Below are 72,089 nucleotides of genomic sequence, written 5' to 3'. Positions count from 1 at the left end.
GCCTGTGTGAGCAGCTAAGTCTGCTAAGGTCAATTGGGACGCCTAGCATTTCGACAGGGATTAGAACACTACAGGGTGCTTTGGGGAGGGTTTTAATATATTTTATACACATATATACTGTAGTTTTATTTCTATCAATGTTTACTTTCTAATTATTGTTTTAGCAGTTCTTATTTTTATATGTAAGTTGTCAGAGCAAAAGGCTGGGTGTAAATAAATGGGTAATAATAGTGCCATCACAATCAGGTTATGGTAGGACTAACTGGGTTCCACTACGGTAGGACTATTTTCAAAGATATGCAGTGTTATGTTTCTGAATATTAACTTGACAACTTTCAGACCAGGGGGATTCCTAAGATGCAGGGAAGTACTGACTGCATTGTGGCAAAACCTCCCCCATTGGACTTGTTTTGATATAAGTAATTGAGAGCTTGGATTCCATTTTGAATTTCATTATGCATGGATTTCTCTTTGACATTCCATCTTTCATCCAAGGATTTCAGTGTTTTACCTATAGAGAGCAGCCCCATTTTATCTGCACTGATGGGAGACCAGGCTGAGAGACAGCAACATGAGCGAGGTCACCCAGCTGGCTTCACAGAAGAGCAAGGGGTGTTATTGTTTTGCTTTTCATTTTAACTATTCATTTTGTGCTTTTATCCTGTATTTTTATCTTGTGAACTGCCCTGAGATCTTCAAATGAAAGGCGGTATTTAAATGAATAAATGAATACATAATCCAGGTTTCGCTTGCCTAGCTCCTTCATGACATTGTGATAAATGGCAAACAGACCTGTTCTACATTAAACTAGATCTGTTCAGATAATATGGCGTCACAATGACATATTACATGGCCAGTCATGCCCCTCTATAATGGAAAATTGGGTGGTGAGAAGAGCTTAGTTAGAAAAGAATAAAATGGATTGTTTTGAAACTTGGCAATATATGAAGAGTATGTTTCAAGATGGCCAATGCAGAAGTTGCTGTAGAAAGAATCAGAAATGGCTCTTTGTGAATCAGTTAAATGTTTCACAAGATACTATGGCATGTTTTCAGGTGCTGTGCATTCTTCACCCAGTGAACCAGTTTTTGCAGATGGAAGAGCCATTGCAGCCAGAATCCTCAATAAAACAACAGGCGCATTGGGGGGGGGGATGTGGAGGGGAGAATTGGCAATCCTAATTAGGCACTTAGGCAAGTTACTTGTGAATGTTTGTTATTCTGAATAGTGTGAGATTGCACATTGGTGATATTTCCTCCTTTCCCTTTCCACTGGTTTTCTCATTTTCAGTTTCAAGTTTCCCTAATGAGAGCACTACAGGCACAGCCTTCTCAAAACATAATCAAATTCAACTCCAAAAGATAGTTGTGTTGGGAGTTTTTCATGCTTCTAATACTCCAGGAAATTACAGCTGTTAATAACACGTGTTACTTAGGCAATATTGGTGCAATACAGGACCCTACCTTGTACTTAGGCTGGACCTATGCTGACCTGTTTAATGTTATTAGAACAATATTCTATTTAATCACAGGGCATATTTTCAAATAAAAATGTTTTTCTTACCTTGTTGTGGGCTTTCTTCCACCCCAACACTGCTGGTTGCTCTGCCTCGCCCTCTGGTATCAAATTTTAATAATGCATTAAGAACGTTAGGAGCAGAGCATCATTTGTCCCTCTGCATTTTGAAAACCATTATTTAACCATTTCTCTACGTTATAAACCATGAGTGTAGATCTGCCCTTAGCTACAGCTTCACCATTACCTTGCTACTGTCACTGAGTCTACCGAAAACAACAAATGAACAAAAAATTCCAGTATAAAATAGTTCAGTTCAAAATTTTGGATTTTCTTTTTTCAAAATATGAATGACTTGTAACTTTCACTTTTGATTATGCTATGAATGGAAGATCACAGAGAAATTTACAGCACTGCGATGACCAGCAGTTACATATCACTTTTCTCTATTTGTTCCTACTTTAATACAAGCATAAGGAGAAAGGGAGTTGGAAATTAACCAATGGAAATTGTGTGTGTGTTTTTTTAATACTATGTAGCACTATCAGTATATATGGCTCTGTACAAAAATTCCCCTTTTAATGCATGCTAACTTTATACCATTGTCTTTCCCCCCTAAAATGTGTGAGTGAAATGTTCTTCACACTCATTCCTTGACAAGGCCACATGTTTCACTAAAACTATAATGCTTTTTTACTGCCAAAGTTGCTATTAAATTAAGTTGCTATAAATATATATAGATATCCTGGAATTTTCCCTTTAACGCTTGGTATCAATGGCAGCTCCTGTTTCTGGTGAAATCATTTATAGCAACTAATAGCTAGACATCACACTATGATTTATATATTACGTGAGTTTAATTCCCCATGATCACTTCAGCCATGGCCTCACAGAACTAATTGGGCTGCTGACATTATTAAAAATGAGTGTGCATCTATATTGTCAGAGGACCTAGGTGCTAATTAATGGAAGCATTTAAAACACAAACGAAACAAAACATTTATTCACTGCGAAAAGAACCAAAGGTTGGACAGCTCAGTACAATTTATAGAACTGTCTAAGACTTCCTTTTAGACCAAGCAGGAAAACTCAGGTGAGGAGGTGAAGATGCACAGGAAGACGCTGGCTCTTCCTCTGTGTTTTCAGTCTTCCATGGAATGGAGAAGACAGATAGACTTCTGGGAGACAGATGCAAGCAGATGCTGCACTTCAGAACTCTGTTTCAGTGAAGAAAAAACCCTGCTCCCCACCCCTAATCCTGCATAGTTTGGCCCTCATGGGCAGGGAGCTGAACAAAGGCCTTTTGTTGCAGCCCTACCTGTGCACTTCAAAAGCCCTGCAGGACCAAGGGCTCACCATTTTTTTAAAAAAAAAAAAACCACCAGCAGCAACGCAAGCGGCTCCCAACCTCCTTTCTTGCAAAACAAGATGCCAGTAAATAATGGAACTGCTGCATTTGGCATTACCTGATTGTCGACAGACAGATCTCAGAAACTACTGAGCTAGGAGTCTCCTTTAAAGTCTGAGTAATTTTCTCATAATCAACAAAACTTGGGCTAATTATGTTGAATTGCTCTCTCCTCGTTCCTATTCTTACCTTTACTTACTGAGGTGATGTTTCTTCTTTCTGCACTCCTCCCAGCAACCATTCCTCCTCTGGTCACTGCCTGTCTTGAGATGCTGCAATCATCTGCAAGGGCTGATGTGGCCAGTCTGATGTTGCCACATTCACGGACATCTTTGTCATGCAGAGTTGGTCTGCCAATGGGCCTGGTGCCTGAGGCCAGCTCCCCATAGAGCACGTCTTTGGGGGTCATGCCATCATATTAGCATCATAAAAGCATGTCAGATTATTCACATAAAAATGCATTAACAATATCCATATCCATAATCATAATATCAAAATAAATAAAATCAGAGAGTGCCACAAGGCTGTATAATATAACATTTTAGTCCATGTCATGCACCCACTACCTCAAACACCAGCTCAATCAACTGCTCATATGCAAACCACTCACTTGACAATACATACAAAGGGTCACTGCAAAGTATGTTAGGAGTCTCTCCTAAATGGCAATCCCAGGGCAAGAAAGGCTGGGCTAAGCAGTTTAGGATGGAGCAGGTCTCCAGTGCAGTTGGTGTGAAGTCCCCAAGCTTTGCTTAGCCAAAGATATGCCAGCGCTAGTCCCCAGAAAAGGGCATTGCAGGGGCAGGGTAGAGGCATGACCAGCTTGGTCACTTGACCTGACAACACGACATAGAAAAACATTGGAAAGGCGTGTTTTCCTTCTGCCAGGCTTACCAGAGCACCAGCCCTGGTGCAACTTTACACCAGCTTAATTTGCACCAGCATGCTTTATGCCAGCCTCTTGCTGCCACAGGATTGCTCCCTAAATTGCAACCTGCAGTAAATTTTGTAGACACTTAAAGCTTGCATTTCATAGGGATTTAATACCCACTAGGTTGCAGTAGCAATTGAAAATACTAATATGTTCAAACTAAATGTTCTGCTTAAATTAAAAAACAAAACACCAGCAATAAAGTAGATAACGAGCATTATCACATGCTTGTTTCCTAAATCCCTGCTTTGGGTGCATTTTCTGTTCAGTTGAAAGGAAGTTAAGAACTCAGTAATGGACACAGTGTGACCCTCATTGGACTGACAAATTATGCCCCTTCTCTGCAGGTCAGGAGCAACCTGCTGTACAACATTAGCCAGGTCACTGGCAACGTTCATTGGAAAATATATGCATCCTTGCAATAACATTCACATTCACTTTGTATGCATGTGGGTATATTCCCAAGACAACTTCATTGGGACATTGCATAGGAACGTGGCTTTGTGTGAGCAGAAAATTAGAAAGACTACATTGAACAACTCTCCTTCTCCTAAGGAAAATTCTACCCAGTAGTATTTCAGATTAATTTGAAGAACCAAATAAGATGCATGGTTGAAAAATGTTTAAAAAGAGGGGGGATGGACCAGGTTACTCATTCCCCCTGAATGTTAGGAATCCAAGTTAAATGGTTTCCTCCTGCAACTGCTTTCCTTCTTCAGTGTATTGAACAAATTGCATTATAGAGTTTCACAAAAATGGGTATCTCCCTTCTTTGGCATAAGATATATCTTTTCCTTCTGAATATCATGGAAAAAAGCTTTATACATTCCTATTTGATAGTAACAGAGTGTGCCTGGCGATACTGATGATATTCTAGAAACCAAAAAAACACTGTGTTTTTTTCAAATGGATAGTGTATTTTGTGAGTTTGGACCCCAACAGTTGAATGACGTTCTGCCAAATTCACATTTTGACCCACATTACAATGGTGCTGGACATCCAAACAGCAACAAAGACCCCTGTCTCACCCCAGCAACTCTCATGCCATGTTTGGCAATTGTAGCTCAAATGGCAGTTGAAAGAAAGTGAAATCATGGTGAAGTGATGTTTTTGTTGCCCATCTTTTGATTAAGAAAGGAGAGTGGCATTTCCAAGGCAACAATGTCCATCCCACTCCCCAGGCACCCTGAGAACCCTCATGCCAAGTTCAGCAATGATATCTTGAGAAGTGGCCAAAACTCTGCCAGTAAGGAGTTGAAGTCACATCAAAGTCACATCAAAGAACCCTTGTACCAATTTTGGAAACAATATATTGAGAGGCAGCTGAAACTATGTGGGCAAAGTCACACCAGAGAATTCTTGGAGAACAGGTGAGGTCCCTGCAGACTGATGAGCTGCACCCAAGGGTATGAAAGGAGTTTGTGAATGTACTATCAGAGCCTCTGTCCAAAATCTTTGAGATTTCTTGGAGAACAGGTGATTTCGCTGCAGACTGGAGGTGGGCAAATGTTGTCCCCCATCTTCAAAGGAGAGGAGAAGACCTAGGTAACTACTGACCAGTGAGCTTGACATTGATCCCAGGAAATGTCCTAGAACAGATAATTCAACAGTCGGTCTGTGAGCACTTAGAAAAGGATGCTGTGATTACTAAGACCCAGCATAGGTTTCTCAAGAATATGTAATGCCATTTCTTATTTTGATGGAGTTACAAGCTTGATAGATCGTGGGAATGCTGTAGACATAGTGTATCTAGATTGCAATAAGGGGATTAAGTCCCCCATGATATTATTGTGGAGAAGCTGGTAAAATGTGGGAATGTGGGGGTGGTTGACTGACCAACCGCAAATAGTTTTCACTAATGATTCCTCATTAACCTGGAAAAAGTAGCAAGTGTTGTGCTGCAAGGTTTTGTGTTTGGCCCTTTGTTGTTCAATGTCTATAATTTACCGTACTTGAATGAAGAAATTGAGGGGATTCTGATCAAATTTAAAGATGACACCAAACTGTGAAGGGTAGCTAATGCTGAAAAAGATGGCATTGGGATCCAAGATGACTTTAACTGGGCCAAAACTAACAAAATGAATTTCCATAGGGACAAAAGTCAGGTTTTGCACTTAGGCAGGAAGAACTAGCTGCACAGATATAGGATTTGGGACACCTGGCTTGCCAGTAGTACATCTGAAAAGGGTCTAGTGATCTTAGTAGACCACAAGCTTGAACGTGAGTCAACGGTGTGAAGAAGAAGAAGAAGAAGAAGAAGAAGAAGAAGAAGAAGAAGAAGAAGAAGAAGAAGAAGAAGAAGAAGAAGAGCTAATGCTATTCTAGCCTGCATCAACAGAAGTATAGTGTCTGGATCCTGGCTTCCAAACAAACCACAAGTGGGAACCAAGGCTTGTTCAGCAGCAGGAGTGAGAGAGGAGCATTGTGGAAACTTTTGAGCAGCATACATTAGCATTAGCATGCTGCTCATTCACATTAAACTGTAGTTTAATCAGACATGAGAACTGGTCCAATGTCACATGCCATGGACAGCAAATGCAGACTCCCAAATGAAAAAGTGGTAACTATAGTGAAGCTTCCTCACTTGGTATTTATGTTATAGAATGCATTCCCTACATTAATAAAAATTGCCCTATGTTTGATTCACATGTACAGACAAGCAAGTGAAACCCTGATAGAAAATCTGACACTTGAATTGGTGGTTTGTGTTGGGCTCTTATGGCAGGATTGTATGTCCCCAAGCTGATTTAGTTGCAGTTTGGGGGCTACTACATGCAGATACAAAAATTACAAATAAGTAGGGTACAAGGTAATGGACTTTATTTTTAGAAATAATACCTTAAACTTTTAAGTGATGGGGTGTGTGTGCTTTTGTTTGTACTGCCCTTCAATGATATCTGTCATCCACATATATTTTCTTTTCATTTCCCTATGCATACTGTATTATAATTATTAAAAATGTATTAAAATTCAAGGCAAAAATTATATAGTTATGAAATTCACTGTGATAGACCTCAAATATTGATAGGATAAGTTTTAGAAGAAGACAATGACAAGTACACCTTCAAAATAAGGCAGTAGACATGGATGCTATTAAGGTGTACAGAAGGCAGCTCAGAAATTGAATATGACACAGGGAGGTCAGATCATGCAAGTCTTGCGTTTGGCAAAAAGTAATAGATTTGACAGCAAGAGGTATTCAGTACGACAAGGTAAAAGAAGACGATGTGTCCACAAATGCAGCCCTGCCCTCAAAAAATCCTTCAACGTGATGAGTGGATTTTCACCAACAACACAGAATCTTATACAGTCATACCTTGGTTTGCGACTGCTGCAGTTTCTGACCAATCGGTTTGCGGCTGCCGCGGACCCGGAAGTGTTTACATCTGGGTTCTGCGGCACGTGGATGTGCAGAAGCGCTCTGAGCAGCACGCGCATGCGCAGAAGCACTTCTCCGTTTACGACCTGCTCGGGGAGCGACCGGCTTCCCAGAACGAATTGTGGTTGTAAACGGAGGTACGACTGTAGTCACAAGAGTCAGAAGGGACCTTGAGGGTCATCTAGTCCAACCCCCTGCAATGTAGGAATCTCAGCTAAAGCATCCATGACAGGTGCTGTCCAACCTCTGCTTAAAAACCTCCAAGGGAGGAGAGCCCACAACCTCCCGAAAGAGACTGTTCCACTGTGGAAAAGCTCTCTCTAATGATTTTAATCACACTTTTAAAGGCTTGCAGAGACAGGAACCCATGGAGCTCAACCAGCCAACCCACATATACCTTCCCAAGGTTCATACAGAATCCCTCCCATCCCTATAATAATAATAATAATTTATTATTTATACCCCGCCCATCTGGCCGGGTTCCCCCAGCCACTCTGGGCGGCTTCCAACAAAACAGAAATTCTAAAATACAGAAATCCATCAAACATTAAAATACAGAAATCCATTAAACATTAAAAGCTTCCCTAAACAGGGCTGCCTTGAGATGCCTTCTAAAGGTCTGGTAATTGTTGTTCTCTTTGACCTCTAGTGGGAGGGCATTCCACAGGGTGGGTGCCACTACCGAGAAGGCCCTCTGCCTGGTTCCCTGTAACTTGGCTTCTCGTAGTGAGGGAACCGCCAGAAGGCCCCAACACTTTGAATTGTGCTCGGAAACGTACTGGGAGCCAATGTAGGTCTTTCAGGACCGGTGTTATGTGGTCTCCGCGGCCGCTCCCAGTCACCAGTCTAGCTGCCGCATTCTGGATTAGTTGTAGTTTCCGGGTCACCTTCAAAGGTAGCCCCACGTAGAGCGCATTGCAGTAGTCCAAGCGAGAGATAACTAGAGCATGCACCACTCTGGAGAGACAGTCAGTGGGCAGGTAGCCTGCGTACCAGATGGAGCTGATAAACAGCTGTCTTGGACACAGAGTTGACCTGTGCCTCCATGGACAGCTGTGAGTCTAAGATGACTCCCAGGCTGCGCACCTGGTCTTTCAGGGGCACAGTTACCCCATTCAGGACCAGGGAGTCCTCCACACCCGCCCGCCTCCTGTCCCCCACAAACAGTACTTCTGTCTTGTCAGGATTCAATCTCAATCTGTTAGCCGCCATCCATCCTCCAACCGCCTCCAAGCACTCACACAGGACCTTCACCGCCTTCACTGGTTCTGATTTAAAAGAGAGGTAGAGCTGGGTATCATCAGCATACTGATGGACACCCAGCCCAAACCCCCTGATGATCTCTCCCAGCGGCTGCATATAGATGTTAAAAAGCATGGGGGAGAGGACAGAACCCTGAGGCACCCCACAAGTGAGAGCCCAGGGGTCTGAACACTCATCCCCCACCACCACTTTCTGAACACGGCCCAGGAGGAAGGAGCGGAACCACTGCATGACAGTGCCCCCAGCTCCCAAGCCCTCTAGACGGTCCAGAAGGATGTTATGGTCGATGGTGTCAAAAGCCGCTGAGAGATCCAGCAGAACAAGGAAACAGCTCTTACCTTTGTCCCTAGCCCGCCAGAGATCATCGACCAGTGCGACCAAGGCAGTTTCAGTCCCATGATGAGGCCTGAATCCTGACTGGAAGGGATCCAAATGGTCCGCTTCTTCCAGGCGTGCCTGAAGTTGTTCAGCAACCACTCGCTCAATCACCTTGCCCAAGAATGGAAGATTTGAGACTGGGCGATAGTTGGCCATATTGGCCGGATCTAAAGATGGTTTTTTAAGAAGCGGTTTAATAACCGCCTCTTTCAGCGGGTCTGGGAAGGCTCCCTCACGGAGAGAAGCATTTACCAACCCGCGAAGCCCATCGCCCAGCCCTTCCCGGCTAGCTTTTATAAGCCAGGATGGGCAAGGATCAAGGAGACAGGTGGTTGGTTTCACTCGTCGAAGCAGCCTGTCCACATCCTCGGAGGTAACAGATTGAAATTGATCCCACAAAACTTGACTAGACAGGACTCTAGCATTCCCCCGCCCCGGCCCTGCTCCCACGGTGGAGTCTACCTCTTCCCGAATCTGAGCGACTTTATCTGCAAAAAACTTTGCAAAATCATTGCAGGAGATCATGTGGCCCGTACTGGGCCCGGATGGAGCAGGTGGTTCCGCTAAATTGCGAACCACCTGGAAGAGTCTCCTGCTGCTGTTTTCTGCAGATGCGATGGAGACGGTGAAGAAGGTCCTCTTCGCCGTCGCCATTGCCACTTGGTAGGCTCGAAGTTGAGCTCTAGCCCGTGTCCGGTCTGATTCAAAATGAGTTTTCCGCCACCGGCGCTCTAGCCGTCTCAATGACTGTTTCATCGCCCTCAGCGCCGGGGAAAACCACGGGGCTGTCCGGGCTCCATGCAATCTGAGAGGGCGCTTCGGAGCCAGACAGTCAATAGCGCTGGTTAACTCCGCATTCCAGCGGGCCACCAGGGAATCAGCTGAAAGCCCATCGACATGGGATAAAACATCCCCTACCACTCTCTGGAAGCCAATTGGATCCATTAAGTAGTGGGGGCGGACCATCCGAATCGGTCCCACCTCCCTGCAGAGGGGAAGGGTTGTGGAGAAGTCCAGTTGCACCAGAAAGTGATCTGACCATGGCACTTCTTTTGTTTCGCTTTTACTTAATGTCAGATCACCAACATCCATAGAGGTAAACACCAAGTCCAAGGCATGTCCGCGGCTATGAGTTGGGCCAGACTTATTCAGGGACAGCCCCATGGTGGCCATGCTTTCCACGAAGTCCCGAGCGGCACCTTGTAAGGTCGTATCGGCATGGATGTTAAAATCCCCTAAGACAACCAAGCTAGGTGTCTCCAGGAGCACATCCGACACGACCTGAAGCAGCTCGGGCAGGGAATCCTTGGTGCAGCGGGGAGGTCGGTACACCAAAAGGAATCCTGTACTGCCCCTATTGCCCAACTTCCAGAACATGCACTCAGAAAACTCAGTCTTACCAATAGGACGCCTGGTGCAAACTAATGACTTCCTAAAAATCACTGCAACCCCCCCTCCCCGCCCAGATGGCCTGGGTTGCTGTGCATAAGAGAAACCTGGTGGGCAAGCAGCGCCAAGAACGGGCCCATCGGCTTCATCCAACCAGGTCTCTGTCACACATGCCAGGTCAAATCCTCCATCCACAATCAGGTCGTGAATGGCAGTGGTCTTATTCATCATCGACCTGGCATTGCACAGCAGCACCTTCAGGTCATGTGGGTATCCCTTGCTGATTCCAATATCCGTCCGGTCAGGACCAGACCCGGAGGCAGGGATAGTCCTCAGACAACGACTAAGTCTGCCTCCTCGGTAATGACATGGTCTGGTCTTAGCATAACTCCTCCTCCTACCCGTGACCACTGAGATCGGTTGTCCCAGTGCATCACCCCCTGTGGAATCTGCCCCAGCCATTTTGCTTGCTGGGACCCCCTCCCGGGCAGCCCTGACCCCTCCCCTTAAAAACAAAATAAAACCTCTGTAAAAAACAGCAAGAACAGAACAAAAGAAAAACACAAAAAACACAATAAAACCAAAAACAATAAAAATTACAAATACACTAAAATTTAACAGATTCCCACACCCAACTAAAAAGCCCTCCCTAAAACCTATGTAAATCAAAAAATACAGTAAAACAATACAAAGACAGAAAATTACAAACTAAAATTGACCCCTCCCCTTAAAATCAAATTTAAAACCAATACAGAAAACACACTAATACAATAAAACAATACAAACAAAGACAGAAAATTACAAACTAAAATTAACCCCTCCCCTTAAAATCGAATTTAAAACCAATACAGAAAACAAACTAACAAACTAAACGATAAACAACAAAAACCAAAAACAATAAAAGTTACAAACACATCAGAATTACAAGCCCCAGGTGGAAGTGTGCTTCAGGGGGAGCAGTCCTCCCAAACACTCCCTGGCAGAGCAGCAGCAGCAGCAATGTTCCAGGCCTCCCAGGAGCCTTAAAAGCTGTGGTGGAGTGGGGGACCCGCCCCAAGCCCAAGGTGGAAGTGGGCTTCAGGGGGAGCAGTCCTTCCAGTACTCACAGCAGCAGTGATGTTCCAGGCCTCCCAGGAGCCTCAAAAGCTGTGGAGGAGTGGGGGACCCGCCCCAAGCCCCAGGTGGAAGTGGGCTTCAGGGGGAGCAGTCCTCCCAAACACTCCCTGGCAGAGCAGCAGCAGCAGCAATGTTCCAGGCCTCCCAGGAGCCTTAAAAGCTGTGGTGGAGTGGGGGACCCGCCCCAAGCCCAAGGTGGAAGTGGGCTTCAGGGGGAGCAGTCCTTCCAGTACTCACAGCAGCAGTGATGTTCCAGGCCTCCCAGGAGCCTCAAAAGCTGTGGAGGAGTGGGGGACCCGCCCCAAGCCCCAGGTGGAAGTGGGCTTCAGGGGGAGCAGTCCTCCCAAACACTCCCTGGCAGAGCAGCAGCAGCAGCAATGTTCCAGGCCTCCCAGGAGCCTTAAAAGCTGTGGTGGAGTGGGGGACCCGCCCCAAGCCCAAGGTGGAAGTGGGCTTCAGGGGGAGCAGTCCTTCCAGTACTCACAGCAGCAGTGATGTTCCAGGCCTCCCAGGAGCCTCAAAAGCTGTGGAGGAGTGGGGGACCCGCCCCAAGCCCCAGGTGGAAGTGGGCTTCAGGGGGAGCAGTCCTCCCAAACACTCCCTGGCAGAGCAGCAGCAGCAGCAATGTTCCAGGCCTCCCAGGAGCCTTAAAAGCTGTGGTGGAGTGGGGGACCCGCCCCAAGCCCAAGGTGGAAGTGGGCTTCAGGGGGAGCAGTCCTTCCAGTACTCACAGCAGCAGTGATGTTCCAGGCCTCCCAGGAGCCTCAAAAGCTGTGGAGGAGTGGGGGACCCGCCCCAAGCCCCAGGTGGAAGTGGGCTTCAGGGGGAGCAGTCCTCCCAAACACTCCCTGGCAGAGCAGCAGCAGCAGCAATGTTCCAGGCCTCCCAGGAGCCTTAAAAGCTGTGGTGGAGTGGGGGACCCGCCCCAAGCCCAAGGTGGAAGTGGGCTTCAGGGGGAGCAGTCCTTCCAGTACTCACAGCAGCAGTGATGTTCCAGGCCTCCCAGGAGCCTCAAAAGCTGTGGAGGAGTGGGGGACCCGCCCCAAGCCCCAGGTGGAAGTGGGCTTCAGGGGGAGCAGTCCTCCCAAACACTCCCTGGCAGAGCAGCAGCAGCAGCAATGTTCCAGGCCTCCCAGGAGCCTTAAAAGCTGTGGTGGAGTGGGGGACCCGCCCCAAGCCCAAGGTGGAAGTGGGCTTCAGGGGGAGCAGTCCTTCCAGTACTCACAGCAGCAGTGATGTTCCAGGCCTCCCAGGAGCCTCAAAAGCTGTGGAGGAGTGGGGGACCCGCCCCAAGCCCCAGGTGGAAGTGGGCTTCAGGGGGAGCAGTCCTCCCAAACACTCCCTGGCAGAGCAGCAGCAGCAGCAATGTTCCAGGCCTCCCAGGAGCCTTAAAAGCTGTGGTGGAGTGGGGGACCCGCCCCAAGCCCAAGGTGGAAGTGGGCTTCAGGGGGAGCAGTCCTTCCAGTACTCACAGCAGCAGTGATGTTCCAGGCCTCCCAGGAGCCTCAAAAGCTGTGGAGGAGTGGGGGACCCGCCCCAAGCCCCAGGTGGAAGTGGGCTTCAGGGGGAGCAGTCCTCCCAAACACTCCCTGGCAGAGCAGCAGCAGCAGCAATGTTCCAGGCCTCCCAGGAGCCTTAAAAGCTGTGGTGGAGTGGGGGACCCGCCCCAAGCCCAAGGTGGAAGTGGGCTTCAGGGGGAGCAGTCCTTCCAGTACTCACAGCAGCAGTGATGTTCCAGGCCTCCCAGGAGCCTCAAAAGCTGTGGAGGAGTGGGGGACCCGCCCCAAGCCCCAGGTGGAAGTGGGCTTCAGGGGGAGCAGTCCTCCCAAACACTCCCTGGCAGAGCAGCAGCAGCAGCAATGTTCCAGGCCTCCCAGGAGCCTTAAAAGCTGTGGTGGAGTGGGGGACCCGCCCCAAGCCCAAGGTGGAAGTGGGCTTCAGGGGGAGCAGTCCTTCCAGTACTCACAGCAGCAGTGATGTTCCAGGCCTCCCAGGAGCCTCAAAAGCTGTGGAGGAGTGGGGGACCCGCCCCAAGCCCCAGGTGGAAGTGGGCTTCAGGGGGAGCAGTCCTCCCAAACACTCCCTGGCAGAGCAGCAGCAGCAGCAATGTTCCAGGCCTCCCAGGAGCCTTAAAAGCTGTGGTGGAGTGGGGGACCCGCCCCAAGCCCAAGGTGGAAGTGGGCTTCAGGGGGAGCAGTCCTTCCAGTACTCACAGCAGCAGTGATGTTCCAGGCCTCCCAGGAGCCTCAAAAGCTGTGGAGGAGTGGGGGACCCGCCCCAAGCCCCAGGTGGAAGTGGGCTTCAGGGGGAGCAGTCCTCCCAAACACTCCCTGGCAGAGCAGCAGCAGCAGCAATGTTCCAGGCCTCCCAGGAGCCTTAAAAGCTGTGGTGGAGTGGGGGACCCGCCCCAAGCCCAAGGTGGAAGTGGGCTTCAGGGGGAGCAGTCCTTCCAGTACTCACAGCAGCAGTGATGTTCCAGGCCTCCCAGGAGCCTCAAAAGCTGTGGAGGAGTGGGGGACCCGCCCCAAGCCCCAGGTGGAAGTGGGCTTCAGGGGGAGCAGTCCTCCCAAACACTCCCTGGCAGAGCAGCAGCAGCACTTCAGAAGAACGGGAAGAAAGTAAGGAACCTGGAGAATGAGAAGAAAGTGGCTTTATATACTGCTAGCCTACCTTTAGATTCCCAATATGGTCCCTGTATACTCACCTTTGAAATGAATTATTATGTAATGATCCTGTGACAGAATCAGACATGAACAAGAATGAAGGGGGATGGTCTTCTGCAGTTTCTAGGAGGCCTTGCGCAATCAACTAAGATGCTTGGTTGGTTAGTTAGCTTAGATAGATAGATAGATAGATAGATGATAGATAGATAGTAACACACAAACAATACCCACCCACACATGCCCACCTTCTTCTTCCTGCTAGTTAACATTCTAGAAACCTCTCTGCAAGTTTTGAAGTTATGGTTGTGAGCAAAACTGACACTCTTCAAGGGATTTCTCCCAACCCATTCAAACATGATCCATAATTTGAGCAAATGCTCTTGGGCACTATTAAATAGTAATAATGAACTTCACCTAAAGCCCTTAGTAATTTTGTTCCACATTTCCTTCTCTAATTATCCACTATTCCCTATTTATTATTGCTTCATTCCATGCCTTGAGGCCTTCTAAAAATACTAGGAATGATAAATTAAACAATACATTTTGGCACACAGTTAACCAGTGGGAAGGGTTATAATTTAACGGGTTGTCTTTTGAATTAATTATTTCTGAATTATTTAATTGCAGCTCCTTTTTTTTTAATCGGAGTATGGCACTGGAAGCTCAAGCTCCCTTGCATGTTCTCCTCGGAATTCACAGAAAGCCATTAAAAACATATATGTTTAAACTAAATTCAAAATGGTCCCTCCATGCATATCTTCAACGGTCTTCTATTTGTAATTGTATTTATATTTTTGCTAATGAGCATTGTCTACTGCAGAGAGCCATAATGATATTTTCCAGAGTAATCTCAGAAGTGTAATCAGGAAGCAATCGGGATTGCAGAGGTAATGCCATGCCCTCCCCTCCCCCTCTTTTAAAAGGAAAAACTATCATTGACTACACAGTATGTTCTTATAGGTTTCATTTACAAGAAGTTCTTTTAGATTAAGCCCTGACTTACTTGACTGTTAGAATACAATGTTCACTGGTTGCTTCCCCCTTCTGTCTAATTAACACATGGAATAATTGGTATTTTGGCTGAGATGCTACACTATGGAGTGTTTTTGTGGCAGGGCAGGGGGGGGGGGTTGAATGTGTGTGAAGATTGTGCCATTTTGCAGGATGTTGATTACAAGGAGAAAGGAAATATTAATGGGCCATTTCTCTTTGAAGCCACAATCAAGTGGAAGGTAATTTCACTTTGCTCAATCTATTACTAGAATCCTTCTACTCATCTGTCCCATGGTGTATCAGCTAAATTTAGAAGAAGCTCTGATTTGTGAGTTAGGGAAATAGGATGATAAGATTTTATTTCATTTAGGTGCATACCTGGGAGAGTCATCACTATTGCAGCTATGTGATCTTTCTGTCGCTTTTAGCGCTTGTCCGTTTTATCTGATAAACTCCATGGCCACTTTCCACGCACAAGGGTTTCCCTGATGGTTCAATGGAATAACCATGCGAGTAGGAAGCAGCATTGCACTTTAGGAGGAATGGAAGGAGGCCACCTGCCCTCCGCTGTCTTGGAGGACGCTGCTGTTCCCCCATTGCTGAAGAAAGGCTCAACCACTAAATGAACCTTTCCCTCCCATGTGCCCTCTTGACTGCTTCGATCAGAGGGCATCGCACAGCTATGGCTGCCACACAACACCTGTTCCACATTTGTAAGAAATCTTATCATTTACTGTGGCAGCAACTGCACTTTGGAACTCCCTGCCTGTTGAGATCAAGCAGGTTCCTTCACTGTACTCTTCTTGGCACTGAGACCTGGAGGGGCGGAAAAAAGAAAAACGGGACATACCAGGATCAAATCAGGAACTAGGGTGGCTTGTGTCATTCCAGGACTGTCCCTGGAAAATTGGGGCATTTGGAGGGTACGCTACTGAAGGTTTTAAAAGTATTTTAATTTTAAACAAAATCTCACAGGCCAACCCATCTCCTTGGTTTGCTGGGATGGAATAACAATGCCTGTGCCTGAAGAAAACTCCTGTTTTGTTTGCACATATCCCTGATAAGGGAGAAGCCTGTGCCCCTTCCTCCCTTCCTGGAAGCTCTGGGTGACGAGGGGATTGCTTTCCTCCTTGACATCTGTGACACACTGAAGAACAGAAGAGAGGTGGCACATGATGCGTGGCCTGGTATGTGGCTAAGCAGATAAATAAGGGAGAAGGGCACTACCATCGTGGCTCATGCGGAGAGAGAGAAGGAAGCTTGTATTCTTTCAGGAAAAGTATCATATCCCACTTCCCACCATTTTTTCCTACAAAGGATTCCAAGGGAGAGATGCCCAGAGTTTCCAGAGGTCTGTTGCTGCAAGATGTATAATTATCAGCAATGGAGCTCGTCATTACAGCCAGGAATTCCAAGACTGACCAATTGGGCAGAGGCGCCACGGTTTGGCTGACTACTACTGGTAAGGAAGGCCCTTGCCTGGTTAAGGATAGCAGGAAATATATGGCTCTTCTTCCCCCTGGGGCTGGCCCATTCTTAGTGCATGAGAATGGGACCCTGCTAGCTAGGCATCAGTTTTCACGGGTGATGCGTAAAGCTATTATAGCCTGTGGCATGTTAGCTGCTCATTCATTCCGCATAGGCGCTGCTACAACGGCAGCACATTGGGACCTGTCGGTGGACAGGATAAAAAATATGGGATGCTGGAAGTCTGACGCTTACAAGGGTTATGTAAGGAAGCGTCACCAGTAGCGTGTGTTCTTTTCTCAGGTCTAACAGCCATGCGTATCTGGATTGTCAGCCACAGAATGGAATGCGATGGGATGAATTTCTCCCAAATGTGCGGTCAAAGGTGTCCTGTGAAGGACCTCCCGCAGCACTGGTGGTGTAGCTGGGCGAAAATGATTTGGCGTGGTTCCCGGCTTAAGCTTGCATTCCCGCATGCGTGAGGACTTGGAGGAGCTGGCAGCCACTCTCCCCGGACTCAAAATATTTTGGTCACAATTGCTATAGTGATGCGTGTGGCCACTGCCCAGCTGCTACCGAAAAGGCCAGGAAGCGCGTGGATCGCGCAGTGGCCAAGAAGGTCTTTGCCCTGGGAGGTGCTGTTATCTGCCATGTGGGCATTTCCTTCAAAGAGGGGTGAGCTTGAGTCTGAGCCAGGTCCAATGCTCCCCCAGGATGTTTTCCCTTACTGACCTCTGCCGGAGTCCAGTTGTCAGTGCTGCCCTGCTAAGGTCAGGTGCAGCTAGTCGGAAACCAATGCATAAGCAAACCACTCAATCTGCAATCAATAAAGTTTTGGCCAAAATTATGCCAATGTGTCAATTGTGTCTTGATTTATTGGGGGAGGTCTTGGGATCTTAACACGCAAATAAGGGTTTTTGAAAATCCTTGGGATGATCTGGTGGTGTTCATCAAACAAATTAAATTGGAGACTGCACACTGACATCCTGCTCCTCCGTCAATGCTTTTATTTTATCTTCTTTTAACTTTCAGAGCAAGATTCATGAGCCATGTGCTATTTCTGCATTTTTCATTATCCGGCTGTCATGCACCTGACATCCTCATGTTAATATAGGGAATGACCTGTTCCATTCAGAGTAATTCAGAGATAACTACTGCAGTTATTTAAAGGGAAGTGAAAAATATGAAGTGCTATTTGTGGACTTGACATAGAGGATTTAGTTTGGAAAGGGGGACAGCGAGAGGGGATATGATAGCCACCTTCAAATATCTCAAGGGCTGTCACATGGAGGAGGGAGCAAGCTTGTTTTCTCCTGCTCCAGAGGGCAGGACTCAAACCAATGGCTTCAAGTTACAAGAAAGGCGCTTCCAACTAAACATCAGGAAGAACGTCTTGACAGCAAGAGTCGTTCAACGGTGGAACAGTCTCACTAAGTAGATTATGGATTCTCCTTCCTTGGAGGTTTTTAAGCAGAGGTTGGGTGGCCATCTGTGCAGGATGCTTTCGCTGAGGATCCTGCATTACAGGGGGTTGGACTAGAGGACCCTTCCAACTCTACACTTCTATGATTCTATGATTCTAACTTAACTTCAAAACTTTGATATCTTTGATCTTTACAGTTTCTCATTACAGATTATTAGTATACTCATCAAAAGTAAGGCCAAGGAAGATATTTTTTTAAATATTCTCTACTCTGTATGAATTGACTTCACTGTTATTTTGATCAACCTTGAAGCTTTGGCTTTATGTTTGATTTCTACCCCTTTTCTCCTCATATCCCATCTGTCATTGAGAATTTATATAGATGTAGCATTTTAAGGACAATCATACTGGATTGTTCACTTGTGGCAAGACCCCAGCTTCATGGTGTTAGTTTTGGCCTAGTTCTCCAATCTGTTAAGGTCATCTTGGAAAGTTTCATTTGGTTCCCCAATTAGTTCTTTCCCCCCATTAATTGTTATTTAATTCTTGGTGGTAGCAGCTATTGATTGTGTGGATTTAGTTCCAGTGGTAAAGATCAGTAGACAACCATCTCACCCAATTTACTTAGTGACTCCCTGGGTACCAGTGTAAGTACAGCGCTACCTCGGGTTACAAGTGCTTCGGGTTACAAACTCCGCTAACCCGGAAGTAGTTGCTCCGGGTTGATAATATAAATAAGGGGAGAGACTCCATCAGGCAAGGCCTCTTTCCACCTGCCTTGCCTCGCCCCCTCCGGCCCTGGGACTCCTCATAAGGAAGCTGTGCCTGGAGGAAGAACTGTGAGGGGAGAGACTCCATCAGGCAAGGCCTCTTTCCACCTGCCTTGCCTCGCCCCCTTCGGCCCTGGGACTCCTCATAAGGAAGCTGTGCCTGGAGGAAGAACTGTGAGGGGGAGACTCCATCAGGCAAGGCCTCTTTCCACCTGCCTTGCCTCGCCCCCTTCGGCCCTGGGACTCCTCATAAGGAAGCTGTGCCTGGAGGAAGAACTGTGAGGGGGAGACTCCATCAGGCAAGGCCTCTTTCCACCTGCCTTGCCTCGCCCCCTCCAGCCCTGGGACTCCTCATAAGGAAGCTGTGCCTGGAGGAAGAACTGTGAGGGGAGAGACTCCATCAGGCAAGGCCTCTTTCCACCTGCCTTGCCTCGCCCCCTCCAGCCCTGGGACTCCTCATAAGGAAGCTGTGCCTGGAGGAAGAACTGTGAGGGGAGAGACTCCATCAGGCAAGGCCTCTTTCCACCTGCCTTGCCTCGCCCCCTTCGGCCCTGGGACTCCTCATAAGGAAGCTGTGCCTGGAGGAAGAACTGTGAGGGGAGAGACTCCATCAGGCAAGGCCTCTTTCCACCTGCCTTGCCTCGCCCCCTTCGGCCCTGGGACTCCTCATAAGGAAGCTGTGCCTGGAGGAAGAACTGTGAGGGGAGAGACTCCATCAGGCAAGGCCTCTTTCCACCTGCCTTGCCTCGCCCCCTTCGGCCCTGGGACTCCTCATAAGGAAGCTGTGCCTGGAGGAAGAACTGTGAGGGGAGAGACTCCATCAGGCAAGGCCTCTTTCCACCTGCCTTGCCTCGCCCCCTTCGGCCCTGGGACTCCTCATAAGGAAGCTGTGCCTGGAGGAAGAACTGTGAGGGGGAGACTCCATCAGGCAAGGCCTCTTTCCACCTGCCTTGCCTCGCCCCCTTCGGCCCTGGGACTCCTCATAAGGAAGCTGTGCCTGGAGGAAGAACTGTGAGGGGGAGACTCCATCAGGCAAGGCCTCTTTCCACCTGCCTTGCCTCGCCCCCTCCAGCCCTGGGACTCCTCATAAGGAAGCTGTGCCTGGAGGAAGAACTGTGAGGGGAGAGACTCCATCAGGCAAGGCCTCTTTCCACCTGCCTTGCCTCGCCCCCTTCGGCCCTGGGACTCCTCATAAGGAAGCTGTGCCTGGAGGAAGAACTGTGAGGGGGAGACTCCATCAGGCAAGGCCTCTTTCCACCTGCCTTGCCTCGCCCCCTTCGGCCCTGGGACTCCTCATAAGGAAGCTGTGCCTGGAGGAAGAACTGTGAGGGGGAGACTCCATCAGGCAAGGCCTCTTTCCACCTGCCTTGCCTCGCCCCCTCCAGCCCTGGGACTCCTCATAAGGAAGCTGTGCCTGGAGGAAGAACTGTGAGGGGAGAGACTCCATCAGGCAAGGCCTCTTTCCACCTGCCTTGCCTCGCCCCCTTCGGCCCTGGGACTCCTCATAAGGAAGCTGTGCCTGGAGGAAGAACTGTGAGGGGGAGACTCCATCAGGCAAGGCCTCTTTCCACCTGCCTTGCCTCGCCCCCTTCGGCCCTGGGACTCCTCATAAGGAAGCTGTGCCTGGAGGAAGAACTGTGAGGGGAGAGACTCCATCAGGCAAGGCCTCTTTCCACCTGCCTTGCCTCGCCCCCTTCGGCCCTGGGACTCCTCATAAGGAAGCTGTGCCTGGAGGAAGAACTGTGAGGGGGAGACTCCATCAGGCAAGGCCTCTTTCCACCTGCCTTGCCTCGCCCCCTCCAGCCCTGGGACTCCTCATAAGGAAGCTGTGCCTGGAGGAAGAACTGTGAGGGGAGAGACTCCATCAGGCAAGGCCTCTTTCCACCTGCCTTGCCTCGCCCCCTTCGGCCCTGGGACTCCTCATAAGGAAGCTGTGCCTGGAGGAAGAACTGTGAGGGGGAGACTCCATCAGGCAAGGCCTCTTTCCACCTGCCTTGCCTCGCCCCCTTCGGCCCTGGGACTCCTCATAAGGAAGCTGTGCCTGGAGGAAGAACTGTGAGGGGGAGACTCCATCAGGCAAGGCCTCTTTCCACCTGCCTTGCCTCGCCCCCTCCAGCCCTGGGACTCCTCATAAGGAAGCTGTGCCTGGAGGAAGAACTGTGAGGGGAGAGACTCCATCAGGCAAGGCCTCTTTCCACCTGCCTTGCCTCGCCCCCTTCGGCCCTGGGACTCCTCATAAGGAAGCTGTGCCTGGAGGAAGAACTGGGAGGGGGAGACTCCATCAGGCAAGGCCTCTTTCCACCTGCCTTGCCTCACCCTCGTCTATATTTTTCAATTTGTATTGTATTGTTTTATGCATTGTGGCTTGCTGTTGTTTTATTGATTATTGTTTTGAAATTATTTATTGTAAATGTTAAGAGTGGGTTTCTGTTTAATTTTCATATGCTGATATTATTCTATACTATTGTAATGATTGCTGAACGTTACGTTATTTGATTGCTTATTTTAAAGCTATGTTTTATTATCATATTTTTGTATTGCATTAGATTGTTATAAGGTTGTTTTGTATTTCATTAGATTCTGTTTCTTCAGCTTGTAAACCGCTTTGAGTATTGTATGATAGAAAGGCGGTATACAAATTAAAAGTGATGATGATGATGAATAATAATTTATTATTTATACCCCACCCATCTGGCTGGGTTTTCCCAGCCACTCTGGGCGGCTACCCACAGAATATTAAAATACAATAATCTATTAAACATTAAAAGCTTCCCTAAACAGGGCTGCCTTCAGATGTCTTAATCAGTCTGGTAGTTGTTTTTCTCTTTGCCATCTGATGGGAGGGCGTTCCGCAGGGCGGGTGCCACTACCGAGAAGGCCCTCTGCCTGGTTCCCTGTAACTTGTTGAGAACTTTGCCCCAGGATGAGAATGGAAATCGTGTGCCGGCAGCATGGCGGCAGCAGGAGGCCCCATTTGCGCAAGTGTGCCTCAGGTTAAGAATGGTTTCGGGTTAAGAACGGACCTCCGGAACGAATTAAGTTCGTAACCCGAGGTACCACTGTAGTGATGTAAAGACTCTATGAATAATTGATTGATTATTGTTTGTACCAGAATTCAGTAGATCAAGCACAGTTAAATAAAGTTTGGAGTGGCATTTTGGTTTTGTTTCAACCTGACTTAATTTTCTTCTAAATAAATAAGAAGGTCATTCCCTGAAAGCAAGCAGTCAGAACCAGAGGGATATTTAGGTTGCTGAAGATGTAAATGGGCAACTGATAAGTAGCCTGTAAGTCAGAATGACATACAAGATTGACATGTCAGTGGATCAGTCACAGAATCATAGAATCTTAAAGTTGGAAGGGACCCTGAGGGTCATCTAGTACAACCCCCTGCAATGCAGGAATCTCAGCTAAAGCATCCATGACAGATGGCCATCCAACTTCTGATTAAAAACCTCCAAGGAAGGCGAATGCACAAACTCCCAAGGGAGACAGTTCCGCTGTCCAACAAAGTTCTTCCTGATGTTGAGTCGGAATCTCCTTTCTTGTAACTTGAAGCCACTGGTTTGACTCCTACTCAGCAGAGCAGGAGAAACAAGTTCCCTCTTTCTTGTGGCAGCCCTTGTGATATTTGAAGACGGCTCTCAGATCTCCTCTGTCTCCTCTTTCCCAGACTAAACATACCCAAGTCCCTCAACCATTCCTCATAAGGCTTGGTTTCCAGTGATTTGTTATAGATAGAATTAATATTTATTGACTGACTAAACTATTCTTGAATAAGGGGACTATTTTTAAGAGCTATATGAAGAATCTGATAGATAAGTGGGCAATTAATTAAATGATAAGAGATATGACAGATATTATTCAATCCTTGAAGAAAGGCACACAATGCTGGACAACTGATAAGTTGTGAAAATAGATAAGCAGGCAGCCAAAAGAAAAAGAAAAAAAAAACAAGAGAACACTTCTTGGGCAAACAGAGAGATAATTGATTCCAACCCCCTTTTTGTAACAATAAAGGGGGGGGGACTTTGGGGCTAGCTGTGCATATGTAAAATAGCTGAAATGTTCCCATTTAATTTGTGTTGTCCACATGAAGTTACCCTCAGATAACATCAGTCTCAAAGCTTCTCCCCTGTAAATTCGGGTTTACCCAATATAGGAATAATCCAATGAGGTGGGAGAAACTGGGCTTCTCATTGTTCTAATTGAGGTCAGAGATTATTTGATTCAGTGTTTTGAAGTGGTTGGATCGGTCATCACTTTCTGTGACTCCCTTTCCCATGGCCACGTCTTCCTCAATGCCTTCATTTCCTTTCTAGCCAGGCTACTAACTATTTCTACATGGAGCATGGACTACATGGACTTAGTCCCCACCCCTCACCCCTTTGTGATCCCTCAGATTTACACACAGCCACAAAACTGCAAGCAAACCATTTTAAAAATCATGTGCTGAGAATTTCTGCAGTTTCTGGACAGGGAATTTTTTTAAGGTGCCTTGTTGGCCCTTAATCTGTATAACAGAATAAACATTGAGATGGTGGGGACAAAAACAAAAGCGAACTGGTATGATCAGGAAAGACCAAAGTTGCTCCACATATCAAAAAAGGCTGATGTTGCTCCACATATAAAAATCTGCAAGAGGGGACTACTCTGGTCTAAACTGGATAAGGGGGAAATGGATCAACAATCCATGTGGATTGTTATAATAATTTTAAGGGGCCACACAATACAGAAAACCAATCCTTCACTCTTCAGAATTAGGAAATATCCCCAGAGTGGACAGAGCAATCCTGAAGGCATCTCAAATTACCCCAAATATTTCCCTTGCAATAAAAGGAAGTATTTTGGAAAAACCTTTCCCAAATCTCCTTTTTACTTGCAAATCTCTGAAACCTAAATTGATTAACTTCTCATGTGAAGGGGGCAGGTCTGGGATAATGGATTCTGGAGTCAAGGTTTTAACCATTCCTAAAGAATGGCCAGGAAAACGCAACCAGCAAGCAGGAGACAAGCAATACCCTCAAACTTCTCTTGTAGACCGCCTCTTTCTGTGACTCGTATGGTGATTCTGAGTGGTTTGGGCTAAGGGGCTGGGCAATTTCCAAATCCTTTAAAAGCTGTTCCACACCTTTGGTCTGGGTCCTCACATCCTTGCTTGTGGAAGGGGGGGGGGCAGGGTGTTTCTGTTGCAACAGAAAAATATCTTCCTTGCTTTCTGCTACTGGCTCCTGCCTCTACCCCTTCTTCTGACCAAGAATGGACTTAGGGATACTGTGTCCCTTGGGGGAGTTTGGCTGTAAAAGCCAACTCCAAATTTTCATAGAACAGGCTATGCCCCTATTTCAGTGGGCCCTTCAAGCTTGCTCCTACTTGAACTGTGATTTGTCCCTGCCTCCACCATTTGTCGTTGGAGTTTAACATCCCAGGTGCTGCCAGGGCTCCTCACCTTAGCTGACAAGCCAGCCCACCTCAGCCCGGTGGGGAGTTCCCTGTGTGTCCTGAACTGAATGCAGGCAGGGCTGGCTGCTTTCTGCAGGGGCTTCTTTGCCTCCTAAGATAGCCACCAAGAAAGTGGCTCCCACAGCACGACTGCGATATTTAAAACAGATGTGGGGAAACTGTGGCTCTCCAGTCATTGCTGGACCCAACTTCCCTCAGTCCAGCCAGCCTGGACAATGGTCAGGGATAGGATGTGGTCCTGCAATTATTGGAGGGCTGCAGCTTCCCCACCCCTGATTTAAAGAGTGTTACCGATTCAGTCATTTTGAATGCCTCTGAATTTTTTAAGAGGAGACCACGGGGCAGGAGACAGAGCTAGAGGCATGCTTGTTTCATTTGACTTTGTGGGTGATTTTTTTCTAATACTTAAAACTGGAATAATGAGACTCTGTTTCCTTTGTTGAATGCTTTTCTTTGTGAAAGAAAAGTACAACATAAAAACATGGAACAGGGTGGTTATTATGAACTTGTGGAATCTGAAAAGCAATTATTCACATGCATATAAAAGAAGCAGATGGACTCCAAAGTATTTTTTATTATTTAGTTGGAAGCAGCATGCTGCAACAGGATTTCCAGGATCACCAGACATGCCTGCTATTGACACATCTGCAGCTCTTACTGTATCATCCCAAAGCATCTTTTTGTTTAGGCCCCCCCCCCCCCCCGAGGGATGGAATAAAGAGAACAATGAAGAGGAAGTGACTTTCTGCCACTGAACCCAGGCACATCGCAGGATCACTCGCTGGCTTCGGCTGCGAGGAAGACCACAGAAGGATTGTTTTATTATCTTCTTTCGCACCAGATGTTGCTGTGAATGCTAATGAAGGGCAGCTGCAGTAAGTTAGAGAAAACATGAGAGAAAGCAGAGGGGAAAGGAAAGTGAAGCCCCCCCTCTCAGTGGAGGCTCTTTCCAGCACTACACAAACGAACTGCTGCAAAGCAAAAATAAAAAATTCATTCCAGTAGCACCTTAGAGACCAACTAAGTTTGTCATAGGTATGAGCTTTCGTGTGCATGCACACTTCTTCAGATACCTCACACCTATGACAAACTTAGTTGGTCTCTAAGGTGCTACTGGAAGGATTTTTTTATTTTTGTTTTGACTGCGTCAGACCAACCTACCTGTAACTGCTTCAAAACTGCCATCTGTTGGGGGCCGGGGGAATAGAGTTGGGTCCAGGGATTGGCCAATCCCTCACTGCAGAACTGAATTATGCCCACTGCCTTGAATGAGGTGGTGGTGTGACCTCCTCTTAGTGGGCTGGGAGAGCTGAAAATAATTCCACATCTGGCAGACAATGGGCCACTTTGGTATCAGATAGTACATGGGTAGACAAGTGTAAAAATCCCAGGGCACAAATTTTCACAGCCCTCTAGCAGATATGGTGGCTCATTGAGCAAAAGTAATGTATTTAGCATTAACTGTTCGGCAGTGGAATTTGCTACCAAGCAGTGTGGTGGAGTCTCCTTCTTTGGAGGTCTTTAAGCAGAGGCTTGACAGGCATATGTCAAGAATGCTTTGATGGTGTTTCCTGCTTGGCAGGGGGTTGGACTGGATGGCACTTGTGGTCTCTTCCAACTCTATGATTCTATGATTGTAACTCTGGAAGTGTATGCTCAATTCTGACCAAACTAAGTCTCCTAGAGCAAAAGAGACATTTGGAGTAACCCCCACCCCACCCCGAAATATCACAATTTTCCCCCAAAGCTCTGGATCTTTTAGTAGGATTCTGGGGGTGATGGATCCTTGCAGTGAGGATAGATATTGTTGTTTCCATTGCTAAGAGCTGCAACCCTACTTTTCCTTCCGTGAAATTTCAAGGCCAATGTGGCCAATTCTGCAATGTGGAAATAATTGGCACTGCCGTGGCTCCCACATCACCATCATAAAATGAACTCTCAGAGTGAGGCCCTATGCAGTGTACAGCCCTGCTATTTCACACGCGGCAACTGGCAAACACCATTTAAAGCTGCTGATAATGTATCGTCAGAACATTTGCAGGTTTTTTAAAATACTGTACATATGTTTAAGCAAAAGCACAAGCTCATTTCTGCTATTGCAGAGTAAACAAATGCATTGCACAGCAAGTCAGGGAAAACTGGGTTTAAATGTGTGTCATTAAGGTTTCAGCAGTGATCCCTGGTGTGAGAAAAAGAGGCTCTAAAAATATGTCATTTTAATCTGTGAAATACTAGTGAGTTTGAAGATCCGTAAGCAAAAAAAGCAAAAAAATGTTAAAAATTTGCAATGCCAGCTGTGGGATCAAGTCCTGAAAAAGTGCCCATCCTGTCAGGTGATATTCAGAGTTACCAAAAAGAAAAGAAAGAGGTGTGTGTGTGACTTGCTTCTGCAACTTGCTATGTGAAGTGTCATTCTGGCCTTTGGAATGGATTTAGATCACAAGAACCACGTCTCTCCCCTTATTAGTATTTTATGGAGGTTAGTGTCATTCTGGCCTTTGGAATGAATTTAGATCACAAGAACCACATCTCTCCCCTTATTAGTATTTTATTGAGTTTAGTCAACTTTTCCAGCAGGATACACAAGCTTTTGATTAATAAAAAGATTATCCATGTGTTACTTTTAAAGTATGGCAGCCATGTGGTGGAGAGTTTTGCAGCTGTAATAGAAACATATTGAAATTGACAAAAGTAAATTATATAATGGCTGAGATGAAAGCTGTGATCTGAATCGCTGAAGAGGATTTCCAATCTACTTAATTATCTCACAACAGAAGCTCACATCACAGCAATAAAACATCTTCACTGAACCGATCACTACCCAACATTGCAAGACATTGGGGGGGGGATTGTTTTAAAAAACAGTTTATACAACAGTTGATGCAAACTCTCAAAAATAAAAGCAGCACTTCGAAGGCAAAATAAATATGAGTATTTCATAGATTAAAGGCTAGCAGGAGGACCCAGGTTAATCAAATGCAACATAAAAGGACTCAGCATAATTAATTCATTTGCACTCAATATAAGTGCTATCATTATTTATTTGTGTTTATGTTGTGTTCTGCTACTTGCAAATGACAGTTTATTGTGGGATTATCAGTGCTTTTTTCTCAAAAAATATGTTTAGGGGTACTCTCATTTTCCTACTCATATTGAAATATCTGCTCCCCAATGAGGCCAAACTTAGATTCACAAAATGTTTAGGGGTATGCGTCCCCCTGCGTCCCCCCAGAAAAAAAAGCAGTGGGGATTATTAATTGAATTGTCACAGTGCATTTCTATAGAAGCAGCCTCTGTTAGGAAAGGGTTGTGCTGAGTGCTAAAATCGGTCCCAGGAGGGGGTTGTGGTAGGTCCCTGCAGCTGAGAAGAGGGGAGGTGGAAATAGATGGCTTTGTTTTTGAGAAACAACACACCCACCAAAACAAAGGATCCAAACCACAGGATGTTGAGGCTTTTTCTCAGGGAGCTGGAGCAGGAGAGAGGCACAAGCAGAAACCGTTGGAGCTGATAGCTGAAAGAAAGTGACTTGTTCATTGCTTCCATGAGCCTGTGGCCTCATTTGGGATGGGAGGGGGGCTGGCCCCACAGGAACTCCATTTATTCCAGTTACAGGTAGGCTATGAAGGAAAGATGGTTCTGTAATACATTATCAAGTGGTGGAACAGTTCCATGGAGCCAAGCCATGTAAAATGGAGGCAGTGGTTAAGAGGGCTTAGTTTGAAGGAAGAAAGGGTTCATTTTTTTCGTCTTGCCCTTCTCTCCTTCTGCATATTTTTTTATAGGTCCACACCTAATTCATATTTTAAATTACTGTATTACAAATGGACTTTTAGCTGAATTATTGAACCTGACGCTCCAATGTTTAGTAGCTTATGGGGCTGGTGTCTGTGTCCATACACCATCTTTTTCGGACATGCTAGTTTTAGTTTCTGTTCACAGCAACAAGCAAGAGACAAGGGGTGCAGAAGTAACATCCTTGCCAAGGCAGATGCACCACAATGTCATTTTGGCAGTGGTGCTACACGCCTACTTTCTTTCTGAAGAAGCCTAAACACGTCACATCTCATCCGTCCTGTCACAGTGGCCGGAGTAGGCTACTTCAGAGTAACGACGCTACGCAGCTCTGCATTTTATTCTTTTATTGGTGCTGCGTATTTACAGTGCTAAAATCATTGCTATTTACACAGAGTGGTGTGTTCAGTCGGTATCAGAACCTCCGAATGACTTTTGGCGCGTCTTTCCCCAGCACAAAAGCCTCGGCAGACCCATCCTCTTGCCCCTCCTCTTTCTGCGTAATTCTGGCGTTGGAGGGATGGGTCTCCCCCCCTTACTTGCCCCTTCCTGTCCCACCTGGGACCCTGGCTCCGCTACCTTGCCTGAGCCTCGGACCCGACTTCCTGCTTCCCCACTGGAATCAGAGCTCCCTCTGCTTTCCCCTGTGGTCAGTGCCGGGCTTGAACTCAGGAGGGGAGGGACTTCGCGATATCCCCTGTCCCTCACATCCACCCCCCTTCCAAGCTCCCCTTCTCCCCTCCCCAGGTCCCCCCCAGGTGTCGGTGACGACTGGAAGCCTAGGAACTCAGTGCTTTCCGAGCCCGTTGGTGTGAACACCTCCGCCCATTCCTGCGAGGCCCCCCCTTCCGCCTGGGAGGACTGGAATCCCAAAAAGTCCGTGGCGTCTGAGCTGGTGGGGGTAAAAATGTGCTGCCAATCTGCTTCTGCCTCTGACTGGGTGGATCTTGGTGACACCCATATCTCGTCTCCCGATTCCTCAAACTCCGCTTCCCAGCGCCATGGTGAGCTGCTCTCCCGTGCCTCCTCCTCCTCCCCCTCCCTTTCCATGTGCCAGGGCTTGGGTCTGTGGGGGAAGAGGGCGTGAAATTCTTCCACCAAGAATTCCTCCTGTATCTGAGTGGCGGGGACCCATTCATTCTGGGAGGGCGGAGCGTCCTCCCATGCCATGAGGTACTCCAGTCCCCCCACCCCCCTCCGTGAATCAAGGATGGCCGTGGCTTCATTGAGTTGCTCCCTGCCTCCCCTCTCCCCCCCTCCCTCGGGGGTGTGTTCGCTGTCTCGGAGCCTGCTGCTTTCCCTGTACGGCGACAGCAGCGATCTATGAAACACTGGATGCACCCTCATGTCCTCTGGCAGTGCCAGCCTGTATGCCACCGGGTTGACCTGTTGCGTGACTGTGAAGGGACCCAGCCTTCTGGGCGCCAGCTTTTTGCACCTCCCTCTGGTGGGCAGGCCCTCCGAGGACAACCAAACCTTGTCCCCCACCCTGATGACCTCCCCTTGTCGCCTGTGGCGATCTGCCCCCTTTTTGTACGCTTCCTTGGCCCTCTCCAAGTGTTCTCTGAGCTGCTGGTGCACCGTCTCCAGTTCCTCTGCCCAATCCTCAGCCTGTGGGCCCTCCTCCTCCTCCTCCCCCTCCCTCTCTGGGAAAGATCTGAGGTCGCGCCCGTAATTGGCCTTAAAGGGCGACACCCCTGTGGAGACGTGCACCGCATTGTTGTAGGCAAATTCTGCCAGTGGCAGTCTATCCACCCAGTCTGTTTGCCGCTGGCTGACGTAGCATCTCAGGTACTGCTGCAGAATGGCGTTGACTCTCTCCGCCTGTCCGTTGGTCTGCGGGTGTCTAGCTGTCGACAAGCTGACCTCCACCTGCAGGAGGTTCATGAGCCGCCTCCAGAACCTGGAAACAAATTGGCGGCCTCTATCCGAAATAACCCTTAAAGGTAATCCATGCAGTCTGAACACGTGGTCCACAAACAGTTTGGCTGTCTCTTCTGCCGAGACCGCCCTGGCACACGGTATAAAGTGGCACATTTTGGACATGAGGTCCACCACCACCAACACTGCGGTCTTGCCCCTGGAAGAAGGCAGATCTGTGATGAAGTCCATGGACACCACTTCCCACGGCCTGTGTGGGGTGGCTAAGGGCTCCAGCAAGCCTGGTGGCGCTGCTCTGACCACCTTTGCCCGCTGGCAGGTGTCACAGCCCCGTACATAGTCTCGAACATCTTCCCGTACCCCTGGCCACCAGAAGTGTCTCATGACTAGGTGGGCGGTTTTGTCCCTTCCAAAATGACCCGCCGTTGGGTTGTCGTGCATCTGCTTGAGGACCGTACGTCTAAGCTGGGTGGTGGGCAGGTAGAGTGCACCCTTGTAGAAAAGCAGCCCCCTGCGTTCTGCAAAGTCTTTTGCCTGCTCCCTCCCCCCTCTCAGTTCTCTGAAGATGCGGTTGGCAAACTCATCCGCTGCCGTCAGTGCTGTGAGTTCTGCCTCGCTCACCACTGCTGCTCCGCAGGACCATGCTGACGGGGGGAAGATGTGCCTGGGTGCTGGTGGCGCCTCCTCCTCCATGTACTCTGGCTTGCGGGAGAGGGCATCCGCCCTGACATTCTGCTCCCCCGGGATGTAGTGGATGGAGAAGTTGAAGTTCGAGAAGAACTCTGCCCACCGTATCTGCCGCTGGTTGAGCACCCTGGCCGTTCTCCAGAACTCCAGGTTCTTGTGGTCTGTGCACACCTGGATGGGGTGCTTTGCGCCCACCAGGAAGTGTCGCCAGTGCTGGAACGCAGCGTAGATCGCAAGAAGTTCCCTATCAAACACTGTGTAGTTGCGTTCAGGCTGTGTCAGCTTCCTGGAGAAGAAGGCACAGGGTCTCCACTCCCTGTTGGCGTCCAGTTGCAACAAAATCGCGCCCACAGCTTTTTCAGAAGCATCTGTCTCAATGCGTAGGGGCGCGTCCTGCACCACATGGAACAGGTTCTGGTCTGAGGCGAACACTCTCTTGAGGCTTTCGAACGCTGCTTGCGCCTCTGGTGTCCACCTGAACTTCTGCTTGCCTCTCAGGCAGTCCGTGATGGGAGCCGTAACGCGAGAGAAGTTCTTGATGAACTTCCTGTAGAAGTTAGCGAAGCCTAGTAGGCGTTGGGCATCTTTGCGCGTCCTGGGGCTGTGCCAGTCCAGGATGGCCTGCACCTTGTCCTTGTCCATCGCCAGCCCCTTGTCTGATAGCTTGTAGCCCAGGAAGTCCACCTCTTTGGTGTGAAACTTGCACTTCTCCAGCTTCACATACAGGTGGTTCTCCTTCAGGCGTTGCAACACCTCTCTGACATCTTTCACATGCTGCACTGGGTCATTCGAGTAGATAAGGATGTCATCTAGGAAGACCAAGCATTTCCTGAAGAGGAGGGACCCCAGGACGTGGTGCATGAAGGCCTGGAAGCATGCTGAGCCCCCTTGCAAACCGAAGGGCATCACCAGATATTCAAAAGAGCCCAGAGGCGTGAACATCGTGGTTTTCCATTCATCTCCTTCCCGGATCCTGATCAAGTTGTACGCCCCCCTTAGGTCCAGCTTGGTGAAAATCTTGCCCCTGCGTGCCGCTGTCAGGAGATCATCCACTCTGGGCATGGGGAAAGCCACTGGCTCTGTCACCGAATTCAGCCGTCTAAAGTCCACCACAAGACGGCGCTGTTGCGTGTCTTTCTTGTCCACCCAGAAGACCGGGCTGCCCCCTGCTGCCTTGCTTTCCCTTATGAACCCCCGCTTGAGGTTCTTGTCGATGAAAGCGCGCAGATCCTCCAGCTCCTGGTCTGACATGGCGTACAGCTTGGCTGGGGGTATCGTCGCCCCTGGCACCAGGTTGATCTGGCAGTCAAAAGGCCTGTGTGGGGGTAGGTGGTCGGACTCCGCTTCGCTGAAGACCTCCTGCAGGTCCCAGTACTGCTTGGGTATTGCCTCACCCCCTTTGATATGCATGGTGGCCACCGTGGCTATCGGAGGCCCCTCCCCTGGTTGGTGCTGCATGCAATGTTCCAGACAAAAGTCCGACCCAAACGTGATGCACCTCTGGTGCCAACTGATGGAGGGGTCGTGGCGCGCCAGCCAGCTCATGCCCAAGACGATGGGGGGGTCTGAGATGGTGGTGACGTTGAACGCCAGTGTCTCCGAGTGCCTTCCCACCGTCATTCTCATGGGGGGGGGTTTGATGTGTGATGGCCCCTCCCAGCAGCTCCCTGCCGTCAATGGTTGCCACGTGCAGAGGAAAATCTAACTGCAAAAGCTGGATTTGGTGCTCTTCTGCAAAGCTTCTCGAGAAGAAGTTGGCGGACGCCCCACTGTCAATTAGGGCGAGGACCGTCAGGGGATAGCCATTTGGGAGCGTTAGCGTCACTTCTAGAACCACTCCTGCTCTGGGAGGGGTGGGCTGGCTCTGCTCCTCTCTGTGCGGGTGGGTGGGCTGGGGCTGTTGTCTGCTGACTGTGCCTGGCTGCTGCCCCTTGTCTCCTGCAGCCAGGCTTTCCCGTTTCCCTGCTGTGGTGCTGCGTCAGTGGGGGAGGGCACCACCGTTCCCGCCTTTCCTTGCCACTCCCTGCGATGTGGGCAGTCTCTGACGAGATGCTGGGGTGAGTTGCAGAGAAAGCAATTCCCGCCCCTTCCCTCCTTGCGTCTTGGCGCCGCTGGGGTTTGAAAAGCCCGCGCGCGCGCGCTATCAATCTGCATGGGCTCCTGGTCCTGGCTGGCTCCAGGCGTGGCTTGAAAGGGTTGTTGAGGGAGTGGCTTCTCCTGCGACCGTGGGAACCAAGCCCGCTTTGCGCGCGTCGCTTGCTTGTCGTTCCACCGGGATTCCTGCCTCACCCCCACCGCCAGAGCCGCTTTGCTCAGCTGATCCATAGTACTGGGCTTTGGACCTCTCGAGAGTTCATCCTTCACCTCCTCGCTCAAACCCAAGTAAAACGCAGCTTGCATAGGAGGCGACTCCAAAACCCACCCCAGTCTGTGCACCAGCATGGTGAATTTCGCCCAATATGCGCGAACTGTCATATTTCCTTGGCGTAAATTATGCAGTTCCTCCTTCGTCTGGTCCAAATGACTATCGGACGAATACATCGTCCTCAAACCTTCTAGAAATTGTTGGACATTTTTCATGCAAGGATTCTTGGTTGCGATTAATGGTCTTAGCCACTCCCTGGCTGCTCCGGTGAGATGTTCCACAATAAACGCTACTCTGTGCTCATCATCGGGGAACTCATTCTGGTGCAGCTCAAGAGCATACACGATCTCAGTCTCAAAGCCATGATATTCCCTCGGGTCTCCATTGAACTTGCTTACAAGGGTCCCTGCTCTCCTTCCTGGCAGCACTTGGACTTGGGGAGCCCCTCCCGCCTTGTCTTTCTCTGCATCTAGCTTGCTTTGGAGGTCTACCGCCACCGCCCTTAATTGCTGCTCTCTTTCCTGAAGCGCTCTCACCTGTTCCGCAAGTTGTAGCCGTTCTTCCTGGACCTGCTTAGTCTCTTCTTTTGCTGCCTTTAATTCTCCCTGTGCCTGCAGATGCAGCTTCTGCAGCTCCTCTTGTGCTTGTTCAGCGAGCTGCCGCCATTTCTCCGCCTCTGACACGCTCATCCCGGCAACTCCAAAGTAGCCCAAAAAGATTCGGAGGTTGCTGTCACAGTGGCCGGAGTAGGCTACTTCAGAGTAACGACGCTACGCAGCTCTGCATTTTATTCTTTTATTGGTGCTGCGTATTTACAGTGCTAAAATCATTGCTATTTACACAGAGTGGTGTGTTCAGTCGGTATCAGAACCTCCGAATGACTTTTGGCGCGTCTTTCCCCAGCACAAAAGCCTCGGCAGACCCATCCTCTTGCCCCTCCTCTTTCTGCGTAATTCTGGCGTTGGAGGGATGGGTCTCCCCCCCTTACTTGCCCCTTCCTGTCCCACCTGGGACCCTGGCTCCGCTACCTTGCCTGAGCCTCGGACCCGACTTCCTGCTTCCCCACTGGAATCAGAGCTCCCTCTGCTTTCCCCTGTGGTCAGTGCCGGGCTTGAACTCAGGAGGGGAGGGACTTCGCGATATCCCCTGTCCGTCACACGTCCCATAGGCATTCTTTGCATTCTGAAAATGTATCCGTGTCTTAGGCAATCAGCATCTCCTCTCCAGTTTCCTTTTCGGTTTCTTTGGGGACATGGATTCTGATGAAGTCAATAGGGATGCTAGCAGTGTCTACGGAGGTGCTTTATAGGTAGGCTCTGATTTGTATGGGCATCTCCTGGGTTCTTTAAAGTGGAGCCTCAGGTTCCAGGGCAGATGTTCTGCTTTTAATGGAATCACAGTAAAACAACCCAGATGTTCAGCACAATTTACCAACTCTGCAGTGTGCTGGGGTGTGTAAAGTTCAAATGAGCAGCAGCCAAAGTTTATGGTAATGTTACAATTAGTGTAGCCACGATGATCATAGAATCATAGAGTTGGAAGAGACCACAAGGGCCATCCAGTCCAACCCCCTGCCAAGCAGGAAACACCATCAAAGCATTCCTGACATATGGCTGTCCAAAGACCTCCAAAGAAGGAGACTCAACCACACTCCTTGGCAGCAAATTCCACTGTCGAACAGCTCTTACTGTCAGGAAGTTCTTCCTTTTTTTTTTTATTAAATATTTTTATTAATTTTCCAATTAAAACCAATTATATCACATTCAATATTTCAAATTATACACATATATATATCAATCAAACCGAATGTTATGCCAAATCATCTAAAAAATTTTTTATTTGGGTTCCCATGCTTCAAGAAATTGGGAATTCCTCGCAACTGTCCACTGCCGTCTTTTTTCTAAAGTTCAAATCGTCCTCCAAGTTCATAATAATCCAGATCTTCCCCTTACAGTCACATAGATGTATTCCACTTTCATCCGATTGTTTCCCAGCTGCTGAGATAAATATCAAACAAAGTTTCACAGATGTTCTTTCTCCTGTGTGAGTTAATCAGTCCAGCCTCCCCATAAATCTTCTTAATGGAGCTCCCTGTTGCGTCGAAGCAGCTCGAAGTAGCGCCATCTTGAAAAACTCAAATCACTTTCGTTTTCTCTCATAGCCATGAAGATTTACGATCATTATAGAATTTACAGCTTTTTCAGGCAGGAGACCCAAACATCAAACCATTAACTCTTGGTAAATTAATGGATCTCCTTGCCCTATAGCTGAACTTAGCTTCAGGTCGCTGCTCCAATTTAAAGTGCGTCACAGCTCATAAATCCTCCGAACGCGTCCAGAACTTCTTCCGTCCGACTAGGGGGGGGGGGGCTTTTCTCATCGGCAACTCCACATCTTTAAAAAATATGCTCAGTAACAACAATTATAAAGTTCAACTCACACAGTCTTTTGCTTCTCTTTCACTCCAAACAAGCCAGGACATCGCGTCCGGGAAGGTACGAGGCAACAATATGAAGAAAAAAAAATAAAAACTCACTTCCCTTATCGCTCCGTCCCCATCAATCCTTCTTCCAGATGCAGTACAGTCTTTTGACTCCTCTCCCTCAGCAGCATAAATTTCTCAGCAGTAAACAGCGCTTCTTCCCCTCCTTCTGAAGTATGTCCATAGATTTAAGCCTAATTATCTTCTTTAACCATGGAAATCCCCGCCATGCAGATTAGCGTCCGGGAGTCCTGGCCCTCGTAAGTGCTCAGCCCAAGCTCCCCCCACTCCAAAAACAGTCGGAGTGGGTCTGGGGGCATCGCGGGCCAGCGGCCCCTCTCCGTAACCCCCGGAGAGGGTAGGGGGTTGCCATTTACTCCCCTAGCAACCGCCAAATTCCTTACGAAGGTCAGAGAGATGGAAAACAGGTCCGCCATTCCTGCATGTTTAGGTGGAATCTTCTCTCTTGTAGCTTGAATCCATTGCTCCGTGTCCGCTTCTTTGGAGCAGCAGAAAACAATCTTTCACCCTCCTCTATATGACATCCATTTATATATTTGAATTGGGCTACCATATCACCCCTTAACCTTCTCTTCTCCAGGCTAAACATACCCAGCTCCCTAAGCTGTTCCTCATAAGGCATCGTTTCCAGGCCTTTGACCATTTTGGTTGCCCTCCTCTGGACACGTTCCAGCTTGTCAGTATCCTTCTTGAACTGTGGTGCCCAGAACTGGATACAGTACTCCAGGTGAGGTCTGACCAGAGCAGAATACAGTGGTACTATTACTTCCCTTGATCTAGATGCTATACTCCTATTGATGCAGCCCAGAATTGAATTGGCTTTTTTAGCTGCTGCATCACACTGTTGACTCATGTCAAGTTTGCAGTCTATCAAGACTCCTAGATCCTTTTCACATGTACTGCTCTCAAGCCAGGTGTCACCCATCCTGTATTTGTGCCTTTCATATTTTTTTTGCCCAAGTGTAGTATTTTACATTTCTCCCTCTTGAGATTCATCTTGTTTGCTTTGGCCCAGTTGTCTAATCTGTTAAGGACATTTTGAAGTGTGATCCTGTCCTCTGGGGTATTAGCCACCCCTCCCAATTTGGTGTAATCTGCGAACTTGCTCAGGATGCCCTCAAGCCCATCATCCAAGTCATTGATAAAGATGTTGAATAAGACTGGGCCCAAGGCAGAACCCTGTGACACCCCACTAGTCACTTCTCTCCAGGATGAGGAGGAGCCAGTGATGAGCACCCTTTGGGTTTGGTCAGTAAGCCAGTTTGCATAATGATCTGCTCTAGAATCTTTCCTGGTATTGATGTCAGGCTGACTGGGCGGTAATTGTTTGGGTCCTCTCTTTCCCCCTTTTTTAAAAATAGGGATGATATTTGCCCTCCTCCAGTCTGCTGGAACTTCGCCTGTTCTCCAGGAATTTTCAAATATTATTGCCAGTGGTTCTGAAATCACCTCTGCCAGTTCTTTTAATACTCTTGGATGTAGTTCATCTGGCCCTGGAGACTTTCATACATCTAAACTAGCCAAGTATTCTTGTACTACCTCCTTATTTGTTTGGGGCTGTGTCTCCCCTGCTGAATAATCTGCTCCATATTCTTCAGGTCAGGCATTGTTTTCTTTTTTGGAGAAGACAAAGAAGGTATTGAGGAGTTTTGCCCTTTCTCTGTCCCCTGTTCGCATTTCACCATCTTCTCCTGTAAGTGACCCCACTGTTTCCAAATTCCAAAAGCAAGTGACAGAAGAAAATTCAAAACTATTAAAAAAGGCATATAATATCTTTTTGGAATGGGAAACTAAATATGAAGATGTAAAATTGGTAATGATTAAATGGGCCCAAGACATAGGTCACAATATACAATTAGAAGATTGGATAAAATTGTGGAAAGTAAATTTGAAATTCACGGATTTATATTATTGGGAGAGAATTATATGAAAATGATGTATAGATGGTATATATCACCGGTTAAATTGGCAAAAGTGTATAAAAATGAAGAGAAAGAGTGTTGGAGATGTGAGGCAGATGGTACATTTTATCATATGTGGTGGGATTGCAAAAAGGTAAAAATGTACTGGGAAATGATATATAATGAATTGAAGAAAATGTTGAGAATAACATTTGGTAAACAACCAGAAGCTTTCTTGCTATGTATTTTAGGCCAAGATCTACCGAACAAGAAGAGGACGCTATTCATGTATGCTACTACAGCAGCGAGAATTTTGATAGCACAAAATTGGAAGACTGGAGAAATGCAAACTAAAGAGCAATGGCAATAAAAACTGATGAACTATGCACAATTGGCAAAATTGCCAGACAGACTTCGGGGAAAAGACAACAGTGACTTGAAAGAGAATGGGAACCATTTATAATATATGTAAGGGGGAAGGCTTACAGAGAACAGCCTCCCCTCATCAGGAGTAGCTCATCTCCGAGCAGCCACGAGAGTGAAGGGTCTGATGGGCAGAGCCAGGAGACGGAAAGGGAGTGCCAGCCCTCGAGCAACATCCAAGAGCCCTTGCTCCATAGGCAGGAAGAGAGGGAGGGAGAAAGAGGGGACTTGAGTCAGTCAGTCCGCAGACCTTTCCCCCCGACACCAGAATTGAGGAGGCGGAGAAAAGGGAAACGCTTCACAGTTCCGAAGCTTTTATGTTGGTCTAGAACCCGGCGATCGCCAGTGCAGGAATCTGATTTGGAGTGAGCGGACATGAAACCAGCAACTCGTTACACTATAAATAATGTGCACTAATAAAACCATCTTAAAGACAAGCATGTGGAGGGTCGTTACTCAAGAGTAGCCACATCAACCCTAACAATATATTTGCAGAAACAAATGAAGACTATTGACTTGATGGCAGAATTTAAATAAACATTCACACCTTTACTAACAAAAATATGTAGAAGATAAAGAAATAATATAATATAGTGTGTGGGTTTTTTTTTTTAAGAAATAGCAGTGTGTAATAAGGGAAAAACAAATCAGAAGTGGAAGTTGGGGGAAGCCCAGGAGGGGAAGGAAGAGGGAATGTAATATAAATGTTAAAGATACAAGATGTATGTAATGATAGAAAAAGAAACTTGATTAAAAATTAATAATAAAAATAAAAAATAAACTATTGAACCTCTTGAACTTTCCGATTGGAAGGTCAGCAGTTTGAATCCGTGCAGCAGAGTGAGCACGCTGCTTGACCCAAACACAGAAACACACAAATCCTCCCTGCTTGACCCCTGACTTACCTCAAAGACAACAGACATGCAGGAGAGACCATTGTCTGGGGGGACATGAAGCCTTTTGATTTTCTGTTGGAAAGTGTATGTTGGTTGAAATCAAGGCAAAAACTGCTATTCACCATTACACAAATTAAAGTCTACTTTAATTATTATTATTATTTTGCTCAGCTTTGTGGTTTAGATAGCTTAATCCTTGTTTCCCAAGCAGCTGACAACAGTGAGTAAAAGAAAAACGAAACGAGAAAGGCATGACAGCAGTTGCTGAAGCAGATAATATAGTCAAAAATGTGCTGTATATTTGCAAGGATTTGAGGCAACGTTATGCATTTTTTTACTCATTGGACTGAGAGAGCAATTTGATTCTTCATTTAAATGCTGCAAAATACAAAGCATAATGCAGAGAAGTGCATAAATTTGATACAGCCAGAAAAGTCTACACATGTTAAGAAATGCATGCAAATTTGAAGAAGTAACAATGCAAATATAATACAAATGAGCTTTGCAAACATTTTCTAAAAAAAAGTTTGTTGATACTCTTTTGCTTCCAGTGTCTGATAAGATACTCAGAAATGGGGTGTTTACGTGGCCTACATACCATTCCTATTTTGCTTCTTCCTTACATCCTGCTTCTCAAAATAGGCCATGTGGGTGAGTGAGTTTTGGATCTAGGTTTGTTCAGCTGGTCTGGTGTCTCCCTGCCCCACTGCCCCACTTTAGGCAACCTACAATAAGTTAAAAATAGTGGGCTATCTGCAGGAGAAGTAATTCTACACAAATCCAGAGCGGAGTCCCTAAGACAGTTAGATGGCACCTCATACGCCTCTTCCTGCAAATCCCTGGAGCCAAGCTGTTGCCAAACATCTTGCTCTGCTTTCCTTTGGACTCATCAGTGAGGCTGAGACAGGACAGCCCAGGACCCCCAGACACGCTGCCCAGGCCCCAGGGAGGTCACTTCAGTGCTGCCATTGCAGCAAAAACAGTGGCGGAGGCAGCCATGTGACTGGTCAAGTGACTGGTCTTCGCAGCCACAGCGGGCGCTGTGATTCTCCAGTGGTTTAACTTCACGTCTGGTGGTGTACTCTATTGTCACTTGAGACAGGCCAGTGCCAAAAACAATCTAACTATGATGCAAATTTGCCCCAAATGCCAAACCAGGCAAAATAATAAAACAATGCCAAAAGCAACAACTAATTCAACATGAGAAGAACTAAAACTAACTTGGAAGCCAACTACAACCAAACTGTGGAGATAATACTAAAAATGATGATAAAAGATACTAACGGTTGCCTCTAAGTTATTACAGAGCCTGGAAGGATTGAAAAATAAACATTTGCCTGGTACCAATATGAGATTCATGTGGATGCCAGACAAGCCTTCCCAGGGAGTAGGGGGGACCACTGAAAAGTCCCACCACTAGAAAGGATTTGTTTTTCATTTTTTTGCCCGGTATCTGCTGCCTTGATCTTACTCTGATGCTCATTTGCTATTTGGATGCTAAGCCTTCCATTTTGGAGCATTTCTTTTAGAAGTTTTCACATTCTACCATCAGATGTGTGAAATCAGAATTGACATTGTGCTCATCTCAAAAATTATCCAGACTTTGTGAATGCTCGCAAATCTTCTAGGGATTTTTGTAATGGAAAGAAATGATGGCAAAATCCAGGTGCAATGCCACAAACACATTAAAAAGCTTTCTGTTTGCAAAGTGAGAATGGTGCCTCCCAAACTCCAGCAGGCTGCTGGCCTTGGACATGACACGAATCTTCCCTTTCCATCTGGTCAGATAAGACTCCAGCTCTTACAATTCCTACGGGGAATTCTAATTTGGTGCATACTCAGAACATTTATTCCCTACAGCAACTGCAGGATTCTAAACCTCCCCTGGAGAGCGAAGCCAGTCCTAGCAGGATGGGAAGTTTCTGAGCACATCCCAAACAGGGCTAAATGCTCCCTGAAAGTTCTGCAGCATACAAACAGCTACGGTAAATAAAGGAAGGACTGTACTTAGCATGGACCTAAAGATTTGTGCAGATACAGCATTTGTTGTCCTGCATTTACAGATGTCTTGAAAAGAGTTGGAATGTCATAAATAATCATTCATTGCTGACTACTAAACACATGTGATGTAACATTTCACAGTGTGATTGCTACAGCTTCAAAATTAAACTTGCAATCAATGTTAATTGCTGACACTAATTTGCTTTTTGGAGGCAGTGATGGCTTTGCTTAGACCTGCTATCTGTTAAAAGTGGGTGATTAACACTGAAAGTGTATGTTTACCTCCTCAGAAGTAAGTGCCACTGTGTTCAGCAGGGCTAACAGTCAGGAATGTGAGCTCAGGACTGCACTGCAATGGGAGTGAGGCCCATTAAATCTAGTGGGACTTGCTTCTGGTTGAAATGCACAGAACACTCAGAGGCTTGTATGTGATATACTAAAATGCATCCATAGAGATAAGGGGGAAATGCTGAGTTGCTGGTTTGACCAAAGCTTGTGAGAGTAATGTACAACTTTATATTTAATGCACCTTAGTGAGGAAGTTGCTGCTCTTTATCTGAGAATATTTATTTTTTTAAGTACAACTGTAAGATGGATCTTCTGAAATCAAATCTAAAATAAAAGAGAGGTAGTTAATTCTGTCAGTGGATATATAGGCAGCATTGATGAACCCATGACTTCATATTTAATGACTTTCTGCAGATTTAAATAACAGACTTTAATATATACTTTCAAATATTCTGCCTGGTGAACGAGCTAAGGGACCTGCTTACCCTTGCATTATATATTTTTATTTTGTCAGGCTGCTTAAAATTCAAGGCATCTCTGTGAGGAAAGGTTCATTTTTTGAAGCTACATTATTTAGCCATACCCTCTTTGATTCTTCTGTGAAAGATGCCAGAGGTCTAAACCTGGGGATTTGGGCAGCAGGATTCAGGTGTCTTGCCTTCTGGTCTCTAAGATGCTACTGGAAGGATTTTTTTGTTTTTTTGTTTTGTTTCAACTATGTCAGACCAACAGGGCTACCTACCTGTATCTACCTACAATGGAGGTGGTGAATTAGTGCTGGGTGAACCTCCGTCTTGATTTACAAGTGGACTCAGCAAACCCCGAAAATAAATAAATAAATAACCTAATCCCCCCCCCCCCCGAAGGCATCCCAAGGAGGACCGAAGTGCCCAACCCACGAGTTCCCTCAACTTGCCTTCTGTCCCCCAACATACCTGACATGGTTGTGGAGAGGTGGCAGCACTCGCCTGACCTTCTGACAGCTGCATCACTGCTGCTTAATGGGAGGGGTGAGGTGGTGTGGAAGGGGGCGTACAGTGTTATCACACTGGCAGAGCCAATCTGGCGCTCCTGCTTATCTGTTTGCACCATGCCAACCTCCCTGCCCCCTTGCCCCCCATGGGAAGCCTCAGTGACTCAGGGAGGCCAGGGGAGCAGTGAAACAGCAGTGCTACAGGGATCCTGGGGGACGTGCAAGGTTTCAAATAGCTTTAATTATTTTGTAGATGTCTCGGGTGCATATGGTCACCTCTGCCTCGAACCTTCAGAGTGAGCAGCAGCAAAAGTGCAGGAGGAAACCATGAGGATAGACTTGCTTCTGGGGCTGATCTCCTCTAATAAACTGTATCTGTCAGGAACCTGGCTCTCCAGGGCCCAGCAGACAAGACAGGAGAAGAGAGTCAGCCGGCAGAAGAGACAGAAGGCTTGACTTTCCAAAATGACACCCCACAGATTCCACAACCCTCCCTTTCTAGACCTGGTACTCCGTTATCAGGGGAGGGGGGAGGGCTGGAAGAAAGCCCAGAAGGCAGTCTGCCAAGGGGTCAGGTGACTCCAGAACCACTATCTTGTGGGAATGTTTATACAATTTAGCAGCGTTTAAACGATCCCGTTTGAGTTCATGCAGCAATAAGCGGGTTGCTAACTTGTTTGAGTTCTATCAATGGTTGATAATCCCGTTCTGTCCCTCTTAAAGAAAACACACATGAATCTGAATCATATTAACATAAACTACTTTACTATCAGATTCATTCATTCATTCATTCAGACTGTGATCTGAGTGGTAGTGGACTTGTTCACAAATATGGCACACTTTGTGCCGTGTAAGAGGTTGCCCACGGCGCAGGAAACAGCGCAGTTGTTCGTGGAGTGTGTGTTCAAGTTGCATGGGTTGCCTTTAATGGTGGTCTCTGATTGAGAGTCCCAGTTCACCTCACAGTTTTGGAAGAGATTCATGCAGTTGCTCAAGGTAGAGGTGTGTCTTTCCACAGACGAATGGGGAATCAGAAAGGACTAACACCACGTTGCAGCAGTACCTGTAATGCTATGTGAACTAACAGACCTGGCACTCTGTTATCAGTGGAGGGGGGAGGGCTGGAAGAGTGTCTAGACAAAGGCAGTCTGCCAAAGGGTCGGGTGGCTCTGGAACCACAATCTAGTGACAGTGATGGAGAGCTAATTAACGCTCTCAGTCCAAAGTCCCAACTTTGGGCACACCTCCAGGAAGAACGTAAACACAGAGGCAGGCTTAAGGGGTTCTGTTCTCCGATCTTGTTGGGGGCGTAACTGAGAAGAGTCAGATTAGACCATTGTTGATGTGTGATAGATGTGTGTGAGAGAAGCTCTGCAATATGCTTGTAAATAAAGCTTAATTGAACTGATAACCGTTGCTGCTAACAATCATTATAGTATCCCAGCAGCCTGAAGCAGAAATCATAGTGAGGTAAAAAGGCATCATTTCTCATTCCTAATGTTCATCAAACCACTGTTTCATTTTTTTTAAAAAAATGCACAGTGTCTACGGCTCATGACTATAAACTGAATTTCCAGTGGCTTCTGAGGTTGACAGGAGTGTGCATGGCATGCACTTGACACAATCTGGAATATCCACTGGGCCTGTAATCCTCCCCTATGTCTGTCGAAACATTAGCCTGTGACATGAATTGTGATATGGCTCTAAAGCTCACAAACATTTGGCAGGTATAGTATATCTATTCTTTTCCACTGAAGAGCAGTGGGGGCATTTTAATTCAAATCCTGCTGCATTGTCTCTTACACCCTGCATTGTAATATGGACAAATTTCTGGCTAACAACATTGGAGCTCTTTGTTTCTGAGCATCTGAATTCAACAGGGTTGAATTTAAAGGCTTTGGCCATCAACCACAAATAATTGTATGTATGTATGGCAATTATTTATATTCTTTCTTTCAGGATATAAATCCTACCAAGGCAGCTTACAAGTAATATTCAAATACAAATTCTAAAAACACAATGGACAGTGTCAACATGTTCAACTGCATACCCTCCAACATTTCTCCGATGAAAATAGGGACATTCCATTCCATAATTATAATTTTACTATTTATACCCCACACATCTTACTGGGTTGCCCCAGACACTCTGGGCAGCTTCCAATATATATAAAAGCATGATAAAATATTAAACATTAAAAAAATAATATAATATTCAGGAGAAGTACAATCCAATCCCCATTCCTTTACCCCCATGTAAAAAGGAAAGGGGGGGGAGAAGCACATCAATCATTTTGTGTGATCCCAGGGCAAGGAGCTGCAGGTGAAAATGTGCAGTTTGTGCATGCACACCTGTACACACACTTATGGGTCCTTGTAGGGGGGCAGCAGCAGGGTCCCCCACACCCCACCTGTCCCAGACCGCCTCAGAGCTCTGGATGGCCCTGCACAGCTAACCCTGGGGAGGTGGAGATGTGGAAAGAAATCCTCACCCAGGGGACTGTATATTCAAGGCCCAGCCTTGGTTCCCCCCCACCCTTGCTGGTGTTGAGACAAGAACATCATGCTGGAAAAATTGGCTGTTTAAAACTTTAGACCAGGGCTGGGCTTCCTGAACCCCATCCACCATGTTCAGTGGTCAGGGGTGATGGGAGCTTTGGTCCAACAACATAGGGAGGTTCAGTGGTTTCAGAATCCTGATGAAATATCCAACTCAGTTTAGTAGGATTGCTGTTGAGCAAACTGGATTTGTGTAATGGAATGTTTCAGTCCTTTCCCCACAATCCTCGGTTTAACTCTTGTATAAAATCTTGCAGAATTTCATGCCAGTTGGAGACAAGCAAGCAAGCCCCTTCAGTGTGTCTAAAGATACATCCTCATCCATGATCCCCCCCCCCCATTTGAAGCCTCAGACACACACACAACAGAAGCGGGAGGGGGGACTCCTCCCAAGGGCATGATCCTCTATGGTGGGCTCAGTGAACCAATAAAATAAATGGAAAGCCTGAGGCTGTGTAAACAGTCACTGGGGAAGATCAGGTAGCAAGCCATTGGGGAGAGGAACATTGAGGGTAATGTCGGTGCAGGATGGGCAGAAGCAATAGCAGGATAAAAACGGAGAGCTGCCTTGCCTCCTTTGTCAAAGACATGAACTCTAGCAATCCAACCCCTCTAGGATTACATATCAAAAGCTTGTGAACTTACTCTTATTCACACAGCTTGTCATGCTGCTGCACACACAGGAAACAAGTCCAAAAAGGGCCAGTGCTATTCTGAATGTTTTTCTGGATGGCTTTCTTGTTGAAATAGCTGTGTTTGTTGAGGGTGAAAAGGTGTGTGTCCCAAACAATGACTTCTGATTGCTTTTCGTAGGCAAGTCGATTGAATGACTGAATGCCAGCAATGGCTACATGTGGAACTACGTTTTCAAATAAGCAAGGAACTACCACCAAAGACAGGAGCCCAGCATTAGACTCTTCTCCATGATAAAGGTAAAGGTAAAGGGACGCCTGACAATTAAGTCCAGTCTGGGGTTGCTTTACAAGCCGAGGGAGCCAGCGTTTGTCCGCTTCCACAGACAGTTTTCCCGGGTCATGTGGCCAGCATGACTAAGCTGCTTCTGTCAAAACCAGAGCAGTGCATGGAAACGCCATTTACCTTCCTGCTGGAGCGGTACCTATTTATCTACTTGCACTGTGTGCTTTCAAGCACCTAGGTTGGCAGGAGCAGGGACCGAGCAACAGGAGCTCACCCCCCATCACGGAGATTTGAACTGCCCACCTTCCAATGGGCAAGCCCAAGCAGCACAGTGGTTTAACCTACAGTGCCACCTGCATCCCTATGATAAGGTGTAAGGTAAAGGGACCCTTACCGTTAGGTCCAGTCGTGGACAACTCTGGAGTCGCAGCACTCATCTCGCTTTATTGGCTGAGGGAGCCACAGCTTCTGGGTCATGTGGCCAGCATGACTAAGCCGCTTCTGGCAAACCAGAGCAGCGCATGGAAACGCCGTTTACCTTCCCGCCAGAGCGGTACCTATTTATCTACTTGCACTTTGATGTGCTTTTGAACTGCTAGGTTGGCAGGAGCAGGGACCAAACAACGGGAGCTCATCCCATCACAGGGATTCAAACCGCCGACCTTCTGATCGGCAAGTCCTAGGCTCTGTGGTTTAACCCACAGCGCCACCTGCGTCCCATGATAAGGTGTAGTTTGACTCAAAGCATCATGCCAGACATTTCTCCACCAGCAGCAGCCAGTGACGTGTCATGCGGTGCAGAGAAAGACATAGGATAACACTGTGGAGGGTGGGAGATTCCCCACGAGGCTGCTCCTTTCAGTGGTTTTTCTGAATTGTGCCCATCCTTGACCTGGTCCCAGACACAGAGTCCACTCCCCACAGATCAAGGAACACGAGGAACAGGCAGGCCCCCCTGGTATGAGTGTGCAGAGGATTCCCTTGAGGGGCCTGCCAGGATGACACCTTCTAAACAACCCTTGGAACTGTCAGAGTTGGTGGTAGACTGGCTCCCTATTCTTTAGAAAACAATGGGGTGTAAAGGTCTCGGTCTGGGCTGAATACCAATGCCATAACCTAGAGTTGTAGTCAGTGGCTCATGAGTAAGCAATCCCTGAAACTCTTTCTCCCTCAGTGGATGTGGTTCAGGTGTGGTGCAGATGCCAGGGTATCTAAGGTGTCCCTCATGATCCACTCCTGAGCAACACGGTTCCCTTGCTCATTGTTTTCCAGCACCTGTTACTCCTTGTCTCCACTCCCTGTGATGTTGCCTGACCTTGCCTCTTGATCATGTTTTGTCCCTAGGCTGTTTCTCTGTGCTTGACCTTGGTTTGGCTGGACTGCACCTGTAAATCTGCCATTCTCAGTGAGTATTTTGGCTCTTATCTCCTGAGATGGAGGCCTTAGCCCCAGAGAGCCCCCACTGGAGTGTGATGCTCCCCCAAGAGGCAGAACTCTAAACCAGGAGGAGTTGGGCACTCACTAGGTACCTTTAGGCAAACCAATGTCTCCCATCCCTCTCACCCAAACTGTGGAGATAATATCCTGATGTAAGGTACAGGGTTGCTGTAAGGATTATATATATGCTGCAGATGAAGTGTTTTGAATACTCCCTGTAAAGGTCATTAGCATTAACTCAAATCCTAAAAACCACAACTGGGCATAATGAGCCAATGAAGACCATGTGGAGAGAGCCACTTAGCCCTGGCCATCCTGCTTCTTGATTCGTGCTTGTTCTTCTCAGCTGCAGTGACAAGGAAGTTCATCACTATAAAGAAGACATGGGGGTGGGGTGGGAGACATTTTTTTAAAAAACAAAAACAAACCTCCTGGCTAGATCTGTTGCTTCCTTTGCAACTTGTTCCTCTTAGGGCTTGTCCACACTTGTCCCTTGCCTGGGAAGCATTAGTCCGAGTGGCTTCCCCCTTGTCCTGCTCCTTCACCAGGGAAACCCCACTCTTGAGTGCTAAATTGGAGCAAACATCTATCTGGAGAAAACCTGAATTGCCATTAGCTCCCAAAGAGGGCTAAAGAGAAGGTTTCCTCAGGGGAAAGCAACGGGAGAAGAGGAAGTGTGGATGCTGTAGCAAGGAGAAGGTCCCCTGGCATGAAGAAGACCTGGGGCAGGAAAGGACTGTGGCTCCCATCAGAGGGCTTCTTACTTGAAAGTAAAGAATGCTCATAGCTGCTTCTTCCCAGATGCTTCTCAGAGAGGCAGCAACGGAACAACACAACTGCTACCACATCCAGAACTTCCTGAAAGGAAAGGAAGACTCACTTCCTTTCCTGAAGAATCAGATACCCTTTCCTGAAAGGAAGAAGACTCACTCTTTATTGAAGGCAAGAGGCCCTCTAAGCAGAGCTGCATTCTCATGCCCCCACCCCCATCTTTTTCATGCCATGGGGGCTTCTTTGTCATAAAAAGATAGACACAACACAGTCTTCTGTAAAAGTATAAAAAGAGTTTACTCACACATTCTGTTCACAATGGGATCGCAGAAGGCAGGCTTAAATTAGAAAAGTAATATACCTGGAAACTATCCCATAAGGAGACAGCTCCTTTGTCCTCTCTTGGTTGCAACCCAAGAGAGCATCTTAGGCTAAGCAGATATTGCTTATTTGACGAATGTGGGGGGGAGAGAGAGAGAGAGAGAGAGAGCGCTGACCATTCCTGCTCTTTTGTTACCTGGGCAAGTGAGGTCATGCCCACCTCTAGTCACATGCAGAGGAAGTCTGTTCCAGCCTAGGAGAAACAGGAAGTTATGACTGGCTGGTCCAGACATCCCCTTTTATGTCCACTCTAGGGATGTTGTACTTGACTGCTCTTGTGTTTCACATCCCACACTTTCACACAACAGAAAACCACTTCTGGGAATCTAATGAAAGTTTAGCACTCATTTCTGTGTTAATTGCCTCCAGGGAAAAAAATCTGCCAGCAACCCCATTAAGTCAGAGAACTATGGAAGTTTTGCAGTGTAATTTTAATATCCTTCCATGATCGTGCTACTGCCACTCGGTAAAATCTGGAGTGGCATCCCAGCATGCATTACTTTCCCACCACTTAAAATTTAGTGTGACATTGGCATCCCAAAATGGAGCAAGCACCGCAGTGTAAAAGAAATGTTACACATAGGGACAGAAGCCCTAGTCTTAAAACAAGTAAAAGGCCAACTTGATATGTTTTCCCATTAAGGTCCTTCATCCACAGTGCTGAAAAATCTGCATGGGAATGTCAGAGGTGAATGCTGCAAAGCTGATCAGGAATGTTTTGGGCAGTGCTGGATTTATGTATAAGCTAAACAAGCTATAGCTTAGGGCCCACTCTCTTGGGGGCCCCAAAAAAAAATTAAAGGAAAAAAACAACTGGATGTACATTTCCAATATCTATATAAATAAAAATGTAAGTGTCCATTTGTAAGTGACCAGTAATCTCCGAAACCGCTTGACCGCTTGACGTGAAATTTTGACACAATGTTGCATGCGAATATGGGATTGCTTGTATATACTTAGATTGGACAGATGTCACACATGTGGCAGGTAAAATCCTGTTTTTTGCAAAAATAGCACCATCTGCTGGACGTAAAAGTAACACACGCTATAGTAAACATTCCAAGCAGAACCAACGGCCACAGCATCGCCATGGCAACAGCAGCAGCTCCCTCACACATCGGAAGCCCTAACCGCCTCCATGTTTGATGCTATTTTCAAGGTAGGCCTTATACCTTATGGTGCCGTGGGTCAAGGATCCCTTGGTCGCCCCCACCCTCACCCCCACATTTCCCTCCGGGCAGGCAGCACCTGCAGGTTGCCTCCTCCGAAGCAATGGATACTCCATTTTCAAGAGCTGTTGAGAGCCGCCTCAGACCCCCGTGGGCACGCCTCTCCCTCTGGCCCCTCTGCGGCCCAGCTCCTACAGGCTACCCCCACACCCATCGGGACCCACCGGTGGAACCACCCAGAACCTCCCCAAAATGTAAATATGGTATGTGAGGGGGGGAAAGGAGTGGGGTCGGGGTGGAGGTTGACGTGGCATGGGGGCAGATGACATCACTCCCTGGTAGCAACAGGGAGAGGGGTGCCGTTACGTCATCCACCTCTCCTGGGAAACTGGGGCCCTGACTGAGCCACAGCAACGCGTGGCCGGGTACAGCTAGTATAAGATAAAAAACAAATAAAATAAAAGCTACATACAGCAACAGGGTTTGGGTTGTGTAGGCTCCTATGATGTACGTAATGGGCCCCACCTGCTCCCTCAAATATCACTGGTTTGCTCATTTCTATATATAGGGTGTCTACATTCTCCATGTGCAAATGGCTTTAGATACCTATTAGGTCCATAAATTACCATCTAACATATAGTCAGCACACAAAAACAGAGACAATTTGTTGTTGACAAAGGACAGCTGGGCATATAAAGGGACCCATTACCTTCAGTAGCTTAGGGCCTCATCAAACCTAAATCCAGCCCTAGTTTGGGGGGTCCCAGGGTACCCTCTCAAGGTTCAGGTGGTGGAGCGACTGCAATGGCCTCAGCACTCTCCCTCCCTTCCTTGTCTATTTTTCCTTCATGAGATGTTCTGTACCATCTGATTTCAAACCTACCTCACTTAGCGAAGAATATATTCTCTGCACTGCAATCCTAATTGGGATCAGGTTTAAGGTGCTGGTTTTGACCTTTAAAGCCCAATGCAGCTTGGGACCCTCGTACCTACGGGACCGCCTCTCCTGGTATGCCCCGCAGAGGACCTTAAGGTCCACAAACAACAATATTCTGGAGATCCCGAGCCATAAGGTGGCTTGATTGGCCTCTACTAGGGCCAGGGCCTTTTCAGTATTGGCCCCAACTTGGTGGAACGCTCTTTCACAGGAGACCAGGGCCCTGCGGGATTTGTCATCTTTCTGCAGGGCCTGCAAGACAGAGCTGTTCCACCTGGCCTTTGGGTTGGACTTAGTTTGACCCCTGTGTTTTTCCTCCCTCATGGCTTGGATTTATGGACTACTCAAAATGAGGCTGCATTTTAAATTTTAATACTGTATTTTAATCTGTATTTTAATTAATTGCTTTTTATGTTTTATTGTAATTTTATTGGTGTGAGCCGCCCTGAGCCCGGTTTTGACTGGGGAGGGCGGGGTATAAATAAAAATTTATTATTATTATTATAATTTCCCAAGTAAATCCATTGTGGGTATAATTTTTCATCATATAAAAAAGTGGGAAAGAGTCAATTTTCCCCATCCTGTCAACATGTTCGTAATTTCCCATGATTAAGCACAGCATATGCAGTAAAATGTTGCACTTGTGTGGTTTACACATTTTAGAATGTAAAAGGATTATGGGACTGTGATGATGCTATTTTTGTAAATGTCTTGCTTTATCTCTGCATGCTTTTCTATTCTTCAAATATTTCCCCCCCCCTTTTTTGTCAGCTCAGGAGAAGCCCTGTCATATCCTGGAGGTTTGATGGTCATGATCTGTGTTAATTTGTTTACTCTCTCTTGTCTCCGAGATCCCAAATTTATCCTGCTAATAGGTACATTGACACCACTCTGAATGCCCTCAGAGTGAGTTGTAGTCAGAAATGAATCACGGTTTGAGGGTTGTCACAGATACCCCAAAGGACCTGCTTTTCACAAATTATCCATTCCCCTAAATCTCAGCAAATCAGATCAGATACCTAGTGTTGAAACTGATGGCTAGTATCTGATTCAAAGTAGATTTCCTCCTAAGTTGTCCCTGTCACATCCATTTACACCACATTATGTCATGTCACATCAGTACACAAGATGTCATGCAAGCTGCATAACCCACAACGGAGAAAATGCAAAGATAACAGGTGACCTGGCTGGAAGTATCTGCTGTTATGGCCGGACCAAAAATATTTGCAGAATTGCCTGCATTAATTTTGAGGCACTTTCACTAGCTAGGTTTTGTGGGGGGTGGGGGTGGGGTGGGTGTTGAGACTTTTGCATTTGCAGTGGGATTGATGCTGCTCAGTGAGAGGTGAAAGTTTCCTCTTCTTTCCCTGAGAACCCCTATGAAATGGAAGGCTGAAAAATAATGTATGGGTTAAATCTATATTGTGACGAGATTTGTGACCACGAGGTGTACTATTGACCACCAACTTGGTTGGCTTTAAAAGGCATTTAGACAAATTCATGGAGGATAAGGCTACCTGTGTCTTTAGGCCATAGTGGGTATGTCCTGCCTCCAGGACCAGAGATGGTCTGTCTCCGAATGCCATTTTCTGGGAAGCACAAGTGAAGAGAGAGAGAGAGAGAGTGTGTTGTCGCATTCATCTCCTGCTTTCCGGCTTCCATAGGCATCTGCTTGGCTGCTGAGAACAGGATTCTGGACTAATGGGCCTTTGGTTTGGCAGGGAGAACTAGGAAAGGATTAGTCTCGTGCTTAGCTGGCCAATGCACCAATGCTATTCTGAGGACATCATGGTTCAGGTTTAACCCAGTGAGACAGGGCTAAACAGTATTAAAGACCAGAAACTAAAGAGTGTGACTGAAACAAATGAACATGATTATTAATGTGCAATCCTTCATCCAAAGCATGCTGTTCTCTTCATATGGAATGCTAAAGAGGGCCAAAGGACAAATCATTTTAGACTCTTTTCAGTATACCTTTAAAGAAATGTTTAAGGCTTAATTGATGCTAGAATTGCATTGCAAATATTTAAGTCTTATTATAACATTCAAACTATATTTTTAAAGCAGTGCAAACAATAATCTGTTTTTAGATTAATTCATAAAGTGAGGCTCGGGGTCTCTGGCTGGCCTCACTTAGCCTGATGCAAATTCCCATCTCACAGCAGTCTACAAATATATATCCCAGTGTTTTGTATGCAGTTCTGCATGGTGCAGTTCAAATCCCCTGCCCCATGATTTTTATTCTCCACCATTCACGTGTTCATTTGTACACCAGTTATGCATCTGCACATGGCTTGTATTTTTTTTTGTATATTTTCTTATTGAGGCAACACACTGCGCTAAAAGGGAAGACTTCTACTGGAAGCTACCGAGCCATGGAATGAGTGAAGCTAACAACTTGTTGACATCACATCCTATTTATTCAATGCAAACAGCATTGTTCAGGTCTAGCCCGTGTTAATTCAGCTTCCATTACTGAATCCTTAACTCTTGGATGAAGTAATGATAATAAAAAGGGCATACATTTTTTTTAAGGTACAGTTCTTTGAAACAGCTACAGACAATAAGAGTATCTGAAGAGAAGTCTGACCATTCAGTTAATCAAATGCAAGAGTTTCATTTGTGTATTTGTTTGTATGTGTATACACACAGAAACACAGCTGTTGTGCACATCATTTGTTTACTCTAAACAACACTCCAAACACACCTTTTCTCCAAGGAACTCAAGGTGATGTACAAAGTTCTCCATTTTATCCCCACAAAAATCCTGTGAAATAGGTGAGACTGAGAGATAGGGACTGACCAAAGGTTACTAGGTGAGTTTCAGTGGTGGTTTCTCTTTCCCCATGAATCATGATATTATTGCTTTTATTTTCCTGAAGTATGTTAAATTTATTTCCTTTCTCACATTTGCAACACATTTTAGGAGTTGGCTGGAACAGAAATCCACATTGTGTTTTATGTCACCAGTAGTCTTCATTAAGTACTCTTCTTTTCAGCATTCACTGTATGTATTATATGACTGCCAATCTGCAGAAGGAAAATGCCATTAAAACTATATTTATGCCATTTATCAGTATATCAGAAGATGGGAGGTTGGGGTGCTTTAAATAATCACCCTGTACTCTACAGAACTTCATTTACAATGTAGACCTATGCATGTCTAATGTAGCCAATGGCCCATCTAGTCCAGCATCCTGTTCTCACAGTGGCTAACTAAATGCAAGCAGGTTTTGAGCACAAGAGCCCTCTCCCCACTGTGGTTTCCAGCAACTGGTATTCAGAAGCATTGCTGCCTCTGGAGCATAGCCATCAAGGGCTGTGGCTCCATGAATTTGCCTAATCCTCTTTCAAAGCCATCGAGGTTGGTGGCTCTCCCTGGCTCCTGTGCGAAGAAGGGCTTCCTTTTTTTCTGTCTTGGATCCTTCAACATTCAGCTTCATTGGATGCCCATGAGCTCCAGTGTTACGAGAGACGGAGAAAAACTTTTCTCTATCCACTTTCTTGATGTCATGCATAATTTTATAAATCTCTATCATGTCACCAGGCAGAGGGCCTTCTCAGTAGTGGCGCCCGCTCTGTGGAACATCCTCCCATCAGATGTCCAGGAAACAAACAAATATATTTTAGAAGACATCTGAAGGCAGCCCTGTTAAGTTTTTAATTTTTGATGTTTTATCTTGTTTTTAATATTCTGTTGGGAGCCACCCAGAGTGGCTGGTGAAACCTATTTATTTATTTATTTATTTATTTATTTATTTATTTATTTATTTATTTATTACACCTCTTCCTCACCTTTTCTTTAAACTCAAAGAGTTGTACTGGAACTGACAGTATACACTTGGAAAAGGGTTTTCTTTTTCTTTTTTAAAGTGATTGTTAACAGTACAATTCCCAAAGGATAATAAACTGTAGATAAATATAACATCTGAGCAAGCATTGGCCAAAGGATTATGTGTGTTTTTCTTTTTCCTAAAATAGGGTTGTCATATTTCAAACAGTGATAATCTGGACAGATTGATCCCCCCCAAGTTGTTCAGCTTTTTTGGCAAAATTGCAAAAAAAGAGCCATTTTTATCTATTTTATGGGAAATTGGCAAAAACAACACTGCTGCCATGGGCTGCCATACGTCATAGAATCATAGAGTTGGAAGAGACCACAAGGGCCATCCAGTCCAACCCCCTGCCAAGCAGGAAACACCATCAAAGCATTCTTGGCATATGGCTGTCAAGCCTCTGCTTAAAGACCTCCAAAGAAGGAGACTCCACCACACTTCTTGGCAGCAAATTCCACTGTTGAACAGCTCTTAGTGTCGAGTTCTTCCAGGACATATTTTCTTTTTGCCTATTTCCACCCAGACACTGCTTCCTACTGCAGTATTCCAGATACGTCTGGGAAATTCCAGACGTATGGCAACCCTACCTAAGACTCATTCACACTTCCGTTTGCTGTTCTGCTTCTCTGCTTCTCTCCCAGGAAAACCCATGACTTAGTGCTGAATCAGAACAAACAGTGATAGTGTTTTCTGCAGATCGCTGTCTGTTCTGACTAAAGAGAGGGGTTTTTTTTATTAGGAATGGTGGGGCAAAGGGAAAACCACTCAGACCCATGCCTAGAAAGCCCAAGACAAGCAGAAAACCATCTGTGCTTTATAGTCACGGGACAAGCAGAAGTGTGAGACATTTCTCCGGGGCTTTTCAGCCTCCCAGCTGCCCACACATCTTGATCTGAAAAATCTCCCTAGGAGAGCTAGTTGATGATGCCCAGGAAGCTGAGAGGCTGGCTGTAAGTGCCTGAGATAATGAGGCTGGTGCACAGATTTTCTTTTTAAAGGATGCCCTGCCTTTTACATTTAAAAGAAATCCATACTGATTTCTTTAGTCGTAATGAGACTTCCCTTAAACAAACCAAGAAGCCACAATTAACAGATTTCAGGTGCTTGGTAGGCTGCCTATCTCGCTTGTGCACTTAAAGGACATTCTGGAGTTTTCAGGAAGTGTGATGTACAGGAAGATGATGAATTTGTAGAATGAAAGTAAGGACACACAAAGCACTCTGGCCATTTCAACAGAATGGTCAGGGCACCTAAAATTTCCTTTTTCTGAATATATTTATTTTCTCATGTGGACAGATGACTACAAAATAGTAGCATATTTAGCACACTGCTTGGATGTTTAAATAAATGTGTGCAGGATAGGGGCAGAGTGTGCAGTTTTGATGCAACCATTCTATCCACTCTGTAGGGTTCCAGTTAGCTTTGTAGCATATGGAGTGATGAAGCCTTTGGCAACAATGGGCTAAGCTGCCCTAATGCCACCGATAGACAGGCATTGGTTGAGCTGCTCTGACCCCACCAAGGAGAGGGCTCAGCAAAGCAGGAGCTGAAGTGGCAATGGAGCTGAGGAATGGGGAAGACAGGAGTCCAAGGAGGCGGCAAGTCCAGCAGGTGGGAAAGAAGTTTGTGAGAGAGGCAATGCGAGAAAGAGGGGAAAGGTAGAGTGGGAGTGGTAGAAAAGGAAAACTGGTACACAGGACATGAACACATTGGGAGTTGTGCATGATCTAGTAATATGGATGTGATGCATCACACACATTTATAATAAGCAGCCAAAACTTTTACCAGCCAAATCTAGCTCAATTTCTTGGCCTTAATGGTGATGGATTGTGTCTGTGATGGATTGTGAGCTAGAAGGCTGGCATGCTGTATGGCATGCAGGGTGGTGGTGGGACCATCCAAATTGTCTCACAAATAGATCTAGAGTGGGAAGCACCCCCCCCATGTATCTGATTTGAGAAGGCTAGCCTAATCGACCCCTGCCCACTCAATCATTGCCCTATTTAGAGCATATATGCTGTAGCAGCTCAATTCTGGATGCTATTGATTAAACTGTTGATTATTTCACTATACAGAGTTTAGGTTTGTTTTTGTTTTTTTAAAAAAAGGGGGATCTGAACTTGTCTGTCATAAAACATCATCATCATCTCCCTGCTGTGTCTTGCTCTAGGCAATGGACAAGCTGTTAGCCTGTTACTAATTTTAGTTTGCTTTATTCAGCTTCGTTTGTTTTCTTGGGTCACTTGACTGAAGGTCTCTCTCTTTCGGTCATGACTCAAAACCACATTGTACTTGCAAACTTATGTTTCCTCCTGGGATGTGAGTGTCCCAGCTGCTAACGCATAGCTCAGTTACAGAGGACAATGGAAAGGAACAATAGCTATTTATACTTTGGGCAAATATCTGCAGCTGACCTGCACATTTATCAAAATTAAGGATGCTTACAGAATTCATCCAAATTCACCAGATTACCCAGACTTGTTTGCAGAACAGTACTGATGCATTAACAATCTTCCTTTGGGGGTGTTGTTGTTGATTAAACATGTAAGTTGGTATTGTCTCGTGATGTCCCAAATCAAGTGACAGCAAGGACCCATGACCAAGAGGAAGGATATCCAGGGCCAGGTAGGAGGCAGAGGCAGGTGGAATAGTCTAAAGCACATCAAAAGGTAGCATCTAATAAGCAGATGGAGCAGAGGCAAGCGCCAGAGCTAGAGGCAGCCAAGATCTAGAGGCAGGCAGGGTGTATGGAGGGAGGCAGTGAAGGTGCTTTGTCTGGTAGGTACTCCCACTGAAGGGTGCAGCCCAGAGCCAAGGCTTTGTAGTAGGGGCAGCTGCTCTGTGGCCCTCCAAAAGATGCTGAACTACAATCTCCGCCAGAATGGTCAATGATGAAGGAAGTTGTAGTTCAGCAACACCAGGAGGGCTGCAATGGAACTACATTGGGAGTGAAGCCACCTGGGGGAGCTTGTAACACAGCTTTGCTCTCATCCCAGACAACACAGCTCACCCTGGGACTCCTCCCATAGGCAGGCTGCATCACTTGTGCAGGAAATAAGGCAATGGAGGCTGGCTGCGGAGTCCTATTTTCAAGAGCTTGCTTCAATTTGTTTCCTGAAACATTTTGAAATCAAACATGTCATTTGCAGAATTTGGAGGCTCTGCAAATGAGAAACATGACCGGTTTCAATGGATGGAAAAGAGTTTTGAGAAGAATTGTGATGTCTGTCTGTCATATTCCTACTCTAAAGTAGTGTACCCCCTCCATATTCAGATGGGGCTGGGACCATCAGCATGTGGGGCCAGGTGCCTGGTGAAAAAAATATGATTACAAATCCCTGGTAATTACTCTGAGGCCCCATCTCACCCTGGCAGCTGGCTCTGGGAGTGGGAGTTGGGGCACTTGGGCCCTGGGAGGCTGTGCCCTTCTGGTGGCATGGGGAGGATTAAAAGGAGCTCGGGCAGGGAATCCTTGGTGCAGCGGGAAGGTCGGTACAGCAAAAGGAATCCTGTACTGCCCCTATTGCCCAACTTCCAGAATATGCACTCAGAGAACTGGGTCTCCCCAACAGGACGCCTGGTGCAAACTAATGACTTCCTAAAAACTACTGCAACACCCCCCTCCCCGCCCACAAGGCCTGGGTTGCTGTGTGTAAGAGAAACCTGGTGGACAAGCAGCAGCTAAAACAGGCCCATCTGCTTCATCCAACCAAGTCTCTGTTACACATGCCAGGTCAAGTCCTCCATCCACAATCAAGTCATGGATGGCAGTGGTCTTATGGATCATTGACCTGGCATTGCACAGCAGTACCTTCAGGTCATGTGGGTATCCCTTGCCAATTCCAGTATCCCTCCAGTCAAGACCAGACCCGGAGGCAGGGATAGTCCTCAGACAACGACTAAGCCTGCCTCCTCGGTAATGACATGGTCTGGTCTTAGCGTAACTCCTCCTCCTATCTGTGATCACTGAGATCGGTTGTCCCAGTGCCACCCCCCCCCCCAAGGAACCTGCCCCAGCCATTTTATTGGCTGGGCCCCACTCCCAGGCAGCCCTGACCCCTCCCCCTAAGAACAAATTAAAACCTATATAAAACACACAAAAAACCCAATAGAACAATACAAATAAAAAAAGAAAAAATACAAAAGTATCAAAATTAAACAAATTCCCAAACCCAACTAAACATCCAGCCCACCCACCCACCACCACCACCAAGTGAACTCTGTGAATGAATTGACTGATGATACAGTGGCACTTGCTACAGGAGTTTGTTGAGCCAAGAGTTCCAAGGTATATACGTAGTTAAACACCAAGGGATGTTATTTTCGAAGAATGTGAGGAAGGAATCACAAATGTTTGAGGAGAAACAGAAAGGAATCACTCAGTTGGTGGCATGAAAACAAAGCACAAATATTTTTGAATTTCCATTAGGCCATAAGGAAGGGCTCCTTGCACATGTAAGATAAAAAAAAGGGCTGAGGTGTGAGGTGTGAGGTGTGAGGTGTGTGTGTGTGTGTGTGTGTGTGTGTGAGAGAGAGAGAGAGAGAGAGAGAGAGAGAGAGAGAGAGAGAGAGAGAGAGAGAGAGAGAGAGAGAGAGAACAGTAAAGGAACTGGCTCAGAGAACCTTAAAAACATCAGCTAATCAAAATTGCAAATCCGAATGAAAACAGACATGTAATTGAGGCTTATTTATCCAATATAAATGCCAATAAGTGGACCAACCATACCACTGTTCTTTGCTGTTGGGTAAATATCTGGACTCTGCAATGAGATGCCTTTTCTAAAAAGAAGCAGAGAATCTAATGGATGCTAAAGGTTTAATTCATTTTCATAAAAATCAATAGTATTCTTCAGGGGAATAAAGGTGAAGCAATTGATTTATCTAGATCTTTAAAACTTATGAATAGTATACCTGGAATTTCTCAGAGAGGTTAAAGATTGCTTGTCAAGTATTTCAGATTGGTGTCATCTTTTGATTTGTTTGATTTTCTAGTACCATTAGGATCAATTAAATAGAATGGTCATGGCATCTCTTCAAATTATCCCAGGTGATCTGGATGCTAATATCTTCAAATATGCTGTGTGATTTTTTTCCCTTGAAGCACTATGGTTTCCGTGGCATGGTTCTCCCATAATGCCATGAAAATCCAAATTCTTCAGTGTGAAAATAAAAACCTTTGCTGTGAATAAAGGAACACATGCTCCCCAAATAAGGATATTTAAATCCTGTTCAAAGACATACTTAACTGTTTTACTTCAATCAATGGGACACACAAGATGTTTCCCACCCTACCCTTTGGAATGACTTCTTGGTCCATATCCCCCAGGTGCTGTCTATGTTGTCTTTTTGGCATGTGTTGAAGACCTTCCATTTTCAACAAGCCTTTTATCCCTTTATCCCAGTATGCATCTGTGTTGGATATGAAATTGTTTTTACGTATGAAATTGTTCTTAATTGTTTTACATAACACATTTTTAATTGTTTGTTAATTGTTATAATTGACTTTCATAAATGACAATGGCAAAAAGAAACAATTATTGTTTTTACTGCTTTTGTTTTTGCTGTGAAATCACTTTGGGATGCTTTATGGGAAGTGTTTCATAATTGTAAGTAAATAAATATATAAATTGTAGAAGTTTAATTTCAACAGTGGAGACACAGAGTTAAGAAAAAGAAGCAGCTTCCCATAAATTGTGTACAGATTACTTTTAGAGGAGCCAAAATAGCAAGTGATAGATTAAAGGGCTGTTGGGCAAGATAGCTGCAGAAATGCTCAGAGGAAGTAGAGATCAAATTTTGGACCAATGTTAAGTTTTTTGCAACCCAACTGGCTACTTCCAGTTGCTGCTCTCCTCCTAGATTCATTATGATATGCTCAAGCTTGCTGCCTGCTCACTTCTCTGCAAAAAGGGATATATATGTCTGTATTGTGGAGAAAGCTCTGTCAAAAATAATGCAAGTTCACAAATATTTACAGCATCCTTACATTTTGGGGGGGAAATATTTTATTAAAATGCAAACTCAAGTGGAGAACAAAATCATCACAGAAAACAGGTATGAAATACTGAATCAGAGACAGAAAGGGGACCAGAAGCATCAGGATTATATTACAGGCTTTTGATATAATATAAATTATAACAAGTCTGTAAAAATACCATTAGCATGGATTTCCCTTATTTTCCAAGGGTGAGCTCCATTTCCATTGAACCTTATTATTTGCATTTTGCTGTATTTTTCCACAGCCATTTGAAGGTTGTGTGATGGGGGTGGGGGTGGAGTTAGTTATGCTCTTCAGTATTAACGTAAACAATAACATCATACCAAACAGAAATATATCTGTCCTTACTTTTCTGACCACTAGAGCTTCTCAGCCAATAACTGTCTTTTTGTTTTGTTTCCCTAATCGGCTGATTCCCTTAACTTTTTTTTTTACCAGTAAGAAATATCTGCTTTGGCTAAATCCCTTCAAAATTGAGATATTAGTGCCATATTTTATCTTTCTTTTTTATAATAAGAGAAAATTGGGCTTATATTTTAGATTATCTTTTTATTTTACAGTATAATATTTATTTAAAAGAAATAGTATCCATGTAGAATACAAAACAGCAAAAGAAAAGAAATTGTATACTTTACACACACACAAAGTTAATCTAGTTAACCAGACCTTAACCTAACACGGATATTTATAAAAATGAATTCCAAATGTCATTACATTTGTCCATGGCAAGTCTTACCTTTGTATGCAACTTGTTCATGTGTAGCAAGTTTGTACATATCTTCAATCCAATCATGGACAGGGGCTGCCTTTTGCGTGTCTCTGGGGTCTCTGCAAATGGCAGTTGCCTGGTGCTTTATCTGAAGATATTGACATTGAGTATTTAGAGGTAATTTGTCTTTGTCTGAGTTGTCTGAATATGCGTAACATCCATCCTTCTCATCTATCAATTGATCTAAAGTTAATATACCCAACTCTTCCATACCACAATTTCTTTCCCTATTTTTTGACTCTGGTTTCCCCCAAAGTCATTTTATTGTGGGCCAAAAGGCCTTTTTTTTTTTTTTTTGGACATGTGGGACCATATCATTCAAACTGATGGAATTGTTTCTGCAGCATCTTGGACATTAATGTATTTGGGTCTGAGGGCTACCCATCTTTCCAGAGAGTATTCCAAGGTAGCCCAATATGGACAGTTATTATCAGTTGTGGGTGTCCAGAATTGTGTACTTGACAGTAAATATCCATGCTGATATAGTTCTAAATCTGGGATCCTGAATCCTCCTTCCTTTAGTTGTAATTGCCTTTTCTACATGGATATTCTCGGGGTAGAAGAGCCCCAATGACATTTTCTAAACAAAGATATGTTTTTTTAAAGTAATTGTTAGGTATTCCTCTTAAGATATAAACTAGTCTAGGAACTATATTCATTTTGGGAGTATTGACCTTTCCCCACAACCGGGGTTCAATGACTCCCATCTGTCAATATTCATAGGTATTTCATGACATAGTTGGTTGGTGGTCAACAATAGTAATTTAGATAGATCTCATGGTGTTAGTATGCCTAGACACTTAATATTGTCTATACAAGTACAATATTGGAATTGTTTAAACAATTGAACCAAAAAATTTTTTCCCTAATAGTACATGCCATGAGTTCCAAACAGATATTAAAAAGCAAAGGCAAAAGTGAGCAGCCTTGCCTAGAACCTCTGGATAATATGAAAGGTGTAGATTTGTCTTCACTCTATACGTATGTGAGCAATGTAATAAGTCTAGTGGGAAGCCAATTTTTGGGTAGTACTTTTTCCATGCATTATTTGTGGACCTCATCAAAAGCCTTTTTTCTGCATCTAGATATAATATAGCTACGTAAGTCATCTTTGTTCCTGTTTAAATTTATCAAATCCACTCCCAGCCTGATATTATCAGCGGCTTGCCTCATCTGTATAAACCCTGTTTGGTCATTTTTAATAATAGTTGATATTACTACCGGTATTTATAGGCTAATTGCCAAGATCACAATTAAAATGTTTGAATCAATATTAATCAAAGAAATTGGGTGACAATTGGCATATTGCATTTGATCTTGGCCGGGTTTCAGAATAATAGTAATGTAAGTCTGATTGATTAATGTTGAGCTGATTCCTTCTCTAAATATATCATATAAGTGATGGTGCTGGAGAAGACTCTTGAGAGTCCCATGGACTGCAAGAAGACCAAACCTATCCATTCTGAAGGAAATCAGCCCTGAGTGCTCACTGGAAGGACAGATCGTGAAGCTGAGGCTCCAATACTTTGGCCACCTCATGAGAAGAGAAGAATCCTTGGAAAAGACCCTGATGTTGGGAAAGATTGAGGGCACTAGGAGAAGGGGACGACAGAGGGCGAGATGGTTGGACGGTGTTCTCGAAGCTACGAACATGAGTCTGACCAAACTGCGGGAGGCAGGGGAAGACAGGAGTGCCTGGCGTGCTCTGGTCCATGGGGTCACAAAGAGTCGGACACGACTAAACGACTAAACAACAACAACAACCTAGGTTCCAAAAGATCGATATATGTTTTGTATCATTCCACTGGGAATTGGTCTAGCCCTGGTACTTTACCATTTGCCGTATTTGAGATTATTCCCCTAATCTCAGTTTCTGATGCTGGTGACATTAATATTTGTTTTTTCATTGGTTTCTCTAACCCTGGTAGTTTTATTTAAAAAGCAAATAAATCCATACCGTCTTCCTATACCAATTTCTGTTGGAGGTGTGCACACACCACCTAGTTCACTTCTAATTTGTGAGATTATTGACTTTTCTTTCTTTTTCTTAAGTCAATTCCCCAAATTTTCCCCACCCTTTTGCCTGTTTCCCAATACTTTGTTCCATGCAGATAAGCATGAATTCTACTTCTTGGGATAATGTATCATTTAGCTCAAATTTCTTCTTTCATACATTACTATACAATTCATGAGTTGGATTGTTAACTATTAATGTCCATACATCTTTTAATTCCTCTTTCATTTCCCTCCTTTACTATTTCTAAGTTTATTTTTACATGATGTGTATGCTAAATTCAGCCTCTAATAAAAGCTTTATATGCTTCCCATTCATATATTCAAGTGTTTCCATATTATTTCTCCCCAAAAATATTTTACTGACATTTTCTTGTACCCCAAACAAAACCAGTGTCCCTTACAGAAGACTTGTGAGGTTAATGGTGGACTCTAATGTTAAGAAGAAATGTCCTGTGCAGTGGAGAAAAGCTTGCTCTGTAATTTCAAAGTTCCTTCACCTCTACAGAATTCTAATTTATTTGAACCTCAGTAAACTCCATTAGGAAAGGCACACACTTTTGAATGCAGAAAGTAGACTGCCGTGTCTTATTTAGTTCACACCCTGATACCTGACAGCTGCTTGTGCCTCTTTTCAGGTAGATGGGTGCCAACCATCTTACCAGGCAGTGGTGGCGGCAGCAGCCCAATCCTTTCTCCTTCCTCTCTCTGGGCTCCTGGCACCTTGGGTAGCAGCTTAGCTGGGTGAAATTCCTGTTGCTTCAGACTCAGAGGAACTCTATCTTTCCTGGGCCATTGTCTCTTTTGTCAGGTGTTCTGCTAAGTGCCCTAGGGTCTCAGAGAGGGAGAACGGAAGGGACAGTTGAGTGCTGACACTCCTGTTGGCTGAAAATGCATTTAAGGAGAAGAAGAGTTGCAGATTGTCAGGGCTGGAGAAGAATGGGGTTGGGGATCCAGGAGAACTGTTGGTGAGGCTGGGGGAGAAACTGGGAATTCTCCTCTGCTCTGGATATTAATCATGAGCCAGAGAAGAATTTTTGGGCTTCTGTGAAGTGAGTTTTTGACTTTCCAAAAATCATATGCAGCTGAAACACAGCAAGCTTTACAGGCATCTCTAATTCCTTTGTTGTAACAGGAATGTTAATTTAGTTCTGACCTGATCTCACATATTTTCTTTCTAGGGACATTCTAGTGGAAAAACATTATTAGGAAGTGTTGTGTATGTGTATGCACACACAAATTCGAGGGATTTTTGGACTACAAGATTTTTAACTACTGTCTTCTAAGTCTTGAATGTAGTCCAAAATTTCCTATAATACGTTACTTTCAAGCAATGTATTATTATTATGTTTTATGTTATGCATCTAAAGAAGAATGGAAAGAGGACTTCAAAATATACTGCTGATTTATGGTAGAAACAGGTTTAGGAATGTTAAGCATCCAGGTTAGACAAGCCCCGAGGCAGAACTAATTTTCCCGAGTGATACTTAGGCAGCAGATAATCCAAACTGACAATAACCTTGCCAGCAACACAGCAACAAAATTTTCACAAGAGTAAACTTTTCTTTAAGGATAATTCCAATGCATTTGATGTAGCCATACCTTTCCAAATATATAAAAGATGCCTGCTCCATTCCTCAGCTTGTCTCTTGTAAACCATTTGTTTACAAAGAAGAAATTTTCCCCTTAATTTTTCCTTCTCTCCTCTGAAAATATTAGCTCTGACAGAGTGAAATAGAGCTGTGTTGGCCCGCCTAAGCCATTCCGGGATATTTTGTGACATCCGCTTCTTGAGGTCTTTCCCAGTACTATGGCATGTGCTTCATGGCCTTCATGACCACCATGGCTCTCCTTTAAATGCTCATCAGTCCAACACACCAGGCAGGGCACACTCTTGATGTGATCCCCAAGCGATGTGAAGCATCATGGAATGATAGAGTTGGAAGAGAACACAAGGGCCATCCAGTCCAACCCCCTGCCAAGCAGGAAACACCATCAAAGCATTCCTGACATATGGCTGTCAAGCCTCCGCTTAAAGACCTCCAAAGAAGGAGACTCCACCACACTCCTTGGCAGGAAATTCACTGAAGAAACATTCTGCCTTAGACAACTCTTTAAACTTTCTCAATATCTGGATAGGCTTGTCTAAATAAGAAAGTCCTCAGCAGGCAGCAAAAATAATACAGTGAAGGTGCCTGCCTGGTAACAATAGGCAGCGAGTTCCAAAGTGGAGATGTTACCACACTTAACAATCAAGTTCTTATAGATGTGGTGCAAATATTATGCAGCACCTGTAAAAGTGCCAATTCTGCAGGTTGAAATGGACACATTTGGGGTTAGGTGATCTCATAGGTAAACTGGTCCCAAGTTAGAATCATAGAATCATAGAATTATAGAGTTGGAAGAGACCATGAGGGTCACCCAGTCCAACCTCCTGCCAAGCAGGAAACACCATCAAAGCATTCCTGACAGATGGCTGTCAAGCCTCCACTTAAAGACCTCCAAAGAAGGAGACTCCACCACACTCCTTGGCAGCAAATTCCACTGTCTAACAGCTCTTACTGTCAGGAAGTTCTTCCTAAAGAAAGAGGTGGTTTCTCCTTGCCAGATTTGAAGTTATATTTTGAAGGTGCAGCCTTTTGTTGGATGAGAGATTGGTTTTTGTCAGAAAACGCTGATGTATTAGACTTGGAAGGTCATGATAATGTATTTGGGTGGCATGCATATTTATGGTATGATAAAGTCAAGGTCCAAAAAGGTTTTTAAAAGTCATATTATTAGAAAATTCTTGTATAATGTATGGAATAGATATAAAGATTTGCTCAAACCGAGAACACCCAGATGGATTTCACCTTTAGAGGCTAAGATGCAGAAAAGACTGAATATGGAAACCAAGTGGTTAAAATACAAAGATATTTTGGTGGAGGAAGGAGATCATATCAAATTAAAATCTTATGAAATGTTGAAGAATAATGTAAATGATTGGTTACAATATTATCAAATTAATGAAGTGTATAAAATGGATAAAAAAGTTGGGTTTCAAATGAAAAAGTCAAAATTGGAGACGGAATTGCTAGAAACAAAAACAAAAACTCTCTCAAAAATGTATAATTTATTGTTGGAATGGCATACGAAAGATGAACAAACGAAATTAGTAATGATCAAATGGGCAAATGATGTGGGACATAATATTATGGTGGAGGATTGGGAAAGGTTGTGGAAGAAAATTATTAAATTTACCGCGTGTAATACTCTAAGAGAAAATATGATGAAAATGATGTATAGATGGTATCTTACACCAGTAAAATTATCTAAGATTTATCATAAACATGATAATAAATGTTGGAAATGTAAACAAAAAACAAAAAAAACAAGAAGGAATCTTTTACCATATGTGGTGGACTTGCCCCCAAGTAAGAGACTTCTGGGAAAAGATTTATAATGAACTGAAAAAAGTGTTGAAAAACACTTTTGTTAAGAAACCAGAAGCCTTCTTACTTGGGATAGTTAGAGAGGAAATACCCAAGAAAGATGTTACTTTTTTTTCTGTATGCCACAACAGCAGCAAGAATATTATTAGCCAAGAATTGGAAAAATGAAGAACTACCAACAATAGATGAATGGCAGAAGAAGATGATAGAATTTATGGAACTGGCAGAGCTAACCGGGAGACTCTGAGATCAGAGAGAAGAAGCAGTGGAAGAAGATTGGAAAAAATTTAAAGCATATTTAAGAAACAAACATATTATTGGAAAGAATTAAGAGAAGTTTAGGAGGTACAGGGAGGATGTAGAAATAAAAAAAATGTATAGATAAATATTGAGATGTAGTTATAAATAAACAGTAAGTGTGAGATGTTGTGCTATGTTATAAGATAAGATTAGAAAAAGAATACTTATATGGTAAATAAGGTATAAGAATAAGATTTAGAAATTACTAAAGAGGATTTACAATGAAACTCAGTTGGAAGGGATATGAGGAAGTCACCAATATTAGAATAGATATAAGTTGAAGTTTTGGAACTTTTGTTTTTCTTCTTCTTTGTTTTTTGTACTTTGTATTTTTTGTATTTTGTATTCTTTGTATGTTTCTGCTTTTGTATCTTTGTTTGTTACAAAATAATAAATATATTCTCTGAAATAGATTGTATCCCTCTATTACTACATTCCAATCATGAGACTCATCCCACCAGGTTTCAGTGATGCCCATTATGTCGTATTTAGTTTGCTGTACCAAGAGCTCAAGTTCATCTTGTTTCTTTCCCATGCTCTATGCATTAGTATACAGACATTGAAGACCATTGATCATTCCCCCATGTCTCTTATTTGAGGATTTTTTCCTCCCACCACTAAGTCTGCGTGCTGTTTGCTCCATTTGGTCCTTGACATTTGGGTGATCATCTTCAGCACTTGGTAGACTCCTACCTTCAGGACCATTGTCTCCCTCCCCCACATAAGTCAGTTTAAAGCCCTCCTGATGAGGTTTTTGAGTTTCATGGCAAAAACATTCCTCCCAACCCTTGTGAGGTGCAGCCCATCACTTGCCAGAAGTCCATCTTCAAGAAACTGCAGACCGTGATCTAAGAATCCAAACTGTTCCTGTTTGCACCATTTGCGAAGCCAGTTGTTCACCTCCCCTATTTTCCCTCTCTCCCTGGGCCACATCGTTCAACTGGGAGGACAGATGAGATGACAATTTGTGTTTTTAATTGCTTCAACTTCCTGCCCAGAGCCTCATAATCACTTTTCATCTTCTGAAGGCTATGGCTTGCAGTGTCATTGGTTCCCACATGGACCAAAAGGAAGGGGTATTTGTCAGTGGGTTTTATGATTCCTTGCAGCTGTTCTGTACATCTTGGATCTTGGCCCCAGGGAGACAGCACACCTCTCAAGACATCTTATCAGGCCCACATATCACTGCTTCTGTACCCCTCAGTAGGGAATCCCCTATCACCACTACACGCCTATGGGCTTTGTATGCTAGCAGTAACACATTGAAGCTGGCCCACTAGCAAATGGGCAACCACTGCAGATCTCTGAGTAAGAGTATTAGATGCTGACAAGGCCTCACTCCTGTAAGCAATCGTGCTGCAGCATTCTGCAATAACTGCAGCTTCCAAATCAAGCACAGGGAAGCCCCACATAGAGGCCACTGCAGTAATCTGGTCTCAATGCAACCAGCATATGAATGACTTTGGCCGTAGCTGTCAAACCAGCCATAGTTGGTAAAAGGCACTTCTAGACACAGAGGTTTCCTGACCCTCCAGTGACAGAACTGGATCCAGAAACATCCCCAAACAGCGAACATGATCCTTCAGGGGAAGTGCAACCCCATCCAGGGTAGGCAGCTCACCAATTTCTCAGACATGGGAGCTGCTCACCCACAATGCCTCCATTGTGCCAGGATTCAAGCTCAGCTTTTTGTCCCTCATCCATGTCACCGCTGGGTGGCATCTCCTGATTCAGGTGTTGTGCAGAAATGGAGCTGAGTGTCATCAGCATAATGATGGCAATGACTGCTCCCAGTGTCTTCGAGATGATGATGATAGCTTGAAGCTTTATTTGCTTGATTAAAAAAAAAATTAAGAAGAAGAAAAACAAGAGGAAGAAAATGGCAAAGGTCTTCAAGTCTTTGTGAAAGGCATAATTGCTAGTTTTACTATAAAGCACAGTCCAAATCAGTTTGGAAGAGTGAACTAGATGTCAACATGTTCAGGTAAATGAGCAGAAAATCAGTTTTTAAAAGGTATTCCTTTTAAAAGCAATAGACAGGAAAAAATAGGTTTGTGTTGTGCTAGAGAGAGCTAAACTCATAGTTAAACTTCCCAAATAGTGTAGGAGGCAGGGCAACAGGCCACAACTCAATTGGGAAACACGTACTCTGCAAGCAGAAGGTATCAGGTACCAGCCTTGACCTCTCCCTTTAAAAGAAGATCAGGCACCAGAACTAGAAAAGGGCCAGTCAAGCAGCCCAATCCTCTGATCTTTAACTACAATCTTAAGCCCCAAAGAAGACCTGTCAGAAGAGAAGACCTTTTGGGAAATCTAAGTATATTGTATCTACTTGACCACCCTTATATTTGTTGACACTTGCAATGAATTTGTAAGTGCTGATTAGTCAAGGCTTCTGATTGTTTATTGCTCCTCAGCATGGTTTGTTCTTCTTGGTGTTTAATAATTATAAGTAAATTGGTGCATATAGAGTTTCTAAATTGCTTGTTTAATATTTGTAGCAAGAAGTCATTTTTTGTCTGCCTTCTTGCCAGAATACTTATTTTGCCATAATTTGTGCTATTCCTTCTTTTGCACATTTGGTACCAAAGAAGGAAGTCTTCAAATGATGTCTTTTTCCATCCTGTGTTCTGAACTCTGCTCATGAACCATACTTCTTAGATTTATTTGTACTTTGCCTAATCTGTGGTATAACTTTTATCTCAGCTTCTCTCTAGAACCCAAGTGAGAGTCAATCCTTCTGATGTTCCCTTTGAACCTGCATTTAAATAGCCCCCTCACTATTTCAAAATTAAGTATGGTCACATCATTGAACCTGTCATTTGAAATGTATCCCAGTTTTCAAATGAGGCACCCACAATAGTTGACTGGCAGAATAAAATGCAAGAACTAGCAGAAATGGCACAATTAACAAATAATTTGAAGGATAAATCTCAACAAAAATTCTCAGAGAAATGGGCAAAATACAAACAATATGTTCAAAAATACAGCAAAGGTGCACTAATTTTGGTAACAATTGAATGAACTTGAAGAATGGGGAGGAAAAAAATTCAAATCAAATAATTACCTTTGATGCATTAAGAGGAAAGAGCGTATTAGATAAGTGTCTTAGAGAAATATATTGGGTTAAGTACGTTCGCTTAAGGTTAGAGAAATACATCAGGAATTGGCAGGAAGTCGGAAATAAAAAGAAACAAATATAAGAAATATAGTTAGGCCCTTTTTCTTACTCATTGTTTCCCTCTCCGCTTGTTCTTGCCCCCCCCTTTTGCCCCCTTCCCCCCTTTCCTTCTCTTTATATAATATATGATATAATATATGACAAAACCAAAATGATGGATGGGAGGGGGGAGGGGGTGGGCGAGAGTAGGTGGAAAGGGAGGGAGGGAAGAGGGCGGGAGGATGGGATGGGGGGAATAGGGGGGAAGGACACGGGTGAGGGAGGGAGGAAATTGTTTTTGTTTCTTAGGTTGAAGTATTTTGCTTAATGTACAGATGAACATAGATGTATATATTATCTTGGTTTTGCTTTTTGTAATGCTTTAAAACATGAATAAAGAATTTCATGAAAAAAAGAAAAAGAAATGTATAGCAGTTTTATTGTTACTATTGTTTAGGGCAGGCATCCCCAAACTTCGGCCCTCCAGATGTTTTGGACTACAATTCTCATCTTCCCCGACCACTGGTCAGGTTAGCTAGGGATCATGGGAGTTGTAGGCCAAAACATCTGGAGGGCCGCAGTTTGGGGGTGCCTGGTTTAGGGGTTCATTTTCAGTTTAGGCTCACTGCAGCCAAGAAATTCAAGTTTAAGTTCAGTTCTTAGGTTTACACCTTAGGTTCCAGTAGCTTTAGTAGGAGCAGCAAGAAATATATGAATTCTGCTTCCTGAAGCAAAGTGTAATTTTAATAAAATAAAAAAGGTGTGGGGCAGGTGCGCTGGCTGGGGGAAATGGCAACACCGGCCAAATTAGGGTCCCCTGCCGGGCGGCTCTCCACGAGTGCACAAGTGTAAATTCAATGTGATTTTTGCTTACATTCTGTGAAAAATAATGTCTTTATAAAAGCAAAAGACTGAAAATGTTAGGCATTAGTTGCCTCCAATTTGGGGATATAGAAGAAAACAAAACAAACTCAGTTTCACAACATATTTCACTGTGGGCCAAGTAAGTTCTGAGCACAATTCAAGAGGGAGAAATACTCTGTGACTCATCATTTCCCTTCTCAGTATACATTTCCCCATAATTTAACATATTAATTGCCCCCTGTACCTTTCATTAGCTTTTAATCATGCTGTTTCCCCAAAGCAGTGTGCTAATTTCCTCCTCATCTGATGAGACATTCAGCTATAGTCTTGAAGCTTTCACCTCAAGTAGCCCCAGGGTCTCTCTGGGCCAAGGCAGAAATGATCTCGGCAGCGTGGAATCTACTTCCACATCAGTTTAGCCACAGATGAAGCAGAGTTGGCCATTGCAGGTGACCCTGACTTGTGAAGGAACCATTTCACTGATCCTGCATCTAGCTCCTTCCTGCATGCACATGGAAGTGGTTCCCACAGGGCCATGGTGATGTCTGAAGTGGCCCTCAGTCGAGCATTTTGGGATGTACTTCCCAATTGTCCATCTGCCACAAAGGATATTAGAAGAATAAAAGATATCAAGTTGCAAAGCCATTTTAACAGAGAAACATCTAGAAGAATGTAGAACCTTGTAGAAACATCAAGCAGAAGCCTTATGATACTTGTCTGCAAAGGGTGACAAGAAGCTGTCTTTTTAAGTAACATTAAAACGAAAGCCAGATCACATGGGGGAGAGTGAAGCAGAATTGTTTCAGAAGATGACACTGTTAGAATGGGGAGACGGATATAGCTGAGCCATTAATAAAAGTCATGGGAGAGTGATAAATGATTGATGTGTATCGAGACCAGCAAGCATAGGATCCCTGACACATTTCAGCAAATGTCTAGCAATTCCCAGGCAGTAATGGCATTGGTTTCTGCTTACATACACTAAAGGAAAGGAAGAAAAGAAAAGATCTCCAAGCCTCACAGGAGCTTTATTAAATAAAATACAGCTACCAAGACAAATGAAGGAACTTGCTGCGATCACTATTTTAAGAAGATAATATTACAGTGGAGTATTTTTATTTTTAGAAATAACATTAAAATTACAGTTACAGGTAGGTAGCCGTGTTGGTCTGAGTCAAAACAAAATAAAAAAAATTCCTTCAGTAGCACCTTAAAGACCAACTAAGTTTTTATTTTGGTATGAGCTTTCGTGTGCATGCCCCACACCTGACACCAGCTTGATGAGGAAAGCAAGGTTTGCAAACCACCACTGATCACTGGCACCTGCAAATGGAACTGGGCTGTGCCAAGGATAGTGGCCTCCCCCAGATGCTATCTGCCAAGAGGGCCATCCCCACCCCAGGGTACCACTGGAAGCTGTATCCCACCTAGAGCCCTCTAATGGAGCACCCTGAGATTGCACCTGCTTTAGATCGGGGTGATGCACCCCTTCACGCAAACCTGGATGACTAGGATTCCACCCAGTGATCTTTGAGAAGTTGTGACATTTTGCTATGAGAAAATGAAAACCTCCAAATGGGCCCAATCTGTTTGCAGGGAAGTTCCTTCCCGGCTTCATATACACCAACCGTTGGGAAACCCTAGTAAAGTCAAACACAGAGTGCACTGGAAGAAAAAC

At 45.2% G+C, this 72,089-nt stretch overlaps 1 long non-coding RNA gene across 3 annotated transcripts; it reads right to left on the bottom strand.

Annotated features, from left to right (window-relative positions):
* Positions 1-18,670: 18,670 nt before the first annotated feature.
* LOC148685829 (uncharacterized) lies at positions 18,671-20,983 on the bottom strand. 3 transcript variants are annotated; one of them, XR_015949434.1, is made up of 3 exons: positions 20,894-20,983; positions 19,222-20,788; positions 18,671-19,011 (listed from the first exon to the last, which is right to left on the bottom strand). It is a non-coding gene; the product is annotated as an uncharacterized LOC148685829 (long non-coding RNA). The 3 variants fall into 3 exon arrangements; XR_015949437.1 differs by lacking the exon at positions 20,894-20,983 and having other exon boundaries at positions 19,222-19,744; positions 19,850-20,893; XR_015949436.1 differs by lacking the exon at positions 20,894-20,983 and having other exon boundaries at positions 19,222-20,475; positions 20,581-20,886.
* Positions 20,984-72,089: the final 51,106 nt, after the last annotated feature.

This window comes from Zootoca vivipara, chromosome 4, assembly GCF_965207765.1.
Source record: "Zootoca vivipara chromosome 4, rZooViv2.hap1.1, whole genome shotgun sequence".
NCBI classification, from domain to species: domain Eukaryota; kingdom Metazoa; phylum Chordata; class Lepidosauria; order Squamata; family Lacertidae; genus Zootoca; species Zootoca vivipara.
This window is presented reverse-complemented; position numbering and strand designations above follow the sequence as displayed.